The sequence below is a fragment of the Nicotiana sylvestris genome, chromosome 12, assembly GCF_000393655.2.
Source record: "Nicotiana sylvestris chromosome 12, ASM39365v2, whole genome shotgun sequence".
In the NCBI taxonomy this organism is placed as follows: domain Eukaryota; kingdom Viridiplantae; phylum Streptophyta; class Magnoliopsida; order Solanales; family Solanaceae; genus Nicotiana; species Nicotiana sylvestris.
In genome coordinates this window covers 142976364-143048256 of record NC_091068.1, presented here as the reverse complement: position 1 = coordinate 143048256, position 71893 = coordinate 142976364, and the positions used below count along the sequence as shown (strand labels likewise).

The 71893-nt window shown below is 40.8% G+C and overlaps 4 protein-coding genes across 9 annotated transcripts; 2 read left to right on the top strand and 2 right to left on the bottom strand.

Annotated features, from left to right (window-relative positions):
• Positions 1–4329: 4329 nt before the first annotated feature.
• Positions 4330–5133, top strand: LOC138883868 (uncharacterized). The gene has a single exon (XM_070164586.1). It carries the CDS (start codon positions 4330–4332, stop codon positions 5131–5133), a length of 804 nt encoding a protein of 267 aa, XP_070020687.1.
• Positions 5134–8247: 3114 nt separating this feature from the next.
• LOC138883867 (uncharacterized) lies at positions 8248–9627 on the bottom strand. Its single transcript, XM_070164585.1, has 3 exons — positions 8914–9627; positions 8659–8805; positions 8248–8493 (listed from the first exon to the last, which is right to left on the bottom strand). Exons 1-3 carry the CDS (start codon positions 9625–9627, stop codon positions 8248–8250), a joined length of 1107 nt encoding a protein of 368 aa, XP_070020686.1.
• A 32987-nt stretch (positions 9628–42614) lies between these two features.
• LOC104249505 (uncharacterized) lies at positions 42615–49030 on the top strand. 6 transcript variants are annotated; one of them, XM_070165204.1, is made up of 7 exons: positions 42628–43167; positions 43884–43972; positions 45096–45219; positions 45310–45979; positions 47133–47279; positions 47725–47781; positions 48773–49030. In XM_070165204.1, exons 4-7 carry the CDS (start codon positions 45809–45811, stop codon positions 48794–48796), a joined length of 399 nt encoding a protein of 132 aa, XP_070021305.1. In that variant the 5' UTR covers positions 42628–43167; positions 43884–43972; positions 45096–45219; positions 45310–45808; the 3' UTR covers positions 48797–49030. The 6 variants fall into 6 exon arrangements, 4 of the variants coding, with proteins under 4 accessions (XP_070021305.1, XP_009804247.1, XP_070021306.1 ...); XM_070165205.1 differs by having other exon boundaries at positions 42635–43167; positions 45096–45478; positions 45901–45979; XM_070165206.1 differs by having other exon boundaries at positions 42642–43167; positions 45310–45478.
• Positions 49031–58956: 9926 nt separating this feature from the next.
• LOC138883866 (uncharacterized mitochondrial protein AtMg00810-like) lies at positions 58957–59490 on the bottom strand. The gene has a single exon (XM_070164584.1). The coding sequence runs from the start codon at positions 59488–59490 to the stop codon at positions 58957–58959; it is 534 nt and encodes a 177-aa protein (XP_070020685.1).
• Between the last annotated feature and the right edge of the window lie 12403 nt (positions 59491–71893).

The window sequence follows — 71893 nt, the reverse complement described above, 5'->3', positions numbered from 1 at the left end:
AATTAGGTTCAATTTCCTTCAGTAGTATCCGAAAAAACTCTCAAATATTTTTTAATTATTTTTTAGTTTTTTTATATGTATATCCAAATGTATATAACACAATAATAATTATATTATTTGTATATCACGTGTGTAACATAATAATAATGTGTATATCACAAATTATATCAAAATTTTATTTTCTTTCTTTGTATAACACATTTCAGATTGAAAACTCAAGTTCAAGACGACTCCACATGTGTATCCTCTATTGTATCCCGTGTATATATCTATGTGCATCAGTGATATCTCATGTATATCATGTGTAACTATGTATATCCATGAAAATTTATATTATATACATGATATACAATGTGATATACATGAGAGTCCATAAACAATTTGTGTTGTATACATAATATACAAAGTTGTAACGACTCGGCCGGTCATTTTAAGAGTTAGAGCCCCGATCCCCTATTAACTGCTTCCTCCGTACCTGTTTCTGCTATTGTGACTTGCCGGGAAGATTCATTTTGATTTTTGAAGTAGTTTGGGACACTTAGTCCCTAAATGGAGGGTTAAGCCTTATGATTTGGACCATAGTTGGAACTGTGTGAAGACGACTCCGAAATAGAGTTTTGTCATTTCTGTTAGCTCCGTTGGGTGATTTTGGACCTAAGGGCGTATTTGGATTGTGTTTTGGAGGTATGTAGCTTATTTTGGCTTGAAATGACGAAAGTCGAATTTTTGGAGTTTTGGACCTGTAGTGGAATTTTTGATATTGGGGTCGGAATCCAATTTCGAAAGTTGGAGTAGGTTCGTAATGTTGAATAAGACTTGTGTGCAAAATTTGAGGTCATTCGGATGTGGTTTGATATGTTTCGGCATCGGTTGTCGAATTTGGAGATTTCTAAGTTCTTTAAGTTAGAATCGGGGATGATTTGTGTTTTTAACGTTGTTTGATATGATTTGAGGGCCCGATTAAGTTCGTATGGTATTTTAAGATTGGTTGGTATGTTTAGTTGAGCTCCTGGGAGCCTCGGGTGTGTTTCAGATGCTCAATGGGTTGAAATTTTAACTTATGCAATTTCTGAGTTTTTTCTGGTTCTGGTGTTTTCGCAATTGTGGAGAGGTCTGCGGAGGGGTGATTGCAAAAGCGGAATGGAGAAGGAAGTTGATATCCGCAGAAGCGGATGAGTGAGCGCAGAAGCGCATCCATAGGTGCGAAGAGCAGTGCGTAGGTGCGTAGCCTAGGTTTAATGAATCTCTGCAAGTGCGGAATCTTAATCACAAAAGCGGGACCGCAGAAGCGGAAATATGACCACAGGTCGGTTTGACTGACAGTAAAAAGGGTAAAATTGAGGGTATGAATTCATTCTCTATTTTTGGATTTGGGAGCTCGAAAATTGGTGATTCTTTGAGGGATTTTCAGAGAGTTTTGGGGTAACGATTCCTAACTCGTTTTTAGTTGTATTTCATTAATCTAAAGTTGTTTTCTCTATTTAATTTCGGATTTGGTTTGAAAAGTTGGGAAAATGGGGGAAAGTTTCCCCAACCAAGTTTCTCAGTTTTGATTGGGATTTAGACATCTGATTTGGATAAGTTTGGTACGAGTGAATTCGTGAGTGAATAGGTGTTCATATTTGATAACCTTTACCCTATTCCGATATGTGGGCCCGGGGAGGTTTTTTTGGGCGATTTTTCCATTTTCTTGCCTTAGCTTCAATATCATTAGTTAGATTAGTTTCTTGTAGTTATATTTATGTTATGTAATTGATTTGGCTTGATTTGGATCATTCAAAGCCGGATATTCTTGAAAAGAGCATATTGATGGATTGATTTGAGCTTGGTTTGAGGTAAGTAGATTGCCTAACCTTGTGGGGGGAACTCCCCTTAGGATTTGGTATTGTTTTGATATGTGAGTGTTGTGTACGTGAGGTGACGAGTACGTACACAGGCTATTTGTTGTAAAACCCTGTTTTTCACTAAGTCATAACTTGTTTCTCTTTATTTGAACTACACTAGCATATGTAACTATCATGCTTAGTTAGAATAGCATGCCTACGTGTTTTAACTGCCTATTTGAACTCTATGTAACATGTTTAGTGAAATTACTTGCTTTCCTTGACCTGAACTTAGTCTAAACTGTAGGTTTCTTGTTGTAACTATTATTTCTATTGGTTGAGCTACATATTTACTTTGGGACTACAGAACGGTATTCCCCGAGATCTCCCGTACTACATATTTACTTTGGGACTACAAAACGGTATTCTAGGAGATCCTCCTGTTCTGCATATTTACTTTGGGACTATGAAACGGTATTCCCGGAGATCCCCCTGCACATTTATGTTTGGGACTAAGAGACCGTATCTCGGGAGATCCCTTGTTGTTATCATTGTGTTCTAAGCTGTTGGCATTCATTGATTCCATTCCTGTTAGATTTTTGTATTTATTTCTACTGTGATATTTCATTCTGTCCTATTTCATTATGTGTATACCAGTCGAGCCCTGACCTAATCTCGTCACTACTAGACCGAGGTTAGGCTTGACACTTACTGGTTATCATTGTGGTGTACTCACACCCTTTCCTGCACATGTTTTTCGTGTGCAAATCCAAGTTCAGGTTACCAGCCTCATCACTAGTTGCAGTCGTTGCTGCTTATTGGAGATTTCAAGGTACATTTGCCGTGCCCTCAGATCCTCGGAATCCCCCTCTATTTTCCTACTTTCATTTTCCTTCTTTCTATAGAAATGATGTATAGAAGACTTCTTAGTAGCTTGTGACTTGCGGGTTTACGAGTTTTGGTAATTGTTTTCATACATTTCAAAAGTGATAATTCTATATGTCGAGTGGCATTCAGTTGCTTAATAGGTATCTATTACTGTTAGTAGTTAATGTTCATGCTTTTATTTTATTTCTGCAAAGTGTTAGGCTTACCTAGTTGTAGAGACTAGTTGCCATCACGGCAATTCACAGAGGGAGACATTGGGTCGTGATAAGTTGGTATCAGAGCTCTAGGTTCATAGGAGTCGTGAATCACAAGCCGGTTTATTAGAGTCTCGCGGATTGGTATGAAGATGTCTGTACTTATCTTCTGGAGGCTGTGGAACTGTTAGGAAATTCCACTTCATTTGATTCCTTTTCGTGCGAGATTATTGACTTTGAAATTCTAAACTTCTGTATTTTATTCTCTCACAGATGGTGAGGACACATGCAACCAAAGATGACCAGGCATCTGTGCCCCCTGCTAGAGCCGCTCGATGCGGGGGTAGAGGCCTAGGATGCACACATGGTGTAGCATGATCACCCGAGTGAGGTATTCCCGCCGCTCGCACGCCTGAGCAACGAGTTCAGGTTGATCAGATTCTAGAGGTTATACCGGTACCACCTGTACCCCGCAGCTCAGCCCGAGGGTAGGGCAACAGATTTAGAGAAGGAGCAGCGTAGGCTTGAGAAGTACAAAAAGTACGACCCTCCTACACTCAGTGGTCTACCATCAGAGGATGCTTAGGGATTTCTGTAGGAGTGCTATCGTATCCTCTGCACTATGGGCATAGCAGAGTTACGTGGGGTTTCTTTCACTACCTTCCAGCTTCGAGGAACAGCCTATCAGTGGTAGCGTACTTATGAGTTAGACAGTCCGGCTGAGTCAGCTTCCCCTATATGGACTCAGTTCTCGGACATGTTGAGAGAGTATGTCTTTCAGAACCTCAGAGACGTATGGCGCGCAGTGTTTGAGTAGTTGTGCTAGGGTGCTATTACTGTTTCAGAGTATGCAGTCTGTTTCAGTGACTTGGCTAGACACGCACTGTCCTTGGTTTCTACAGTTCGAGAGAGGGTGTGTCGGTTTATTGAAGGACTCATTCCCAACATCAGGACCAACATAGCCCGGGAGTTAGAGATAGATATCTTGTATCGGCAGGTAATGAGTATTGCTAGAAGAGTAGAGGGCATGCATGCTCGGGATAGGGAGGAGAGAGAGGCCAAGAGGTCTCGATAGTCGGGCTATTATTATGGTTCCCATGCCCGAACTGCAGTTCGTCATGATAGGGGTTATGTGAGTCGCCCCGTTCATTCAGCTCTTCTAGCCGCCAGTGGTATTTTAGCTCCTCCTAGACCTCAGGAGACTTATTGTGCACCTCCAGTATCTAATGTGCCTCCGACACAGGGTGCTATCAACGGTCAGTCCAGCAGATCTGGCCTGAGCCAGTCACAATAGCCACGTCCTCCCAAAGCTTGTTTTTGAGTGGGGCGACACTCATCATATGGTGAGGGATTGCCCCAAACTTAGTAGGGATGCACCTCCATAGACTTCTCAGCCATAACGTGCTCTAATAGGTCCTCAGGCTATGATTACAGCACCAAGTGCCACCCCACCTACTCAGCCTGCTCGAGGTGGAGGTCGAGGAGGTAGAGGTCGCCCTATAGGGGGAGACCAGGCCAGATACTATGTACTTCCTGCTCGTACAGAGGCTGTTGCATCTGATTCTATCATTACATGTATTGTTCAGGTCTGTCATAGAGATGCATCGGTTCTATTTGACTCAAGCTCCACTTATTTCTATATGTCCTCTTATTTTTCCATGCATTTGGGCGTATCCTGGGATTCTTTGAGTTCCCCTATTTATGTGTCTACCCCTATGGGAGATTCTCTTGTTGTGGACCACGTGTATCAGTCATATTTGATTACTCCTAGTGGGTTTAAGATCAGGGCTGATTTATTATTGCTCAGCATGGTAGATTTTGATGTTATATTGGGCATGGACTGGTTGTCGCCCCATTATGCTATTCTTGATTTTCACACCAAGACCATGAAGCTAGCTATGCCAGGTTTACCACAATTAGAGTGTAGGGGTACCTTAGATTACACTCCCAGTAGAGTTATTTCATTTCTTAAAGCTCAACGAATGGTTGAGAAGGGGTGTGACGCATATCTAGCCTATGTGAGAGATGTTAGTATTGATAACCCTACAGTTGAGTCAGTCCCAATAGTGAGGGATTTCCCTAATGTGTTTCCAGCTGATCTTCCGAGTATGCCACCCGACAGAGACATTGATTTTGGTATTGATTTGTTGTCGGGCACTCAGCCTATCTCTATTCCTCCTTATCGTATGGCCCCTCTTGAGTTGAAGGAGATGAAGGAACAATTATGAGAATTACTTGATAAGGGCTTCATTCAGCCCAGTGTGTCACCTTGGGGTGCTCCTGTCTTATTTGTGAAGAAAAAGGATGGTTATATACGTATGTGCATTGATTATCACCAGTTGAACAAAGTTACAGTGAAGAACCGGTATCCTTTGCCTCGTATTGATGACCTATTTGATCAGTTACAGGGTGCCCGAGTGTTTTCCAAGATTGACTTGCTTTCAGGTTATCATCAGTTGAAGATCTGGGAGCCAGATATCCTGAAAACTGCTTTTAGGACTCGGTATGGTCATTACGAGTTCCTTGTGATGTCATTTGGGCTTACCAATGCCCCACCAACATTTATGCATTTGATGCACAGTGTATTTAGGCCTTATCTTGGCTCATTCATCATTGTCTTTATTGATGACATTTTGGTGTACTCCCAAAGTCGGGAAGATCATGAGCAGCACCTGAGGACAATGCTTCAGACCTTGAGAGAAAATAAGTTATATGCAAAGTTCTCAAAATGTGAGTTCTGGTTAGATTCCGTGGCATTTTTTGGTCACGTGGTGTCGAGGGAAGGGATTGAGGTGGATCCAAAGAAGGTGGAAGCAGTGTAGAGTTGGCCCAAACCGTCCTCAGCCATAGGGATCCGGAGTTTCCTTGGTTTGGCGAGATATTACCATCAATTTGTTAAAGGGTTCTCGTCTATTGCAGTGCCTATGACTAGGCTGGCCCAGAAGGGCGCTCCATTTAGATGGACAAAGGACTGTGAGGAGAGCTTTCAGAAGCTCAAAAATGCTTTGACTACAACCCCAATATTGGTATTGCCTTCAGGTTCAGGGTCTTGTACAGTTTATTGTGATGCGTCGCGAGTTAGCCTCGGCACGGTGTTGATGCAGGACCGTAGGGTGATTATCTACATGTCCAGACAACTGAAGGTGCATGAGAAAAACTATCCTGTCCACGATCTTGAGTTAGCTGTTATTGTTCATGCTTTAAAGATTTGGAGGCACTATTTGTATGGTGTCTCTTGTGAGATCTACACCGATCACCGGAGTTTGTAGCATTTGTTCAAGTAAAAGGATCTTAACTTGCATCATAGGAGGTAGTTAGAGTTGTTTAAGGATTTTGATATCACTATTTTGTACCACCCAGGGAAGACCAATATGGTGGCTGATGCTTTGAGTTGTCGGGTAGTGAGTTTGGGGAGTTTAGCTTATCTACCAACAGTAGAGAGGCCCATGGCGTTAGATGTTCAGGCCTTAGCCAGCCAGTTTGTGAGATTGGATATTTCTGAGTCTAGTCGAGTATTGGCTTGTGTGGTCTCTCGGTCTTCTCTTTATGATCGTATCAGGGAGTGTCAGTATGATGACCTCCATTTGTTTGTCCTTAGGTTAACGGTCCAACACGATGATTCTAAGGAGGTCACTATTGGGGATGATTGTGCATTGAGGATGCAGAGCATGCTATGTGTTCCTAATGTAGATGGGTTGCGTGAGTTGATTCTTCAGGAGGCTCATAGCTCGCGTGATGTTCTAATCGTCAATACCACACAAGAGGGGGGGTGATTTGTGTGGTGACCAATTTTTCGCTTAAACTATTTGTGGAAGGACCTGATTCTTCTATGTGTTCTAACTACTACTATTTGCGAAATAATAAGTACATAAAATAAAGAACACATAGATTTTTACGTGGAAAACACCTGGCTCAAAAGGTGAAAAATTCATGACCTACTACTCAGTAGGATTTTCCCAAACTTCCACTAAAATCACTGAGCCAAAATAGCATTTACAAAAACACGTTGTAAACCTAAGGATTAACTCTAATCCCGTTGTGGCGCACAGCCTCAACTGTTGCAACAACTTCAAGTTAGCTATAACTTGAACACTCTAAGTACCTAATACAATTGCTTCTATGAAAGCTGAAAGGTACAATGTAAAATCACCTACTACAATTGAACTAGAATAAAAGATAGACACTTAAAACTCTTTATGGAGCTGGTTCTTTAATCTGGTTCATGTAGCTTCAGGTTTGCACAGTTGAATCACACACGAACTGCTTGCAAAAAGCCTTGCTATTTTGCTCTCAATTCACGTTTAACTTCTGCATTTTTGTGCAAAACCTTTAATGTGAGAACATCCCGCAATTTATAGAGTTAGTAGATGAAGAAATAACTAGAGTTCTGATACAACTCTTCCTTGGTGGAACCAATCAGGTCTGCTAGTAGTGAGATATAAAAGAGAACCAATCATTCCCCTATACAACTTCTAATCAATAGATGAACCAGGTTCATATATATCCAATTTCGTGGATGTTGCAATAGAAGTGTCAATTTCTTTGGATGTTCCTTCCTGGTTTTGTTACTGAGGAATAGGTTCCTGGACAGGTTCCCTTGAGGTTTGAGGATCAATTACTCTTTACTCAGTTCCCCCTGTCATGTTGCCCTAGGTGGAAAGACCTGTTCTATCACCTGTTCCTTCCTATGATGCATATTGAGGATGGACTGTGGTTTCACCATTTGAATTTATTATCAGCCCAATCTCTTCATTATCTTGTTCCTGCCTCTCAGAAAGAATGTTAGTTTTTCAATAAAATAATATATACACTTTTTTCTACACACATAGTTCTTTTACTAAATATATTTTAAGCTTTATTATGTGGAGAATATCCCAAGAATACTCCCTCATCACTTCTGGGATCATACTTACCTAGGGGGTCTTTGCCATTTTGTGCACAAAGCACTTGCATCTAAATGCCCTAAGATGGGATATATTTAGCTTTCTCCCTTTAAGTGACTCATAGGGAATCTTCTTAACAAGAGGTCTAGTCATGCAACTATTTATAATGTAGCATGCAAAAATTCAGCAAACTTAACATTTTCAAATTCAGTTCCATGATCAGACCTAATTGATGCAAATTGATTACCTAGTTGTTTCTGAGTTTTTCTAACGAAAGAAGTAAACATGTCAAATGCTTCATCTTTAGATGTTAAAAACAATGTCCAAGTAAACCTAGAGTAATCATCAACAAGAACCATCACATATATTTTACCACATTCGCTTAATGTTCTCATTGGACCACACAGATCCATATGGACCAGTTCCATCGTTCTGGTGGTGCTTACCACTTTCTTGCATTTAAAAGAGGATCTTACCTGCTTCCCCCTTGCACCAAGCCTCACAAACTTTTTCTTTCTTGAACTTGATGTTAGGCAACCCTATCACCAGATCCTTGGAGACTAATTTGTTGAGTTGACTCAGACTTGCATGTCCAAGTCTCATGTGCCAAAAGAGGGGATCATTGTCCAACACACTTAAGAAAGTGAGTTCATTTTCTGAAAGTGTGGACAAATCTACAATGTATGTATTGTTTACTCTTTTTCTCTGCAAAAAAATCTTGTTAGTGGTAAGATTAATCACAAAACATTTGGTAGAGGTGAATGCTACCAAGTTTCCTCTATCACACAATAGTGATTGTCTTATTAGGCTGTATTTTAGGCAATCTATCAAGTAGACATTCTCAATAGAGTGAGAATTGGTCTTACCTACCTTTCCAACCCCAATGATCTCACCTTTCTTCCCATTTCCAAAAGTGACATTACCTATTTTGAGGTCCTCAAATGAAAGGAACTGGTTCTTGTTTCCTGTTATATGCTTTGAGCAGCCACTATCTATGTACCATATTAAGCTGTTTCCCTTCACTTACACCCGCAAAAGGAAATCAGGGGTTAGTCTTAGGAACCCAAACTAGTTTGGGTCCTTTTCTATAGGAAAAAGGGTAAATCATATTCTTTTTAGCCCAACCCAGCAACCTATTTTTTCCTTGAACAAATTCTTTATTCTTTTGGCTAGCCTTTTCTTTTGCAAATAGTGACCAGTTTTATCACAGTGTGTGCAAATTATGTTCTCAGGAAGTGTGAGGTACTTGCTTTTGGGATCCGACTTAGGTCCAGGGGTCTCATAGCCAAGTCCTCTCTTATTGCTACTATGGTGTTCATGTAGCCATGAAAGTGCATCGGAGGACCTATTCCATTTACAGGTTCTGTCTAGCTCATGCTTAACCTTGTTTAGATCCTCCTTAAGGACTCTTATCTGCTCATCTCTTTTATACAACTCATCTTTTATTTTTCTTACATTTTCTTCTAAAGTGAGTTGTGTGTGATCAGCTTTCTTTTTACCAGTTCCTGATTTCAATTTTAGATTTTCAGATCTAAGCTCTAGGATAGTGGTGTCAAGTTTATGAACCTGGTTCTTTAACTCAGCATTTTTACTTTCACTTTCACTAGCCCTAAGTTCCAGATTTTTGCACTTAGCTTTCAAAATCACACACTCCTTAGACAACTGCTCCTTTTCATTGTTTAGATCCTCAGATTCATCAATGAAATCCATCGGGTTCTCCTTTTCATTTATACTTACCTCAAATTCCTCATCGGATTCTCCAATTGCCATAAGTGCTTTTTCATCTCCATCTTCATCCTCTGAGTCCTCATCTGAGCTTTCTCCCCAAGCAGCAACCATAGCCTTTGTTGATCCTTTGTTCTTCTTGGGTTGAACCTATTCCTTCTTCTTGTTCCTTCGTTCAGCTCTTTCCTTCTTCCATTCAATTTCCCATTGAGGGCAGTTTTTGATGTGGTGATTAGTCTTCCCACACTTGTAACACCCCTCATTGGTTTGTTTTTCAGGAACCCTTGGTTTGTTGTAGCTTTCACTTCTTGAAGGACCCTTTTCTCTCATTAGTTACTTCTTGAAGTCCTTTGTGATCATGGTCATTTCATCCTCCTCTAGATCAACACCTTCATTGATTTTGAATGCCAGGCTCCTTTTCCTCTTGGGTGCATCCATCTTCATGGTTTGCCTTCTTAGTTCATAGGCTATGAGATTTCCAATTAGCTCGTCCAACTTAAGAGTGGCAATGTTCTTTGATTCCTGAATGGTTAATGATTTTGCTTTCCTAAGTGACTGGCAGAACTCTTGTCAAAATTTTCTCAACTTTGTCCTCTTCAAGAGTAACCCTTCCAAGAGAATTAAGTTCATTTGTTAGTGCGGTGAACCTTGTATACATCTCCTGGATGGTTTATCCTTCCTTCGTGGTGAAATTCTCATATTGAGAATACGACAGTGTTCCTCTGGACCTCTTCACTTGAGGTGTTCCTTCATGAGCCACTTGCAATGTGTCCCAAATTTCCTTAGCAGTGGTAGAGCTTTGAATTCTATTGTACTCGTCTGGACCAAGTCCACACACAAGCCATTTCTTGGCCTTAACATTCTTTTCCCATTTCCTCAAGTCCTCATCATTGCAGTCAGCTATTGTTTTTGGCACATCTACTCCTTCAGCATTCTTCTTCATGGTAGCCAGGGGACCATCAGTGACAATGTCCCATGTCACACCTCCTTTTTGCGCGCCCGCCCCCGAAGGGTTAAATGCGCGAGGGAGTTTTTCCAATTTAAGTGACAATATTCGAAATGAGATTATTTATTTAATTCAGAGTCGCCACTTGGGAAAGGTTTGGTTTTTGGTGTCCCAAGTCACCGGTTTATCTTGAATCCCAAATCGAGGAAATTTTCGACTTTTCCAAATGAAGTCTGCGAACCAGAAATTCTAAGTAAGGAATTCTGTTGACCCGAGGGAAGGTGTTAGGCACCCTCGAATCCCGTGGTTCTAGCACGGTCGCTTAAATTGTTATAATGGCTAAATATCTGATTTAAATACATGTTGTGACTTATGTGCTTTTATTAAGTTTAAACCGCTTTCATTATTATCATTTATTTTTATAGAATTGCAACGTCGTGAAAATGCATCTCGAACCACGTCACAATCAATGCACCCGTAGTTGTTAACACATTTCGACTCCGTTGAGATTTGAGTTTGGGTCACATAAATGCGCACCCGAATTTAAGAATATAATATAATTAAGCCGCGCCTAAAGAGTCTAACGCGTTATTATTTTTGGGGAAGGCCATGAAATTCACTAAACGGCCTGTCCTGAATTCAAAATATTTATTTTGGTTAGTTATTGAGGGCCCCGCAATTTGCATTTTATTTGGCGAGGCTCGTCTCCATTTTAGAAAGGATATCCTAAAGCGACTACATTTCTAATGCGTTTGTCTCTAAAAATAGAAGAAGAAAGATACATGCTAATTCAAGTATATGCTTTGGCCTAATCCGGATCCTTATCAATTTCTGATTAATTATTTATAAAATGAAGAGACGTCATACCTTATGAAAAATGCTTTAATTGGACAAAGAAGTTACATACGAGATTGACGAAATACAACACTTAATCCGAACAACATCCTTAAATCGGATTTAAATTAACTTGCTTAAACAGGATTAATAGAATTCCTTATTAAAGGATGTTACCGAGGATGTTCAAAACCCGTCCTATAAACTGCCTAAGGAAGTCGAAACTGGGTGATTCAAAACTGTATTATATTTGGCTAGATTTAACAGCCATTCTCCCTTACCTATTCAAAGCATGCTAAAAGAGTGAGTTTAATTTTAACAATCGTATTAAATAGTTGCACATTCCATGAATTGTATTTACATCCTGTATATTACTAAACGAGTCAAATGTCGCAGTTTCAGATCAGCATAAACTTTAATTAAGTACAAACTTACTAATGTATTCTCTATTAGACTAACAGACTAAAACTTACACAGCTTAAGAACATTTATAAAAATTTGCAAGTGAAGCAACAGATGATTATAATTCCTTCAGATCTTTCGATTCAACTTTCATTGCGACATCAGTTACATCAGACAGATTCGAAATGTGTACCTGAGGAGATGCTTACAATGAAAAAAGCAGGGGAGTCAGTTGAGTAGCAGTGTAAATGAAACAGCAGCAGTAACAGATAAATAGCAGCAGGACAAATTCCAGTGCAAGATGCAATTATAGACGAAGGAAGAGGCAGCAAAATGACAGCAATAATCAGGGAAGTAGAATCAGAATTCAGACAATCCAATTCCAAGAGAAACAACCAATACGAACCAAACAACAAACTTAGCTGATACTTGAGAGAAAAACAGAACTGATTTGAACAGGTTGAACCAACTAAGAATCGAACAAACAGCAGGAAGAAAACAGTTTCTGATTTTGTATGTTTTATCCCTCTCACTATCTCCTTTCTTTTCAAAATCCAATGTCAATTTTCAGTCTTGAAATCTATTTGAGCTATCAAAAAGAATTCTTTTTCAGTGTTCTCTGTTTTTCAGAACTCAGCTCTCAATGTTCAATCTGAGTTCCCTATGTGTGTCTGTGTGTGTGTGTATCTCAATGTGTATCCCCCCTCTTATAAGCCTAAAACTCAACTCTTTAACAGCCTGTTTATCAATCAGAAAACCCCTCCCATGTGCTGTCTTCTTTTCAGTTTCCACTTACTATTTAAATAAAAACACACCCCTATGATATTCCCTGGCAGACTTACCTTTTGAGTAAGGTTTATTATTTCTGAACTAAAGCAGAATATGGGCAGCAGAATGTAATCTGACAGCATATGCTGTCAAACTATTTTAAACCAAAAAGGGCCTTTATGCACATGTTGTGCACAAGTGCACATGCCCTCCAATTCAGATTGCAGCTAACAATCTAACCTTTTTATTTTCAGATTCAAATACAGCAACTATAAGTAGCCATACTTGATTCTTACTTTGATTCAAACAAAGTTGCAGCAGGCAACAGATTCAATTATTAACATTCTAACTACTGAGATTAATTGACGACATTTGTCGACTCGACTATACTAATTATAACATATACAATCAAAGACCATGATCAGAAATCTAACAGTATCAAACACATGATTCGAATTGTAATGACTAAACAGAAACTGTACCGGGGAATCAGTTAATTAGTCAAGTTCAAAGTTCAATTGATTGCACAGTACATACACATCTACACATTATCAATGAATAGAAGAAAGACTCGATCAAATAACAGAGGTTCAGGCAAGGTGGACAGGATACAGTTGGTAAAAATTCAAAACACAAATTAAACAAGACATTTGGCCAACGAACAGACCTTTAATCGGCACATGGACTGAATAAAGAAAAAGGAAACAAACTCACCTTAAATCCCCGAAGAATCAAAAAGTCTTAGCTCAGATTCGAACAAACCCTTCTTGGGGTTGAAAGGACTTTAATCGAAGTGTTCTCACTGAGAACACTTCGACTAAAGTCCATTAAACCCTAAATACTTTGGCTCAAACGGATACAGACCAGTCACGAGGAACCCTAGGGTTCCTAAAATCAGATCTGGGATTCATGTTTCCCTGATTAGATTTGGACCAAACCAAGCATGGTTTGGTCACGAGGGGGGTCCGGGGACTGTCTGGTGTGAAACTGGGGTCAATTGGTGTAAGTCAGGTGCTGACTCGAATCTTCAAACGAAGATTCGAGAAGGTGGGAGGGGATTCGAGCTAAGTGGCTGGTGGATTTGGGTTCAGGATGGTGAGGAGCATCTATGGTGTTAAGGTGAGGGCCACCGGCGTTCATGCCGCTGGGATTAATGGTGAGGGGAAAGGGGGCGGCTAGGGTTCAAAGGGTTTGGTCTGTGAAGACGATGAAAGGTGGGGGGGGGGTGTTTGGACGGGGCGTGGGGTATGGTTATAGGATTACATAGTTAGTGAGGGGTCGATTCTTGGCCGTTGGATGGGGTGAGATGAAGGGTCAAGATCTTTTGGCTGGTAGGGAACGGTGTCGTTTCAACCTAAAGGGATTTGGGTCGGTCCGGGTGGAATGGGTCGGGTTCATCAGTGGGTATGAGGAATGTGATCTCGGCCGTTGATCATTCTGAGATCAACGGCCTAGATCAAAACAAATCGAAACTACGTCTTTTGGACGTTCCTGAGGTCGACTGGTCTGGACCGGGTCAAGCTCACGTTCTGGGCTTGATTTGGGCCTCAGATTTAAAACAGGGATAGGCCCAATCTTAATTTCAGTCCAATTTTGCACTTCTTTCTCTTATATATATATTTTAAAACAAAACCTAATTAAAAAAAAAATTGAAATTCACTAATTAAACACTTAATACAATTATTTACACACATATATTAAAATATTCAAAGCAGGTAAAATCAAACAACACAACAATCACGGACAAAGATGCATATTTATGATTTTTCTATTTAATAACCGGATTACGGTTCAAACTGCACATGACACACACATTTTTTGTATTTTGTTTTGATAATAATAAAAAAAAATGGACAAAAATCATAGATAATTAACAAAATGCCACGTGAAAAATCCAAAAATTGTGCAGCAAGACCGATCGCTATTATTTTGTTTCTTTTGGAGTGATTTGTCGCGTAAAACAAAAATCACGTGCTCACAGCTGCCCCTCTTTGTTCGGAAACACGAAGAGTTTTCGTGCAAAGATAAAGTGAGCGGATATGAGCGATTTTTGCCTATGGACTACTCCGTGTGAAGCATGTTTTTGAAAGATCTGACCGAATCTTTGCTTCAAAGATTTCCTACATATCCTGGGCTAAACAGGAATCAGGTCAATGTAGTTCGGGAAATTCTTGATAGCTGGGACTACCATGGGATTGCAATGCTTGCTGTTACTGCTGTTGTTGTGGTCACCGTTGCTTTACTGACCGCCTTATTACAATCAAAGAAAAATTGGAACCGAACTAAATACTTATATGCATGTCGACTGCTAGTTACAAGATTCCTATCTATGGTTCTTTTGCGGCTTGATCTTGGGTCTTAGCTGATTTTGCTTGGAGACTTCGATCTGAATCTTGATGCTTGCGAGTTGTACGTGCTTGTTTAATCTCTGGGATACTGAGTGAGATGCGACTGGTAGAGTTCAGGACCTTAATCAAATGTTGGAGTGATCCGCCTTCCATTTACCCCGAATCTCGGGACACCTTCTTTTTGTCTTTTTCTTCTTTGATTCTGAGTTGAGACTCATCTCGTGCGTCGTTTCCGATCCGTGTGGCTCGAGGTTAGACCTGCGGGAAAAACAAACGAACGAAATTTTCTGCCCCAGTTTCACTAGGAAAATTTTGTGAATTATTCGCCAGGAAGTTCATAAAATTGATGAAAGAGGATATGAATGCTCAGTTCAGGGTTGGAGCCCTAATACCGACTAGCTGGGGAGAAGTTCAGTTTAGAGTTGAAATTCTAATGCTGATCATCTGGGGAAAAGCTCAGTTTAGGGTTGGGGCCCTAATGCTGACTGGAATGGAAAAATTCAGTTTAGGTTTAAAACCCTAATGCTGATTAAAGGAAAAGTTCAGTTTAGGGTTTAAAACCCTAATGCTGACTGAATGGAAAAATTCAGTTTAGGGTTTAAAACCTTAATGCTGATTAAAGGAAAAAGTTCAGTTTAGGGTTTTAAAACCCTAATACTGACTGAATGGAAAAATTCAGTTTAGGGTTTAAAACCCTAATGGTGATTAAAGGAAAAGTTCAGTTTAGGGTTTAAAACCCTAATGCTTACTGAAAGGAAAAATTCAGTTTAGGGTTTAAAACCCTAATGCTGACTAAAGGAAAAGTTCAGTTTAGGGTTTAAAACCCTAATGCTAACTGAAAGGAAAAGTTCAGTTTAGGATTTAAAAGCCTAATGCTGACTGAATGAAAAAATTCAGTTTAGGGTTTAAAACCCTAATGCTGACTAAAGGAAAAGTTCAGTTTAGGGTTTAAAACCCTAATGTTGACTGAATGGAAAAAAATTCAGTTTAGGGTTTAAAACTCTAATGTTGATTAAAGGAAAAGTTCACTTTAGCGTTTAAAACCCTAATGCTGACTGAAAGGAAAAGTTCAGTTTAGGATTTAAAACCCTAATGCTAACTGAATGGAAAAATTCAGTTTAGGGTTTAAAACCCTAATGCTGACTTAAGGGAAAGATCAGTTTAGGGTTTAAAACCCTAATGCTGACTTAATGGAAAAAGTTCAGTTTAGGGTTTAAAAACCCTAATGCTGATTAAAGAAAAAAGTTCAGCTTAGGGTTTAAAACCCTAATGCTGACTGAATGGAAAAATTCAGTTTAGGGTTTAAAACCCTAATGCTAATTAAAGGAAAAGTTCAGTTTAGGGTTTAAAACCCTAATTCTGACTGAATGGAAAAATTCAGTTTAGGGTTTAAAACCCTAATGCTGACTAAAGGAAAAGTTCAGTTTAGGGTTTAAAACCCTAATGCTGACTGAATGGAAAAATTCAGTTTAGGGTTTAAAACCCTAATGCTGACTAAAGGAAAAGTTCAGTTTAGGGTTTAAAACCCTAATGCTGACTGAAAGGAAAAGTTCAGTTTAGGGTTTAAAACCCTAATGCTGATTAAAGGAAAAGTTCAGTTTAGGGTTTAAAACCCTAATGCTGACTGAAAGGAAAAGTTCAGTTTAGGGTTTAAAACCCTAATGCTGACTGAAAGGAAAAGTTCAGTTTAGGGTTTAAAAACCCTAATGCTGACTAAAGGGAAAGTTCAGTTTAGGGTTTAAAACCCTAATGCTGACTAAAGGGAAAGTTCAGTTTAGGGTTTAAAACCCTAATGCTGACTGAATGGAAAAATTCAGTTTAGGGTTTAAAACCCTAATGCTGATTAAAGGAAAAGTTCAGTTTAGAGTTTAAAACCCTAATGTTGACTGAAAGGAAAAATTCAGTTTAGGGTTTAAAACCCTAATGCTGATTAAAGGAAAAGTTCAGTTTAGGGTTTAAAACCCTAATGCTGACTGAAAGGAAAAGTTCAGTTTAGGATTTAAAACCCTAATGCTGACTGAATGGAAAAATTAAGTTTAGGGTTTAAAACCCTAATGCTGACTAAAGGGAAAGTTCAGTTTAGAGTTTAAAACTCTAATGCTGACTGAATGGAAAACATTCAGTTTAGGGTTTAAAACCCTAATGCTGATTAAAGGAAAAGTTCAGTTTAGGGTTTAAAACCCTAATGCTGACTGAAAGGAAAAGTTCAGTTTAGGGTTTAAAACCCTAATGCTGACTGAATGGAAAAAGTTCAGTTTAGGGTTTAAAACCCTAATGCTGACTAAAGGGAAAGTTCAGTTTAGGGTTTAAAACCCTAATGCTGACTAAATGGAAAGTTCAGTTTAGGGTTTAAAACCCTAATGCTGACTGAATGGAAAAATTCAGTTTAGGGTTTAAAACCCTAATGCTGACTAAAGGGAAAGTTCAGTTTAGGGTTTAAAACCCTAATGCTGACTGAATGAAAAAAATTCAGTTTAGGGTTTAAAACCATAATGCTGATTAAAGGAAAAGTTCAATTTAGGGTTTAAAACCCTAATGCTGACTGAAAGGAAAAGTTCAGTTTAGGGTTTAAAACCCTAATGCTGACTGAATAGAAAAAGTTAAGTTTAGGATTTAAAAACCCTAATGCTGACTAAAGGAAAAGTTCAGTTTAGGGTTTAAAACCCTAATGCTGACTAAAGGGAAAGTTCAGTTTAGGGTTTAAAACCCTAATGCTGACTGAATGGAAAAATTCAGTTTAGGGTTTAAAACCCTAATGCTGATTAAAGGAAAAGTCCAGTTTAGGGTTTAAAACCCTAATGCTGACTGAAAGGAAAAATTCAGTTTAGGGTTTAAAACCCTAATGCTGACTGAAAGGAAAAGTTTAGTTTAGGGTTTAAAACCCTAATGCTGACTGAAAGGAAAAGTTCAGTCTAGGGTTTAAAACCCTAATGATGACTGAATGGAAAAAGTTCAGTTTAGGGTTTAAAACCCTAATGTTGACTAAAGGGAAAGTTCAGTTTAGGGTTTTAAACCCTATTGCTGACCGGCTGGGGACAAAGTTTGAGGATACTAACTGACCTCTTTTTTTTTTCTGAATTTTCTTGTTTTAGTAGAAGATAAAAAGGAATCTCTTGGAAACTTACCTTTCGAGTGAATTCCTTATTGCCAAACTGTTTCTTGTACTCATGTACCTTCTTCTTTAGGTGACACCTGCTTCTTGCATGGTTGTCTTGGATTATACCTATTTCAACTTTTCAGACAAAGAACAATTGTTAGTTTGGAAATGACGGTTGGTTCGGTGATCTTGATCGTTCCAGTGCTTTGCTGTGTCCTTATTTCTGTTGCGAAGTCCTGCCATTGATTGGGTTCAAATGGCGAAACCCTTTAGACTGCTCAGGCTTGTATTTCCAGATTCAGTGATGATTTGCCTCGTAAGGCTCCATTTTTTTTTGTGTGCCCCATTTTGCTTGGAGACTCTCAACGAGGATGTTATTAGAGGTATTCTGTGGGGATTTGTACCAAGGGAAACTCTGTGAGGGAATATCTACAAAATGGATTCTTTGTAAGTACAAAAGGGACATGCTGGGGATTTGTCTTAAAGCGGACTTTCCAGGATTTGTTGGTGTAAGCTTGCTGGGGGATTTTTACAAAAGGGACTCGCTGGGGATGTGCTGGGGAAATCCCTTTTTTTTGTATATATTTTTTTTATTAATAAAGGGAAGACTCTGTGGGATCTGTACAAGAGAAAATCCGTGTGGATTTCGCTGGAGCAAACCTTTTGGGGAATATTTACAAAGTGGATTCTTTGTGCGGATTTGTACAAAGGGAAGCCCTGTGGGGATTTGTCCGAGGCGGACTTGCTGGGGAAATTTCTCTCTTTCCTCTTTACTTCGAACGCCGTCAAACATCATGATTCATTAGGTTTGGACAGACGCATCAACGAACGAGGTGTTTTCCTTCATGAAACGGAATTCCGTGAAACCAAACCTGCCACCTGTCCTTTCCGGTATATCTAGAACTTGGGGTTAAACATGAAAGAGATTTGAAGAAGAACAAAGAAAAGAGAAAACGAATTTCAGAAAAGGAGTGTCCCCTTCGGGACGAGAAAGACTTATCTGAGGAAGACAATGCTGGCTTTAAATAGACATGACATGCTTTTTGGACTGGACGCCTGATCTTCAATGAACTTACGTTTCCTGCCAAACCAAAACGGATCTGTGATTCCAAACCGGTGGAAATTTGTCGAGATCTCCTTGGGTGGAGTCATTCTTTCGGCCAACAGCGCCCTTTGCGGGTTTTCGCTGGCTGACCTCTCTCATTTCTCTTCCTGTCATCGCTTGATAGCACTCTTTATGAGTTTTTACTAAACAAGCTCTCTCATTTTGGTTTCTCTACTCCCGTCGCCTCGTGGTGCCCGAAGGTTTTCACCAACGAGACTCTCTCATTTTATCTCTCAATTTAGAGTGTGTCGGTCTCCATTCGTGACGCTTATTGGCTTCCCACTATCTTTGGTAATTGATCTGAAAGCTTGTGCTTGGTAAAGAGAGGTAGATGATACTAACTTCTAGACCGCTTGACGTGCCCCGGTTTCAATTTCAGGGTAAATGGGATTTTATTGTTGGTGTGACTAAACCTCAGGGAGAGGCTGCCTACGTATCCTTTAGGAATCAAGTCAAACGTAGTTCAGGCTCTCGTCAAAATTATTTTTTTTTAATTGGTCGCCGAAGGGATGCGACCGGCTCAAATGGCTTGTAGAGAGAGTTGGTAGTGTTTGGGAGTAGTAGGGAATAAAAACCTCCGTCATTTCAAATGTGTTAGGACCACTGGAGTATAATTTAGACGTAGTATCTCTTGACTGCGTCTGCATTTACTGCTGTTTCAGGGTCATTTCCTTCGATATCACCTAGATACAATGCTCCTCTCGGCAATATCTTCCTTATGATGTATGGGCCTTTCCAATTTGGAGCAAATTTCCCTTTCGCTTCCTGGTGATGTGGAAGAATACGCCTCAGTACCAGCTGACCTACTTCGAAATTCCTGGGTCGGACTTTCTTGTTGTAAGCACAGGCCATTCTTCGTTGGTACAACTGTCCGTGACAAACCGCGGCCATTCGCTTTTCATCGATCAAAGTCAATTGCTCTAACCGAGTCTTGACCCACTTGCTGTCTTCGATTTCTGCTTCGACAATGGTTCGAAGCGAAGGAATTTCTACCTCTGCCGATATTACAGCCTCGGTCCCATAAACCAAAAGATAAGGAGTTGCTCCTACTGACGTGCGTACCGTAGTGCGATACCCCAACAATGCAAATGGTAACTGCTCGTGCCACTGTCGGGAACTTTGGATCATTTTCCTCAAAATCTTCTTGATGTTTTTGTTCGCTGCTTCTACAGCACCATTGGCCTTTGGCCGATAAGGAGTAGAATTCCTATGCATTATTTTGAATTGCTCGTATACATCTCCCATCAAGTGACTGTTCAAGTTTGCTGCGTTATCTGTAATGATAGTCGCAGGAATACCGAAACGACAGATAAGATTTGAGTGTACAAAATCCACTACAGCTTTTTAGTGACCGACTTGAGAGTGACAGCCTCTACCCATTTTGTGAAGTAATCGATGGCAACCAGTATAAATCTGTGTCCATTTGAAGCCTTTGGCTCGATTGGTCCAATGACGTCCATTCCCCAGGCGACAAATGGCCAAGGTGCAGACATGGGATGCAGTTACGTGGGAGGTGCATGAATCAAATCACTGTGCACCTGACACTGATGACACTTCCGAACGAAGCTAAAGCAGTCCTTTTCCATGGTCATCCAGAAATAACCTGCTCGAAGGATTTTCTTCGCTAAGACATACCCTTTCATGTGAGGTCCGCACACACCTGCGTGTACTTCGTGCATAATCTTTCTCGCCTCCTCGGCGTCGACACATCTTAGGAGGTTGAGGTCCGGGGTCCTCTTGTACAACAATTCACCGCTCAGAAAGAAACCACTTGCATGTCGCCTAATGGTTCTCTTTTGATCTCCAGTAGCATGCTCGGGGTATTCTTGCGTCTTCAAGAACCTCTTGATGTCATGGTACCAAGGCTGCGTATTTGATCCGGCCTCGATTACATTGCAGTAACCGTGTCTTTCCCTGATTTGGATTTCCAAAGGATCGACGTGGGCATTGCCCGGGTAGGGTAGCATTGATGCCAGAGTAGCAAGTGCATCTGCCAGTTCATTGTGACACCTCGGGATATACCTGAATTCTATTGATTTAAAACGCTTGCCGAGGTCTTCCACGTGCTGCCGGTAAGGGATAAGTTTGACATCCTGAGTTTCCCATTCACCTTGGGCTTGCCGGATAATCAGGTCAGAATCTCCCATAATCAGTAAGTTTTCGACATCCTGATCGATCGCCATATGCATGCCCATAATGCAGGCTTCATACTCAGTTGTATTGTTTGTGCAAAAGAAACGCAGTCTAGCTGTGGCGGGATAATGTTGACCAAAAGGCGAAATCAAAATTGCCCCAATCCCTACACCTTTGGCATTCACGGCTCCATCAAAGAACATCTTCCAAACATGAGCGTCCTCCGAGACCACTTCTACGGTGTTTACTTCTTCATCGGGAAAGTAGGTACTCAATGGCTGGTATTCCTCATCGACCGGATTTTCGGCCAAGTGATCTGCTAGCGCCTGGGCTTTCATTGCCGTGCGAGTAACATAGACTATGTCGAATTCGGTAAGCAAGATTTGCCACTTAGCCAGTCTTTCAGTAGGCATTGGTTTATGAAATATATACTTCAGAGGATCCAACCTGCTTATGAGGAAGGTAGTGTGAGCTTGAAGATAATGTCTCAGCTTTTGAGTAACCCATGTCAGAGCGCAACAGGTTCTTTCCAGCAGAGTGTATTTGGCCTCGTAGCCGGTGAATTTCTTGCTCAAGTAGTAGATTGCTTGTTCTTTCTTTCCGGTTACGTCATGTTGCCCGAGGACGCAACCGAAAGAGTTTTCCAGGACTGTTAGATACAAGAACAGCGGCCTCCCTGGTTCTGGAGGGACCAAGACTGGGGGATTCGAAAGGTATTCTTTGACTTTATCAAAGGCTTCTTGACACTCAGTTGTCCATTTAATCGCCGCATCTTTCCTTAACAGCTTGAATATGGGCTCACACGTGCTTGTCAGCTGGGCAATAAACCGACTGATGTAGTTCAACCTGCCCAACAGACTCATCACGTCTTTCTTTGTTCTCGGGGGAGGCAGATCTCTGATGGATTTTATCTTAGTTGGATCTAGCTCGATACCTCTCCTGCTTACGATGAAGCCCAAAAGTTTGCCCGACGGAACTCCGAAAGCGCATTTGGCTGGGTTCAGCTTCAAGTCATACTTCCTTAATCTCTCGAAGAATTTCCTCAAGTCTTGGATGTGATTATCCTGCGTCCTGGACTTGACTATCACGTCGTCCACGTACACCTCTATTTCCTGATGCATCATGTCATGAAAAATGGCAGTCATGGCCCTCATGTAAGTAGCCCCAGCATTCTTCAAACCAAATGGCATGACCCGATAACAGTAGGTGCCCCAAGGCGTGGTGAAGGCAGTTTTCTCGGCGTCCTCTTCATCCATCAATACCTGATGATACCCAGCGTAACAATCTACGAAAGACTGTATCTCGTGTTTGGCGCAATTATCAACGAGGATGTGGATGTTGGGCAGCGGGAAATTATCTTTAGGACTTGCTCTGTTCAGATCTCGGTAATCTACACATACCCGAGTTTTCCCGTCCTTTTTCGGTACTGGAACCACATTTGCCAACCAAGTTGTATACTGGACTACCCGAATCACTCCCGTTTTCAATTGTTTGGTGATCTCCTCTTTAATCTTGTCACTGACCTCAGTTTTGAACTTTCGTTGCTTTTGTTGAACTGGAGGACAATCAGGATGAATCGGCAATTTATGAACCACTAGATCAACACCTAGTCCCGGCATATCATCGTATGACCAAGCAAACACGTCTTTAAATTCAAAAAGAAGTTGAATTATCGCATCTCGCATTTTCTTGTCCGTGTGAATGCTTATTTTGGTCTCCCGGATTTCTTCAGGAGTTCCTAAATTAACCGGTTCGGTGTCATTCAAATTCGGCTTAGATTTATTCTCAAAATGTTCCAACTCTCGGTTTATTTCCCTAAAAGCTTCTTCTTCATCATATTCTCGTTCCGGGTTCATTAATTCACAGTTAAATAGCTCGTTGTGATCTGGGCGTGAAGTCCGTAAGCATGTCACATTTAAAGCCGCATTATTATAACTGAAAGGAAAGATAAAAGGAAAAATAACAAAAATCAGAACAAAAGAAAGAATGGGAAAGCAATGATGATTTTTTTTATTTTCTTTGGGAAGTTGGAAGACAACAATGTTTACAACTTAGGAATTCAAAACAACAATTGAAAGGAAGAAAACATTCAAGTTATGTCCTGGAGATAACTTGTGACACAGGAAAGGTGGCAGGACAAGTCTACCCGGACTTCCGTCTAGTCGGGAATGGCGTGGCCTCCCAGTTTCGAAGTTTGGCGTTCGGCCCCACGTACAGCATCTCAGCAGTGCTTGTGTCTTTACCTGGTTGAACCATGTGAGTCTCGTAGAGCATTTCTCTCATTGCCTCACATATCTCCTCGATTTCCTCAGCCGTGAAGACCTCATCATCTTCTTCTTCGGTGTATCTTGGCCTGATGAAGGTTTCATATAAATCCGGCAATGGTCGAGGTAACTTCCAACTCTCATTTTTCCTTTTCTTTGCCCACTCTTCATCTCCTGGAGTGGGTTTGAAACCTAGTCCAAAAGGTTTCTTGGTGGTCGGCAAGGTGATAGGTTCTGTTATTCCCTGCAGGGTTCGTCCAAGCCCTTTCCCTGGCCTAAATCCATGCCGGATCATTTCTTTGGCCACCATGACCGAGGCGTTAGACAAGAAAGGCTGGGGGCAAGGTATTCCCTCTTCATGCTGCTCTGCTAGTACAATCTCGAAAGCTTGATAGACCGTATCTTCGCTCCCTTCCCTTGGTTCAAGATATGGGATGGATGGGTCCCGATAAATAGCATGCGCGTCTTCTCCATGGACCACGATCTCTCGGTCTTCGTACTCAAACTTCACCATCTGGTGAAGAGTGGAAGGCACAGCTCCTGCCGCATGGATCCAAGGTCTGCCGAGGAGAAAATTGTAGGATGTATCCATGTCGAGCACCTGGAAGGTTACTTCAAACTCGACTGGTCCTATGACCAACAACAGGTCTATTTCCCCCATGGTATCTCTCTTGATGCCGTCGAAAGCCCTTACGCAGACATTGTTGGGTCGGATTCTTCCGGTCCCAATTTCCATTCTTTGTAGCGTGGAGAGCGGGCAAATGTCAACACCTGAGCCCCCATCCAACATTACCCGCTTGACATAGTAGTCCTCGCATTTAACTGTTAGATGCAAGGCCTTGTTGTGTGCCGCTCCTTCTGGGGGTAAATCGTTTTTGCTGAAAGAGATTTGGTTGACGGCGAAGAATCTTTCTGTCATCCGCTCCAGTTGTTCAACCGAGGTTTCAACTGGCACGTATGCTTCATTCAGGGTCTTCAGTAAGATCTTTTGATACTCGGCCGACCTCATCAACAATGATAGCATGGACACTTGCTCGGGGCAGTTGCGCAGTTGATCTATCACTTCGTAATCCGGCATTTTCATTTGTTGGAAGAACACTTCCGCTTCTTCAACGCTTACAGGCTTCTTTGGTGGGAAGCGCCTTTGTGTGGCGTTGTTCAGCTCTTGGGTATTTGAATACCTTCCAATGAAAGTATTTTCTGGAAGTTCTCCCATGACCTCTTTACCTTTGTACATTACCAAAGTCTTTTGATAATTCCACGGCACTGTGGACGGGTTGGTCATTGGCTTTTGTGGCACGCGTCCGATAACCACTGGCTCATTCAGCCGAGGTGGTTGAATCGTCCCCCGGACCACATAGGCCCCTTTTGGCACGTACATAGGTTTTGCCTTTTTGATCCCAAAGTTCTGCATCTTCTCAGTTCGACCTCGTGGTATGTAAAGAACTCCATCCTTTACCGGTACCACTTTCTTCTCCACCTTCTTTTCAGGCTCGCTCTTTATAGCATTGGCCTCCTCCCCCTTTTTTGGTTTCTGGTCTGTCTTAGGCCTTTTCCCCGTGTCGACAATGGCGATTATAGCTTTCAAAGCAGGGTCGAATTCTTTGTCTTCGCAAATCATTCCGATCAGCGGCCCATTATTGTGAGCAGGCAATGGATTGTTAGTCACATTTGGGATCTCCTCGTCCCTTAGCACTATTTTCCCTTGTTCTATCAAATTCTCGACCACTCTTTTCAACGACAAGTAGTCATTTGTATCGTGTCCCTCGGCCCTTGAATGATAGGCGCATCTGACTCCAGCTTTGTAAGAAGGTGACGTCGGGTTTTGCCTTGTTTGAGGGATTGGTTGCAAGAAACCCAAATGGACTAGCTTCGGGAACAAAGTAGAGTATGGTTCACCGATGGGCGTGAAAGTCCGCCTTCTAGGTGGCTTCTGAGGGTGGAAGTTATTCTGCGGAGGTTGTGGGTTATAGTGGTTGCGGTGAGGAGGCTGATTTCTGGGAGGTGGAGCTTGGCCTCGGTTGGCTTGTTGCGGCGGATGGGCATAAGGCTGGGCATTCATGACCATATAGGGTTGATGAGCATATGCCAGATTTGAGTGGGGGTAGTAGTGTTGTGGGGTTCTTTCCGGAAAACGGGGCCTGGGATGGCGATATTCCCTTGCTTCCGAGGCTGCCATGGTCGTTTCTTCCTTTTTCTTCCCTCTTGCCATTCCTCCGGACCCGCTTTGGACGGCTTGGGAGGTCGCCCTTATGGCTGGTTGACTCAGAATCCTACCTGTTTTCAGACCATTCTCCACCATCTCCCCAATCTTAATTGCTTCTGTAAACGGCTTTCCCATGGCTGACATCATGTTTTGGAAATAGTCAGACTCTTGAGCCTGGAGAAAAGTAGTGACCATTTCTACCTCATCCATGGGAGGCTTCACCCTCGACGCCTGCTCACGCCACTTAATAGCATATTCTCTGAACCTTTTTGAAGGTTTCTTCTTCAAATTTGACAGAGAATTTCGGTCTGGTGCAATGTCGATGTTATACTGGAATTGTTTCACAAAATCTCTGGCGAGATCATCCCATATATGCCATCGGGACATTTCCTGGTCCATATACCATTCCGAGGCTATCCCTACTAGACTTTCCCCAAAATATGCCATTAGCAGTTCTTCTTTTCCGCCGGCTCCCCGCAATTGGTTGCAGTATTTCTTAAGATGTGCAATGGGGTCACCGTGCCCATCGTATTTCTCGAACTTTGGGGTCTTGAAACCCGCTGGCAGGTGCACGTGAGGGAACATGCATAGGTCGGCGTAAGAGACGCTCTTCTGTCCGCTCAATCCTTGCATATTCTTCAAACTTTGTTCAAGGCTTCTCATTCTCTTGGCAATCTCATTTTGTTCTGCAATTCTGGGGTTCTGATCCTGCCCGGGTGCAAGCTCGCACTGAGGCGGTAGAGGATTAGTGCTGGTAGCGAACCTAGTTGGTTCCATTGAGAACGATGGTGCTTGGAATGTAAAAGAGGATGAGTCAAAGCTTGGCTTGTACGTAGCAGGCTGTGCCGTAATCGGGCAAGGCAGTGCAGTAAATATGTTCATGCTTGCATCGGTGGCTGACATTCTGGGATGAGGCTCAGAAGGCGATCCAGCAGAGAGGGCTGAAGTGGCTGGGTACCCGAATGGGGTAGCGGGATAATTTATGGGGACATTAGAAGTACCGCCTGACCTGGAGAATAACTCAGGGAATCCGGGGACGACATTTGGCGGTTCTTTTCCGTTATTCCAATCGTCCAGCATTTCCAACATACGGAGTCGTAGGATTCTATTTTCTTCCGCAGTTGCGGATTCAGGTGTGAGGACGACTGAGATTGAGCTCTCCTCGGAAATAGGGATTGTTTGCAACGGAATTTCTGAAGGCATTTCCACACTTCCTTTTGACCTGGTGAAGTAAGTGTGAGTACTGCTTCCGGTCTTAACAACAGGTAGTTGAACACTTCTCTTTGACCTCGTGAAGTATGAGTGCGAGGCCAGACTTTCACCAAACCAACCGTCTTTCCAAAAACCTGGAGAACTCAACGACACACGAGTGGTTAATTCGAAATAAATAACAGATAGGCAACCTCACGTTGAGCATGATGCACCTATACAGTTAAGTGAATTCTACATGTTTGCGACGAAAGCATGCGTCATTCCGGCATTCTTTTTAGGCTTCCCTTTTCTTATCACTTTCTCTTCTCTTTTGTTTTTCTTTTATGTTTTTATTTTGCGGTAAAAATGCGACCGGATCCGATGAGGATTGCCTACGTATCACGACGCCACGTGAATCAGATCATTACGTAGTTCAAAAACACTAATGAGCGTAAAAGAAACACACCTTTTATTGTTGAAACGGTCTATTACAAACTACATTTTGCAAAAGAAAGAGCAAACTTTGAAAATAAACCTAGACTCAAAAATAGACTAAAATCACTCTGAAGGGAAAAACAGGCAGAAGATGCTAAGATACAGACTTGACTTATGAGTACATTATGGTTTTGAAAACTGGTGCCCGCGGGGCATCGTTCGGCCTCGCCGCGGTCCTAGGTGTGAGATCCCTCTCAAGTTGCTCCAGTTCATGCATGGTCTGCTTGACATAACCCATCACTGCCGAGAGGATGGTAACACTGGTCATGTTCTCACATCGTAGACATCTGGTGATGGCATGGGTAATGGCCTTGATCCTATCTCTGGTTTGCTTCTTCTCTATGAGTAGGTGTCTTATCTGATCGCTACACATCTTGAATACCTGAGAATCCTGTATATGCTGATTCTTCAGTCGCCGTACTTCTAACTTCATCTGGGCTAACAAGTCGTGCCAGTATCTGCTCTCAATTTGGAAATCTTTGGCCTGATTAGCTGCTTTGATCTCAAGTATAGCCATCTCTCTCTTCATTTTGGCGACAGTTTTCTCGTGGTCGCGTTTCGATTGGTTCAAGTATCGGCGATGCTTCTCTACTCTTATTCCCCACTGTGCCTTGAGCTTTGCCATAATCTTTCCCGATTGCTCTAAACCATCTCGCCATTCCGCGACTTCTCTTTTTAAACCCTTAATCAACTGCTGGTCTGATCGACTCCTGGGCTGTTCATCAAGAGACAATCTCAATTTTTGGATTTGGGCCTTAAGTTCTTCATTCTCTTGGGCCAATTTATTCTTTTCGCTTCGATCCGCCGCGATTTGTATGCTATTGTTGAATTTCAGACTATCAATTTGTAGCTTCAAATCACCGATCTCTGCCCGATACCCCTTTTCTTTTGCTAACCAATTCCATTGCCCTTGGGACGATTCTACAAAATCTTTGAGATGCGGTCTCTTAGCTGGTCTTTCGCAAGATAGGTCGCCTCTGAACCAAGCGTGATACCCTGGGGCAACTTCCCCTTTTGCTATATCCATCACACAAGTGCTTGCTGTCAGATGTTGGCACTCACTCCAGATTTGGCGAACTTCTTCTTCGGGGAAACGACCGTCTGGACTGATTTCAATCACTTGGGTACTCAGATCTTCATCTTTCGGCACCACTTGATATCTCCCAAGTTGCCTCAAAACCCGATATGGTGCGTAGGGTTGGATGCTTTTAAGTCCCATCAACAAAAAGTGGGGCCTGGTTGCTGGCATGTATATGATTTCCTCAATAGGCGACCATCCGAGCGTCCACTGGATTTGGCTAGCAGTGAGAGTTCGGAAAAATGAGGTCCATGATGTGACGCCCTCAGGTAGATTGAAACCTTTGATTCTAGTGTAGAATTCTCCAATACAAGTTTTTTCGGGCGAACCGTAACCCAAGAGCGGAGAGCGGTGGCATAAATGATCGGTCATCCATATTTGCAACAGTAGGTTACATCCTTCGAAAAAGTTGTCTCTGGCTCGACAAGCAGTGAGAGCCCGGAAAATGTCAGCCATAATCATAGGCGCTAGAGTACTTTTATCTTGGGTGAGCAAAGTACTGACGACCCCAATTATTTTTAGATCGATGTTGCCGTCCTTCCTTGGAAACACTATAAGACCCAAGAAGGCCGTCATAAAAGCTAACAGCCTGTGCTCGTCCCACTTTTGTCGGTTGCCTTTACTACACAGTTTGAAATCCGGCTTATTGAACCCGCCCTCGTGACCGTATCTAGCATATATGAGGTGGAGACTGCAGAAACTTTTGGCAAGATCTGGATGATGAAATGTTCGGGGTATTTTCAGAAAATCCAGAAACCGGTGTACCGTGACAGCCCTAGGTGCAATCAAGTATTTGAACCTTAACGGAGCTTCATCACCCCCAATGTATCCTGCTATTTCCTCCAACGTCGGGGTGAGTTCGAAGTCTGAGAAATGAAATACATTGTGCGCTGAATCCCAGTAATGACCAATGATCTGATAATATCGCCCCGAGGCTGAATGTTTAGTAAATCCGGGAGATTTTTCAGATATTTCCTCACTTTGCCTTGCCCCTCCTTGCCTAAATCGTTCCACCATAATCGCAACTCAAAAGGGATCTTGGTCATTATTGAAAACGGTTCGTTTTGTATCGTGCTCATCCTGCACATTTATTTAGGGTGATAAATTTCTATTAGACTCAAAAATTGAAATTATCTAGATTTTTTTTAAGAGATTTTTTTTTGTTTGCAAAAACGGGAGGTTGGACCCGATGAGAGTTGCCTACGTATCTCACACCGTGTGAGAATCAAATCGGCGTAGTTCGGTCCAAAAATAGGGGAAACAAAAATAAAGTCCCTTAAAGAAAAAAAGAATAACCTTTTTTGAAATTTTGTTATATTTTTTATTATTTATTTTTTTGAAAAGAGACCAAGGAAATATTTACACATTTTAAACTTCCTCTTTTTTTTTTTGAAATTTCGAAAATCTTTTAAAGAGGTGCTACAAATGAAACAATAAACTTTATTTTTATTATTTATATAATTTTTGGATTTTGAAAGTGATTAAAATGAATAGTCAAACTGAAAGACAAGCTTCTTTTTTTCATTTTTCTTTTATATATATTTTTTTTAAAAGAAAATTCCGGCGAGGTTTTGACATTACTTGGACATTGTTTTTTTCCAAAAGAATAAGTAATTATCTCCCTACCCTGCTATTCTTTTTTTTTTTTTGAAAATTTTTCGGAAACCGGTCAACATGCAGATTTGAAGCAAATAGATGGGCAAAACTAACGGGATGCAGCAGGATGGTCTTTTCATTCCAGGTTGCCTGTCCTAGACGGACCCAACCCCTGTGTTGAGTCCTCTATGTCAAATGTAACATGATGCAGATAAGCATTCCTACTAGGGATCCGACATGAGGTTTCGTTATACTAGGTTTATAACCTGGGTAGATGTTCTAGACTGTGTACCCGAGCGGACAACTCGAGTCGAGGAGGGGCAACTTACCGGGAACCAAAAGGCCGTCCGGCTTCGTAACTTATCCGTCCTCTTTCTTATTTCAGGTATTGACACTAACAGAATAGGGAGCCTCGACCAGCGAGCTTCTCCCCGGAGGTGAAGAGAGAAGGGTTTCAGCACAGTTTATATACAGTTCAGATAATATCAAGGCTGTAAAACACAACATTTAGCACGTTATATCAAAACATGTAATAAATATCAGATAATAAAGCCAAATATAACAATTATTCTAAGCTCGAATTCTTGAACCAGTGGTTCTGGGTCAATTTCCCCAACAGAGTCGCCAGAGCTGTCACACCTCCTTTTTGCGCGCCCGCCCCGAAGGGTTAAATGCGCGAGGGAGTTTTTCCAATTTAAGTGACAATATTCAAAATGGGATTATTTATTTAATTCAGAGTCGCCACTTGGGAAAGGTTTGGTTTTTGGTGTCCCAAGTCACCGGTTTATCTTGAATCCCAAATCGAGGAAATTTTCGACTTTTCCAAATGAAGTCTGCGAACCAGAAATTCTAAGTAAGGAATTCTGTTGACCCGAGGGAAGGTGTTAGGCACCCTCGAATCCCGTGGTTCTAGCACGGTCGCTTAAATTGTTATAATGGCTAAATATCTGATTTAAATACATGTTGTGACTTATGTGCTTTTATTAAGTTTAAACCGCTTTTATTATTATCATTTATTTTTATAGAATTGCAACGTCGTGAAAATGCATCTCGAACCACGTCACAATCAATGCACCCGTAGTTGTTAACACATTTCGACTCCGTTGAGATTTGAATTTGGGTCACATAAATGCGCACCCGAATTTAAGAATATAATTTAATTAAGCTGCGCCTAAAGAGTCTAACGCGTTATTATTTTTGGGGAAGGCCATGAAATTCACTAAACGGCCTGTCCTGAATTCTAAATATTTATTATGGTTAGTTATTGAGGGCCCCGCAATTTGCATTTTATTTGGCGAGGCTCGTCTCCATTTTAGAAAGGATATCCTAAAGCGACTACATTTCTAATGCGTTTGTCTCTAAAAATAGAAGAAGAAAGATACATGCTAATTCAAGTATATGCTTTGGCCTAATCCGGATCCTTATCAATTTCTGATTAATTATTTATAAAATGAAGAGACGTCATACCTTATGAAAAATGCTTTAATTCGACAAAGAAGTTACATACGAGATTGACGAAATACAACACTTAATCCGAACAACATCCTTAAATCGGATTTAAATTAACTTGCTTAAACAGGATTAATAGAATTCCTTATTAAAGGATGTTACCGAGGATGTTCAAAACTCGTCCTATAAACTGCCTAAGGAAGTCGAAACTGGGTGATTCAAAACTGTATTATATTTGGCTAGATTTAACAGCCATTCGCCCTTACCTATTCAAAGCATGCTAAAAGAGTGAGTTTAATTTTAACAATCGTATTAAATAGTTGCACATTCCATGAATTGTATTTACATCCTGTATATTACTAAACGAGTCAAATGTCGCAGTTTCAGATCAGCATAAACTTTAATTAAGTACAAACTTACTAATGTATTCTCTATTAGACTAACAGACTAAAACTTACACAGCTTAACAACATTTATAAAAATTTGCAAGTGAAGCAACAGATGATTATAATTCCTTCATATCTTTCAATTCAACTTTCATTGCGACATCAGTTATATCAGACAGATTCGAAATGTGTACCTGAGGAGACGCTTACAATAAAGAAAGCAGGGGAGTCAGTTGAGCAGCAGTGTAAACGAAACAGCAGCAGTAACAGATAAATAGCAGCAGGACAAATTCCAGTGCAAGATGCAATTATAGACGAGGGAAGAGGCAGCAAAATGACAGCAATAAGCAGGGAAGTAGAATCAGAATTCAGACAATCCAATTCCAAGAGAAACAGCCAATACGAACCAAACAACAAACTTAGCTGATACTTGAGAGAAAAATAGAACTGATTTGAACAGGTTGAACCAACTAAGAATCGAACAAACAGCAGGAAGAAAACAGTTTCTGATTTTGTATGTTTTATCCCTCTCACTATCTCCTTTCTTTTCAAAATCCAATGTCAATTTTCAGTCTTGAAATCTATTTGAGCTATCAAAAAGAATTCTTTTTCAGTGTTCTCTGTTTTCAGAACTCAGCTCTCAATGTTCAATCTGAGTTCCCTATGTGTGTCTGTGTGTGTGTATCTCAATGTGTATCCCCCCTCTTATAAGCCTAAAACTCAACCCTTTATCAGCCTGTTTATCAATCAGAAAACTCCTCCCATGTGCTGTCTTCTTTTCAGTTTCCACTTACTATTTAAATAAAAACACACCCCCATGATATTCCCTGGCAGACTTACCTTTTGAGTAAGGTTTATTATTTCTGAACTAAAGCAGAATATGGGCAGCAGAATGTAATCTTACAGCATATGCTGTCAAACTATTTTAAACCAAAAAGGGCCTTTATGCACATGTTGTGCACAAGTGCACATGCCCTCCAATTCAGATTGTAGCTAACAATCTAACCTTTTTATTTTCAGATTCAAATACAGCAACTATAAGTAGCCATACTTGATTCTTACTTTGATTCAAACAAAGTTGCAGCAGGCAACAGATTCAATTATTAACATTCTAACTACTGAGATTAATTGACGACATTTGTCGACTCGACTATACTAATTATAACATATACAATCAAAGACCATGATCAAAAATCTAACAGTATCAAACACATGATTCGAATTGTAATGACTAAACAGAAACTGTACCGGGGAATCAGTTAATTAGTCAAGTTCAAAGTTCAATTGATTGCACAGTACATACACATCTACACATTATCAATGAATAGAAGAAAGACTCGATCAAACAACAGAGGTTCAGGCAAGGTGGACAGGATACAGTTGGTAAAAATTCAAAACACAAATTAAACAAGACATTTGGCCAACGAACAGACCTTTAATCGGTACATGGACTGAATAAAGAAAAAGGAAAACAAACTCACCTTAAATCCCCGAAGAATCAAAAGGTCTTAGTTCAGATTCAAACAAACCCTTCTTGGGGTTGAAAGGACTTTAATCGAAGTGTTCTCACTGAGAACACTTCGACTAAAGTCCATTAGACCCTAAATACTTTGGCTCAAACGGATACAGACCAGTCACGAGGAACCCTAGGGTTCCCAAAATCAGATCTGGGATTCATGTTTCCCTGGTTAGATTCGGACCAAACCAAGCATGGTTTGGTCACGAGGGGGTCCGGGGACTGTCTGGTGTGAAACTGGGGTCAATTGGTGTAAGTCAGGTTCCGACTCGAATCTTCAAACGAAGATTCGAGAAGGTGGAAGGGGATTCGAGCTAAGTGGCTGGTGGATTTGGGTTCAGGATGGTGAGGAGCATCTATGGTGTTAAGGTGAGGGTCACCGGCGTTCATGCCGTCGGGATTAATGGTGAGGGGAAAGGGGGCGGCTAGGGTTCAAAGGGTTTGGTCTGTGAAGACGATGAAAGGTGGGGGGGTGTTTGGACGGGGCGTGGGGTATGGTTATAGGCTTATATAGTTAGTGAGGGGTCGATTCTTGGCCGTTGGATGGGGTGAGATGAAGGGTCAAGATCTTTTGGCTGGTAGGGAACGGTGTCGTTTCAACCTAAAGGGGTTTGGGTCGGTCCAGGTGGAATGGGTCGGGTTCATCAGTGGGTATGAGGAATGTGATCTCGGCCGTTGATCATTCTGAGATCAACGGCCCAGATCAAAACAAATCGAAACTACGTCGTTTGGACGTTCCTGAGGTCGACTGGTCTGGACCGGGTCAAGCTCACATTCTGGGCTTGATTTGGGCCTCAGATTTAAAATAGGGATAGGCCCAATCTTAATTTCAGTCCAATTTTGCACTTCTTTCTCTTATATATATATTTTAAAACAAAACCTAATTAAAAAAAAATTGAAATTCACTAATTAAACACTTAAGACAATTATTTACACACATATATTAAAATATTCAAAGCAGGTAAAATCAAACAACACAACAATCACGGACAAAGATGCATATTTATGATTTTTCTATTTAATAACCGGATTACGGTTCAAACTGCACATGACACACACATTTTTTGTATTTTGTTTTGATAATAATAAAAAAAAATGGACAAAAATCATAGATAATTAACAAAATGCCACGTGAAAAATCCAAAAATTGTGCAGCAAGACCGATCGCTATTATTTTGTTTCTTTTGGAGTGATTTGTCGCGTAAAACAAAAATCATGTGCTCACATCACATAGCTGATAGTCTTCTCCGATGATGTGATCTCACATTCTATTTTCCCACCAAGAGTAGTAGTGGCCATTAAAGAGTGAAAGCCTATCAGTGGATTGACCTTCCTAGTTTCCAGGTGGTGCGCTCATCTTGATCTGTTCCTAAGGTGTTAGCCTTTTCAAGGATAACCTGCTTTGATACCAATTGATGTTCTAATTGTCAATACCACATAATAGGGGGGTGATTTGTGTGGTGACCAATTTTTTGCTTAAACAGTTTGTGGAAGGACCTGGTTCTTCTATGTGTTCTAACTACTACTGTTTGCGGAATAATAATTACATAAAATAAAGAACGCAGATATTTTTACATGGAAAACAGCTGGCTCAAAAGGTGAAAAAACCACGACCTACTACTTAGTAGGATTTTCCCAAATTTCCACTAAAATCACTGAGCCAAAACAACATTTACAAAAACTCTTTGTAAACCTAAGGATTAACGCTAATCCCGTTGTGGCACACAGCCTCAACTGTTGCGACAACTTCAAGTTAGCTATAACTTGAACACTCTAAGTACCTAATACAATTGTTTCTATGAAATCTAAAAGGTACAATGTAAAATCACCTACTACAATTGAACTAGAATAAAAGATAGACACTTAAAACTCTTTATGGAGCTGGTTCTTCAATCCGGTTCATGTAGCTTCAGGTTTGCACACTTGAATCACACATGAACTGCTTGTAAAAAGCATTGCTATTTTGCTCTCAATTCACATTTAATTTAACTTCTGCATTTTTGTGTAACACCTTTAATGTGAGAACATCCTGCAATTTATAGAGTTAGTAGATGAAGAAATAACTAGAGTTCTGATGTAACTCTTCCTTGGCGGAAGAGTTCTAGTTGATTTCAACTTCTAACTCCTTTCATATCTTAGACAGTGTTCTCTTTGATTAAGGAGTCCTTCTCCTTATCAATTATGCAACCTTTTCGATCAGGAGATATTAAATACACCAAGTTAAGCTTATCTCCTTCACGTGCAACCCACATGCTCGAATCTGTCCATTTTTGTGCACTTGAGGGATGGACCTGGTTCATCCTGAGTTCCTTTGTTAGTCTTCAAAACTAACCTATACTTGGGCCAACATCGCGGTACACTATTTATCCGGGTGCCGCGAATATGTACCAGGATTTGAGACAACATTACTGGTGGAAGAGGATGAAGAAGGACATAGTGGAGTATGTTGCTCGGTGTCTAAATTGCCAGTAGGTGAAGTATGAGCATTAGCGATCGGGTATATTGCTTTAGAAGTTAGAGATTTTAGAGTAAAAATGGGAGCGAATCACTATGGATTTCGTTATTGGACTCCCACGGAGTCAGTGGAAGTTTGATGTAGTTTGGGTGATTGTGGATAGGTTGACCAAGTCAGCTTATTTTATTCCTGTGATGACTACCTATTCTTCCGAGCAACTGGCTCAAGTTTATATCCATGAGATTGTCAGACTTCATGACGTGCCGGTATCTATCATCTTTGACCGGGGTACATAAGTTACATCACGGTTCTGGAGAGCTGTACAACATGAGTTGGGTACTCGGGTGGAGTTGAGCACAATATTTCACCCTCATACGGACGGGCAGTCCATGTGCACTATTCAGATTCTTGAGGATATGCTCCGTGCGTGTGTGATGGAGTTTGGAGGTTCTTGGGATCAGTTCTTGCCACTTGTAGAGTTTGCCTACAACAACAGTTATGAGTCCAGCATTCAGATGGCACCATATGAGGCTCTATATGGTAGGCGGTGTCGGTCCTTAGTGGGTTCGTTCGAGCCGGGCGAGGCCAGATTATTGGGTACGGGCTTGGTTCAGGATGCCTTCTAGAAGGTTAAGGTGATTCAGGACAGACTTCGCACAGCCCAGTCCAGACAGAAGAGTTATGCGGACCAGAAGGTTCGCAATGTTGCATTCATGGTTGAAGAGCAGGTCTTGCTTCGGGTTTTACTTATGAAGGGCGTTATGAGGTTTTGAAAGAGGGGCAAGCTGAGCCCAAGGTTTATTAGCCCGTTTGAGGTGTTGCGGTGAGTTGGGGAGGTTGATTATGAGTTTGCCTTACCTCCCAGCTTAGCAAGAGTTCACTCGGTATATCATATTTCGATGCTCCATAGGTATCACAGTAATTCGTCTCATGTGTTGGATTTCAGCTCAGTCCAGTTGGACAAGGATCTATCTTATTATGAGGAGCCAGTGGCTATTTTGGACAGGCAGGTTCGAAAGTTGAGGTCAAAGAATATTGCATCAGCAAAGGTTTAGTGGAGAGGTTAGCCGGTTGAGGAGGCGACATAGGAGACCGAGCAGGATATGCACAGCCGTTATCCCCATCTTTTCACCACTTCAGGTATATCTCTATGCTCGTTCGAGGATGAACAATTGTTTTAAGAGGGGAAGGATGTAACAACCCAGCCAGTCATTTGAAAAGTTAGAGCCCCAATCCCCTATTAACTGCTTCCCCCGTACCTATTTCTGCAATTGTGACTTGCTGGGAAGATTCATTTTGGTTTTTGAAGTGGTTTGGGATGCTTAGTCCCTAAATGGAGGGTTAAGACTTAGGATTTGTACCGTAGTCGGAATTGTGTGAAGACGACTATGGAATGGAGTTGCGTTATTTCCGTTAGCTCTGTTGGGTGATTTTGTACTTATTGACGTGTTCGGATTGTGTTTTGTAGCTCTTTTAGGCTTGAAATGGCGAAAATCGAATGTTTGGAGTTTTGCACTGGTTGTGAAATTTTTGATATCGGGGTCAAAATCCGATTTCGGAAGTTGGAGTACGTTCGTAATGTTGAATATGACTTGCGTGCAAAATTATTCGGACATGGTTTGATAGATTTTGGCATCGATTGTTGAATTTGTAGATTTCTAAGTTCTTTAAGTTTGAATCGGGGATGATTTGTGTTTTTAGCATTGTTTGATGTGATTTGATGGCCCGGCTAAGTTTATATGGTGTTTTAGGATTGGTTGGTATATTTGGTTGAGGTTCTGGGGGCCTCGAGTGTGTTTAGGAAGCTTAACGAGTTGAAATTTTGTCTTATGCAATTTTTGAGTTTTTTCTTGTTCTGGAGTTTTTGCACCTGCAGAGGGGAGCCCGTAGGTGCGGACTCGCACATATGGAGTAAAGGCGCAGGTGCGCTTTTGGTCATGAGAGTCAGTGGTCGCGGGTGCGATGCACAAGCCGCAAAAGCGGAGCCGCATCTGCGGAAGGGCGATTGCAAAAGCGGAATGGAGAAGGAAGCTGAGTTCCGCAAAAGCGGACGAGTGAGCGCAGAAGCGCGTCTGTAGGTGCGGAGGGCAGTGCGTAGGTGCGGAGCCTAGGAGTTGAATGAATCTCCGCAGGTGCGAAATCTTAGCCACAAAAGCGAGACTGCAGAAGCGAAAATATGACCGTAGGTGCGGTTTGACTGGCAGAAAAAAGGGCAAAATCGAGGGTTTGAATTCATTCTACATTTTTGGACTTGGGAGCTCGGAAATTGGCGATTCTTTAAGGGATTTTCAGAGAGAGTTTTGGGATAACGATTCCTAACTCGCTTTTAGTTGTATTTCATTAATCTAAAGTTGTTTTCTCCATTTAATTTCGGATTTGGATTGTAAGGTTGGGAAAATGGGGGAAAAGTTTCCCAACCGAATTTCTGGGTTTTGATTGGGATTTAGAAATCAAATTTGGATAATTTTGGTACGAATGAATTTGTGAGTGATTAGGTGTTCATATTTGTTAACTTTTAGCTGATTTCCAGACATGGGACCGTGGAGGCGTTTTTGGGCGATTTTTTGAATTTCTTGACTTAACTTCGATTCCATTAGTTAGATTAGTTTCGTGTAGCTATATTTATATTATGTAATTGATTTGGCTAGACTTGGGTCATCCGGAGCCGGATATTCACGGAAAGAGCATTGTGACGGATAGATTTGAGCTTGGTTCGAGGTATGTGGCTTGCCTAACCTTGTGTGGGGTAACTAACCTTAGGATTTGGTATTGTTTTGATATGTAAGTGTCGTGTACGTGAGGTGACGAGTACGTACACGGGCTATTTGTTGTAAAACCCTGTTTTCACTAAGTCATAACCTGTTTATCTTTATTTGAACTACACTAGCATATGTAACTATCCTGCTTAGTTAGAATAGCATGCCTACATATTTTAACTGCCTATTTGAAATTTGTGCAGCATGTTTAGTGAAATTACTTGCTTTCCTTGACCTAAACTTAGTCTAAACTATAGGTTTCTTGTTGTAACTGTTATTTCTATTGGTTGAGATACATATTTACTTTGGGACTACGAAACAGTATTCTAGGAGACCTCACAATATTGCATATTTACTTTTGAACTACTGAACGGTATTTCGGGATATCCCCCTGTTATACATATTTAATTTGGGACTACGGAACTATATTCTGGGAGATCCTCTTGCACATTTACGTTTGAGACTACGAGACGGTGTCTAGGGAGATCCCCTTTTGTTATCATTGTGTTCTGAGCTGTTGGCTTTCATTGATTCTATTCCTGTTAGATTTTCGTATTTATTTCTACTGCGATATTTCATTATGTCCTATTTCATTATATTTATACAAGCAGGGACCTGGCCTGATCCCATCACTACTCGACCGAGGTTAGGCTTGGCACTTTCTGGGTACCATTTTGGTGTATTCACGCCCTTTCCTACAGATATTTTTCGTGTGCAGATCCAGGTTCATGTTACCAGCCTCATCACTAGTTGCAGTCATTGCTTCTTATTGGAGACTTCAAGGTACATCTGCCGCTCCCGTAGATCCTTGGAGTCCTCTTCTATTTCCATATGTTTATTTTCCTTCTTTCTTTAGAAATGATGTATAGAACAGTTAAGACTTCTTAGTAGCTTGTGACTTGCGGGTTTTTAGGTTTTGGGAATTGTTTTCGTACATTTCAAAAGTGATAATTGTATAGGCCAAGTGGCATTCAGTTACTTAATAGGTATCTATTACTGTTAGTAGTTAATGTTCATGCTTTTATTTTTTTTCCGCAAAGTGTTAAGCTTACCTAGTCATAGAGACTAGGTTCCGTCACAACAACTCATGGAGGGAGAAATTGGGTCGTGACAAAAGTGATATACGCAGACGTCCGTAAAAATCTGTGTATAATATACACTGATGTACACGATATACAATGTGATATACATGTCGCAGTTGGATGTTAAGGTCTAATGTTTTACCTGAAACTAGTCTAAATCACTTCTAATCTTGCTCAAATTATGTATATAGCCTCGTCTAGGTATTTTCAACCAATTTCAATCACATCCACTCGTTCAATCCAACCAAAAAAAGAAGAGAGAAAAAAAAGTTGAAATATATTTTTTCTCTCTTAGTTTTTGCTTATGATTTTCTCTGATGTGAGATCAATCTTACCTTTTCATCCCACCGATTTTTTTTTTTTTTTGCATAAATTTTGCTAAACTATGAGAGCAAAAGAGAAGAGATAGAAGACGAAATATAAGGAGAGAAAGGGAGAGAGAAAAGAAAAAGATACGTAGGTGAGAGAGAGAGAGAATAAATAGTAAGTAGGTATTTTTAAATTTAGCTATATAATGCAGATTTTTTGGAGCTGTCTTTATCAAAATAATTTATGGCCAATAATTTGCCAATTCCTTTTGCATGTTGTTATCCAGTGTTAATATTCCAAACGTTATTCATTTTATTTGGTCTTATGAGGCACAAATCTAAATTAGTCGGGTCAGTAAATTCCAAATATTAAACATTAGACCAAAAAACAAGGAGGGGATAACATCTAAGGAAAGAGAGTATATAATGAATTCCAACGGTATAAACTACGCTCGTTACGCCAAACTTCTAAAATTTTGCTTTTGTTGATAAATGCTCTTACTAAAATAGATTGTGAGAAAAGTATTTGGGGAGAGTAGTAATTTATGTTTGATCACCTTATTTGAGAAAAGCTTTGTTGAAGGAACAATGTGTGTCTCGCTAATATTTTCCAATTTGCTTACAAGTGTCCAATTACAAAAAAGAAATTAAAGATACATCAAGAATTTACTTCGCAATTAGTATTAACTAAATATATAAATGGTTCTATATCCTACTTAATATGAAAGACTTTAACTAAGACTGTCTTCATTTTATAGAATTATAAATTTACAACAAAACCAAAAAATTACAAAAAAGTTTGAATGAATATAAATACAGTTACATCAAAATATTAATATTATACATGTAATTATTTTAGTTTTATATGATAATTCAAATATAAAAACATCATTCAAGTAATTAAAAAGATAATAATTAACCATGCCATTCCTTCACACTTGGAGAGAATGTTTGCTCTTTCTACTTTGTTTTTCCTTCTGCTGTCCAAAAACAAAAGGGGCATCCCGGTCCACTAAACTTTCATTATGCGTGGGTTCCGTAGAAGAGCCGGACCACAATAGTCTATTGTCCGCAGTCTTATCCTGTATTTTTGCAAGAGACTGTTTCCACGACTCAAACCCATGACCTTTTAGTCACGTGACAACAACTTTACCAATTGCGCCAAGGCTCCTATTCTTGCCGCCCAAAAAGTAAAAAGAAAAAAAAGGAGTCGGGATTAAATTTTACGGGAATGGACCAACGAATTGAGGCTTTATATGATGACCCGCCATGTCATCATGCCACATAGGTGCCAATTTGCATATATTAATGCCATGTGGAAGCTTACGTAAGAAGAAGGCTAGCATTTGTGAGAAGATTCTAGAGAGGTATGGACATTTCCTTAGGAAAAACCTAGATCCTTATGGATTTGCTAAGAAAGTTCTTGGAATCTTCTAGGCTTGTAGAAAATTCTAGAGAAAACCCTTATCTTGTAAATATTAAGGACTTGTATAATAATTAATATTTACACACTAGCCCTAGAAGACTAGTATATAAAGGGAACCACTCATTTGTAATTCACCAAGCAAACAATTCAAGTTCTCACTAATGCAAAGCTTCCTTTAACAATTCTCTTATGTTATTTCTTCTATTCTCTTAGCGATCTTGAGTGTAGTGAGGCTGACTTGGCATAGCAAGAACGTGAGCAAATTGTGCAAGATCGTGAGCGAGTTGTCAAGTGTCGCACGTGTACTTAGTTAACAACTAAGGACGTTACAACGTGGTATCAGAGCGAAGGTTTCAACTAAGGGAATGACGAACGATGGAGAAATTAACGCTGCCAACACCAAAGCCAACATCATCCAGGATGCTGCTGGCAAGAGCGGCCGTAGCAAAAATAGGAATGTCACCAACAAGAGCCAGGAGGTGCCACCTGAGGTTGTGTCAAATGAAGGGCTTACATCCCAAGAACCATCTGCCACTGAGGCGAGCGAGGAAGAAGTGGAGGTCCTTCCAGAGGACGTCTCGCTCGGTAAAGAGTGGGTGATGAAGATGAATGCGGGGATGGACGCCGTGGAGATCTTTGGCCAACGCTTGGGGAAGGTGGAAGGCACCCTTAACGTTTTTGAGGGGCACACTCTTGAAGAGATTGAGAGTATCTGAAATGACTTGGAGGGACGTACACAAACTGAGATGGAACTAAGGCAAACCATCATTGCCTTAGAGTGCAGACTCATGGAGGCTTTGAGTACTATCGATGCTATGAAGGCAAAGATAGAGTCACTCGAGGAGCATGTCAATGCTGGCGTGGCCGAGGTAACCAGCAATGTTAAGGTGACGAGGGAGGCCACGATCGAGGCTCCCAAACCCCCGGTGCTCAAAGGTGTTCGTGATGCACAAGAAGTAAAAAACTTCCTTTGGCACTTGGAGAACTACTTTAGGCATGGAAAAGTGAAGGACGACGAGGCCAAGATCAACACTGCGGTATTGTACCTCTCAGAGACTGCCATGCTATGATGGAGAAGTAAGATGGCCGATGTGGATAAAGGTCTATGTACTATTAGCACATGGGATCAGTTCAAAGCGACAGTTCTTTCCAAACAATGCCTTATACGAGGCAAGGCGCAAGCTTAGGGAATTGAAGCAAACAGGGAGCATACATAACTATCACTACAATAAAAATAGCTTTTACCGGCTATTTTTTAACGGCAATAGACTTAATGCCACTATATTATTCCTAAAATTGAAATGTTCGCGGCAGATCAATAATTGCCAGGAAAAATTTCTCTTTACTGGCAATTTAAAGGAATGGCTGCTGCAGTTCCTCAATTGAAAGCTATTTTCACTGTTTATCTTTCCCTCCCATTCTTTTCCACAATAATCACCCATTCCCTCCAAATATTTTTCATGTAAATTGAATAGATTCACTTAAAGAAAATTATAGACAGCAGAAATAAGCAAAAGGGTCTTTCATCTATCTTATCGCCGGTTACCGACGACGGCGACGGAGACGGAGACGAATCGATTACACGGAAGCACTTGTCTCCGGCGATAAGATTCACCAATTACATGACTCGAACCGGTCATATCTGGCCATTCCTCCTTATAGGACTCGTGCTGGTGGTCCTCACTTCTTTCGCTTACCACTCGCGTGACCTTGTTTGTATCTCCGCTTCCTCTTCCGATCACATTTCTCGCTTGCGATTTTTTTGGCTTCCAAGCCCTTGAAACAGACTTCGGATCTCTCGGTGTTCCCTGGTGTAAGTTCATTTTTCTTCGTTTCAATTATTTATTCTACTCACTGACGCATAATAATTTATGAATTGTTTACAGATTTCTTCTATTCATTGTACGTAAATATTGAGAATTTCCTTTTTATGTGTTGTTGTTGGCGAACCAGAATTTTCCAGATCTGTATATTATGCATTGGCTGATTAGAAATATATGCTTAATTGAATCTCGTGATTAAACAGATTACCTTAGCATGATTGGAACTGCATTTCGTTTTTGCTTGTGGTCCAGTTTTCTTTGATTAAAAGAAAGCCGAAGGTCTAATTTACCAAATTTGTCTGGATTTTTGGTGGAATATAAGGAACTCATAGCCCACTCCAGCAATTTAGGATTAAGACGTAGTTGATTGGGTTGAGTGGAGAATTGTTAAGGTGCGAGTTTACCCGATCAGCATTTAGTCTTTTCGTGGTTTATGATTTACTCGGCATGTAAATTAAAGACCAATCTCCAATAAGGTGAGATAAGTATGACTAAGAATTGCTATACCGTGTAATGTTAATGGAAGGGGTTGGTGTAATGGCCTAATGGGAACATTTACTAAGTGCGAGTTGAATTTCTGGTTGTCTAATTGGCATTTGGTACCCTCAGATTCGTTCAATTCAATCATCTGATGATCTGGTCAAATCTCCTGATTTAAACTTTATGGATGGTTCTTTTGGTTCCGCCGATATGTTCATATTTGTAGGGTGTTCCGTATGTGATGTACTGGAAGAGCGCATTTTCCTGCTATGCAGCATCCCATTTTCGGCAGGCATTCTTATGTGTGGCAAAGAGGTATTCTTGCAGTTGACTCATGTTGTACAATTATTTGATGCATTATTCTGGACTGCCTATTTTTTCATTGCTCTTGGTGCCTAGTTCTCTATGCTAGAGAATAACAGATGTCCTAACAGTTGACTTCAATAATGTGGCTATGCAACCCTTTTACAGAACTATCTAGATTTGTACATTCCCATTAAGCTATTTCTTGCTGCTGCTTTGATCATTGTCAAATTTTCCATTTTAATCCTTTCCAATCCAAGATTTACACTGCACTCTTGTCTAGGTTTATGGTGGCTTATTGTCAGGCTTCACAGAGCTTTTCATATTGATTCTTCTGGCATTCTTGACCTTCTATTTTACTTGAATGTTGCAAGGTCTCTTTTGCCTTCTTTAGAGTCTTACATTACTACTATACGTAAAGGAAAGCAAAGCACCTCATGGTCGTCGTGTGTGTTTCCTGAAATTAACATCTATTTCAAGGGTACTTCTAGAATTTTTAATTCTTTCTGGTAAACTGTATTGTATTCTGTGGTCGAAATAGTTGACCTTCTGCTTTGTTCACTAAAAAGCCAAGACTATTTTCTTTATTCCCATCGCTTCATTGTACTGGTAACTGAGAAAGAAAGACTTAACAGTACTTTTTGCAAGTCTCATTTTCCCCTGCTTTTGTACTTTTTTACAACAAATGTCCTTGTATACTTTGGTAAATCTAACCAATAGATGGGCCTTCTTTCTATGGCCAAAAGGACATCTTAGCATTGATGTCACATGAAAGTGACACATACTTTCACAAATTTCCAAGTGTCAGCTCCAGCTTAACACAAAGGACAAGAGGTTTTCTTCTTGGCATATTGTTGATGATTGGAAGCTTCTTCCCTTACTCATTTGGAGTTTACATTCAAGTAGCACATTGAAACATTTCTGTATATTCAAATTTTATACTGGTTACATGTGTTTGTTTAAGTGTAAAAATAAGTATAAAAATGGAATGTTCAGTGTGCTTTCATTAATTTGTTGATTTAGTTTGCAGTCATTGAATTTAATCTTCCCCTTAATATCCAATTTGTTTTCTCTTTTTTGTTGCTCCATAACTCTTTCATTATCATTGATCATTTATGCATACCTAATCTTGCAGCTTCTTGATGGATTTTCAAATGGATATGTCGCTCCTTTAGCTCTACATTGACAGAACACCGCGTTCTTGAGCCTTGAGCTTTAACCCTTCAATCTCTTCCAATTCCCCCAATACAGTCAAAATGGTTAGTCAAATTTCATCCCCTTTTTGCTTTTATTGGAAATTTTAATTGCACTATTATTTTCCTTGTTTTTTTTCTTGGTGGTCAATACAGTCAAAATGGTCCTCACCTGCTTGGTGATCCTCCCAAAATCAATGTCCCTCCGCCTGAGGCAGGTCCTGAAGATGATGAAGAAAGCAACTCCGATAGTCTTCCTGCCATAAAGATATATGATGATGATGTGAACATGAGGTTTCTCATCTGTGGAACGCCATGCTACCTGGTACGGGATTGGTTTCATGTACTCTTCCTATCACTTCTTTGAGTGATAATGTTCTAATCATTATGTGAACAACTTCCAAGACTATAAATCCATTGATCAATTCAAGTTGAAACGACAATGTGATCCTGAAACAACAATGTGATCCTTTCTTTACGAAATCCTCTGTCTGAACAAACTCCAAAAAGTTGGATAGTCTATTACAATTGCAAGTTAACAACAATGTGATAATTTCTTTCTGAATCGACTCTCTGAACTTGATCTAAACCATCAAATTAACTCTCTGGACAACTTAAAGCACTTGGATTAATTAACTATTTCTATGAATGGGATATGTTTGTCAAACTTAGTCCTTTTTCCTTATACACTTTATGTATTGCTGGTAACTATGTCAACTTTGGGGTGTTTGAGATTTATGGGGACAGAGCGCTAGCAGATGCTTTTGACATTTCTATGAGGATGGCTCTATCTATTCCTTTGACTGATATACTCGCATATAGAAAGGTATTATATTAAGAGCTGATTTATTCAAAAATATCGCTGGTTATTTTATTTCTTAGATGCTTATCACATGAGAATTAACTCCTCTTACTATATGATGTTAACAAAATAGTATGTTCAGACTGATTTTGTTTCTGAACATAAAACCTTCTGCTGCTTTATGCTCTGAGCAAAGATATTTTATGTGATTTTGGAACATATAAACTTCCCAACAAACATCAAAATTTGTTGCCAGCACTCTACTTATTTTGGAGTGTACTCCCAACAAAGAATGGGAGCATCACAATTCACATACGCACCAAGTTTGAGCCCATAGTTTCTATGTGCTTGTTGCAGATGTAATGTATGGTTTATTGTGAGTTGTCTACATTCGCTCAGCTAAGAAAACATACTTATAAGTGACACAATTACAACACGGGAAAATATATAGACTACTGAGACATTTGAGAGGTCAACATCCTGGTGGGAACTCCTGTTATCTATTGAACATTATGTTGGCACTACCATTTAGGCAATTTGGTTCTGACTATGATGCTAGCATATGAAAACTGCAGAAGTATCTTGATTAAACTTATTTTATCAGGATATACATCTTTAAATATGGATTTGGTAGCAGCCACTTGTAGTTCTTTATGTGTTTGGAGCACCATTTGTATGCCTTTAGTGTTTGCTTGGAGTATATTTAAGCCGTCTTTGAGTCTTGTGTATGTGGGGAGCAGATGCAGAGAAGAAGTTGATCATTTTGGTTTTCTTTTCAGTTCCTTTTTCATTTTTTTCTGTGTCTTTGTCTATAGCTTACATTTTCTTTTGATTGGTATGATCGAGTTAAATATTTTAAACTACTGACCACTTATTTTTAAAGTGGACCTTCTCATTGTTATTCTGGCAAAAATTTATCTGTTCAATCAGCGGTGTTGCTGCTTCTTAAAAATTAGAGCCTCAACATTCTTCGAATGAGCAGTGGTGTCAAATTGAGCTAATTTGCTTAAGCTGTTTAACTTTAAAAGTGGTTTTATCCCTGATTGTGTCCTCAGCAGTGGACATACCTCTTACACGAATTTTGAGGGGTATATATTCTTTTTCCCTCTGTAAATTATCTCATTGTTCTGCATTTCATTTTAACAATATAACTACTTCCAATTGTCTTATCCTACAGCTTTCAGGAGCTTACTTCACATTCCTGGAAATCATGATGAAAAACCAGATCCATTTGATACTAAACTTGGACTCAAGTAGCTTTATATTTATTGCTGGGCCTCTTGAGTCTGGACTTAAAGTACTGGATGCAAATATCAAATCACAGGTTTGTGCTGCATTCGACCATTGTCCTTGGGATGTTGGATGCCATTTCTTTGTATTTGTTTGATCTTTGCAAGTGACAAGAGGGGTTGCTCTGATGGTAAGCAACCTCCACTCCCAACCAATAGGTTGTGAGTTCGAGTCTCCCCAAGAGCAAGGTGAGAAGTTCTTGGAGGGAAGGATGCCGGGGGTCTATTTGGAAACAACCTCTCTACCCCAGGGTAGGGGTAAGGTTTGCGTACACACTACCCTCCCCAGACCCCACTAAGTGGGATTATACTGGGTTGTTGTTGTTGTTGTTGCTTTATGTATTGCTGAAGAAAACAGCTTATGCGCGAGCTAGCACACTTATAATATATTCTTCCTAGCTTTTCTTCTAAGTTGTATCATGTTATATTTGGAACTAATTCTACACATTGCTTATGTTATGAATGGCTTCTTGTGCTCAGGATGAATGCTTGTTGGGATCTATAGCAGATGGTCTGAATGCCCTCTTAAACATTGAAGTAAGTTACCCCAACATTGCCCCTTTTTGTTTCCTTGTGCAACATATTTTTCATTTCTTGAAGAAACAGCAGCAGTGCTTCCTTGTGATATTATAACTACTTCAGATGATGGTCGTTTGAAACCAGTTTCTTTGTTTGAGCTGCTCAGACTTGCCCTCTTTTTGGCTTCCTGCCATCTGGATAAGTGTGTCTGATCACCTTTCTCGTAGAAACTGAATTTTGTGTAACTTAAGCAATGGCACACTTCCACTTTCTGTGGCAGGCTACTGATATTCTCTTTTCTTGAGCTTAAAGAAATGTTAACGGAAGCACCCAAGGGCGTGGTCTAGTGTCGATGAAGTGAGTGAAAACCATGAGAGACCAAGGTTCAAATCCTAGTAGAGACAAAAACGCTAGGTGATTTTTTTATATCTGCCTACGCCTTGGTGGATAGAGTTACCTACTACCTGTTTTAGGGGGAGGTAGCAAGAATTTGGTGTAATAGTTAAGATGCGCGTAGGCTAGCTTGGACACCACAATTGTTGTTCTTCCTGCATGCTTGATTGTTTTGTATCACAGCTGAGTTCCTTACGCTCCATATAGGACTGGAACACTGAGAATGCAGCATAATATGCCACAGTTCCTTATATTTTATGCACACACTCAGTGTTGAAACATTAGAGCTGTGAGCATGTTTGCCTGTAAGCTCCTCCACCAGATTTTTCTTTGAAACATTTGGTCGAGCATGGTTGTCCCTCACTAAATTGCCACTGGTCAGAGGTTCTTGGGAACAAATTTAACCATATAAGTTTTTGCCATTTGATGACCTTTGAATCTTCTATTCTAGGTAATTTGGAGCCAAGAAAGGTTCGTGGGCCTACTTTACTAAAAGATATTTGTTTGTGTCCCTTTCTGGTTATGGACTTTTAGTTTCATAACCTCGCAAACTATTATCAGATTTGGTGTTTGGCAACATTTACTTCCTATTGACATAGTTATTTTATAATTTCAGGTCAAACAGTCTGATGTTCCATAATTTAGCGGGGGGAAGATTTCAATATGAGGAAGAGTTTAAGAGATTATTTTGAAGATTGTTATTCGTTAAGATTAGTTATATAGTGACATTAGCTATTTACTTCAAACAATATGAGTTATATTTTCTGGTTTTGTGATATTAATATTTTGGATTAGTACTTCTTTTTGTTCGTTAAAATTTAACGAGATATACTATAGTTTTATGAATTAATATCAATATGTTTTGTTATTTGCATTATTTTTTGGTCGAATGTAGTAGCTATTATTAATGGTGGCTAAACTTACCGTTATAGCTTGTGAATTTTAGTGCCAATTTAACAGGATTAAGACGTTTATACAGGGATATTGTACCATTATATTGCTATTAAAGATGATTTTTAGTGGCAATTTAATTGACTTTGCTATTCATTAAAATGGACGCTAAAGGGGCATACTAATATATTTTTAGAAGAGATATTGTTGCCAATTTAATTGCCACAAAACAATTACCGCTAAAGGTATGGACTTTTAGCGACAAATATTTTGAATTTAGTGGCTATAAAAATGGACGTTAAAGGAGCATTATTAGTCGTTTTTAGAATGAGTTTAGCAGCCATAATAATTGCCGCAAACAATTGTCGTTAAAGAATATGAGTTTTAGCGGCAATAAATCATACCTTTTACCAGCTTTTGGCAGAAATGCCGCTAAAGGCTTTACCGACCCCGGCATCACCGGCTAAAGATCAATTGCCGGTAAATGATATAGCGGCTATTGTTATTGCCGCCAATGCTATTTTTTATTGTCGCTAAAGTTCCTTTTTGTAGTGGTGTATGTCAAGGAGTTCACTACCCTTATGCTTCAAATCCCCAACCTGACCAATGATGACTTGTTATTCCACTTCATGGACGGGTTGCAAAATTGGGCTAAGCAGGAGTTGCAACGTCGACAAGTCACTGATATAGACCAAGCCATAGTGGAGGTTGAATCATTGATGTATTTCAGGCATGACAAGCACGACAAAGGCAATGGCAAAGAGTCAAAGGTTAGCAATGTCAAAGGTGGGGGAGACCGTGGCAAAGGCAATGGGATACAACAACAATATTCCAACACTCAAGATTTCAAAAAGTCGAGTGGCTGTCAGGGCTACGCCGAGAACAAGGCACAGGTCGAGAAGAAGGGATGCTATATATGCGGAGGGCCACATGGCTTCAGGAATTGTACTGACCTCAAGAGCCTCAGTGCCATGGTATGTGAGCGGAGGGAGTAGTCACAAGGAGAGAGTCAGGGAACTGCACAGTTGGGTATGATCGGATTATGCGGTGCTGTTACGAAGCAAGCTATCCAACCTACCGAGAATGGCAATCAATACATGGATCTCACCATCAACAACAAGCCTGCTCGTGCAATGGTGGATACTGGAGCAACTCATAATTTTGTGACAGAGGCTGCCGCAAAGAGACTAGAATTGAAGCTTGTACCAACCAACTCTCGCGTCAAGACCGTGAATGCGGAGATACAGAATGCTCGTGGGGTAGCTAATGGAGTTGGTGTCAAATTGGGAACTTGGAAAGGTATGACAAACTTTACCGTAACCGCTATGGATATCTTTGACATCATACTGGGGCAAGAGTTCTTTAGACATTGTCATACTTTAATCGACCCCTACCTCCGACGTCTCTTGGTTATGGAGTGAGAAGGAGCTTGCATGGTACCTACAGTAACTATGCCACACGGACAGATCCAAGCACAACTCTCAGCTATGCAGGTTGTCAAGGGGATCAAGAAGGGGGAGCTGACATTCGTGGCAACCATTGCAAGTCTAGAGGAAGACAAGAATTTTCAAGAGACAGGGCCACCTTGAATAGAGAAGTTGCTTGAGGAGAACAAAGATATTCCCGAGGAGTTAGTTAAGCACTTACCGCCAAGGCAATAGGTGGATCACAAGATTGAGTTGGAGCCAGGGGCTAAGCCACCCGCATTTACCCCATATCGTATGGCACCGCCCGAGCTGGAGGAGCTCAAGAAACAATTTAAAGAGTTGCTGGATGCTGGTTACATTCGCCCATCAAAGGCACCTTTCGGCGCACCAGTATTGTTCCAGAAGAAGAAGGATGGATCGTTGTGCCTGTGCATAGACTACCGAGCAATTAATAAGGTTAAAGTGAAGAATAAGTACCCGATCCCGCTCATTGCTGATTTGTTCGATAGACTTAGGCAAGCCAAGTACTTTACCAAGGTGGATCTTCGAAAGGGCTACTACCAGGTTCTCATTGCGGAAGGTGATGAGCCAACGACAGCATGTGTAACGAGATATGGAGCCCTTGAGTGGTTGGTGATGCCATTCGGCTTAACCAATGCGTCGGCCACATTTTGCACCCTTATGAGCAAGCTTTTTCATCCCTACCTTGATCAGTTCATGGTAGTATACCTAGATGACATAGTCATCTACAACAATACCTTGGAGGAACACATGGAGCACTTAAGGAAGGTTTTCCAAGTCTTGCGGGAGAACGAGCTATACATCAAGAGAGAGAAGTACGAGTTTGCACAATCAAAGGTGCACTTCTTGGGCCATGTCATTAGCAATAGCGAGCTACGCATAGACGAGGCTAAGGTACATGCTATCTAGGAGTGGGAGGCACCCATAAAGGTAACTGAGTTGAGATCCTTCCTTGGCCTTGTTAACTACTATCGATGGTTCATCAGTGGATACTCAGCAAAGGTCGTACCATTGACTGAGTTTCTAAAGAAGAACAAGCCATGGGTTTGGACGGAGCATTGTCAAAAGGCGTTTGAATGCCTTAAGGCAGCTGTAACAGAGGAGCCAGTCTTGGTATTACCTGACTTTTCCAAGACATTTGAGGTTCACACAGATGCCTCAGACTTCGCCATTGGGGGTGTCCTGATGCAGGATAAGCATCCCATAGCATTTGAGAGTCGTAAGTTAAATGAGACAGAGCAGCGTTACACGGTGCAAAAGAAGGAAATGACTGCCATTATGCATTGCCTTCGTACATGGAGACATTATCTTCTAGGGTCGAGGTTCGTGGTCAAGACTGATAATGTGGCTACTAGCTACTTTCAGACATAGAAGAAGATCACACCAAAGCAGGCTAGGTGGCAGAATTTCTTAGCCGAATTTGATTATGCACTAGAGTATAAGCCAGGAAATGGTAATGTTGTAGCCGATGCCTTGAGCCAGAAAGTCAAGCTTGCTGCAATAACTTCCGTGAGATGAGACATTTGGGAGGCTATAAAAGAAGGCATGCAGCATGATCGAGCAGCCAAACAACTTATCGAGTTAGCCAACAAAGGCAAGACGAGACGGTTTTGGATAGAAGACGGCCTACTACTTACCACAGGTTGGCAGGTCTATGTGCCGAGGTTTGGAGACATTAGAGGACAGATCATAAGGGAGAGTCATGACACAACGTGGGCTGGTCATCCAGGTCAACATCGCACTAGGGCCTTGGTTGAGTTAGTCTACTATTGGCCACGCATACGAGAAGACATAGAGTGCTATGTGCGGACTTGTCTTGTCTTTCAACAGGACAAGGTTGAACAACAACAACCCGGAGGAATTTTGGAGTCACTACCAGTTGCAGAGCATCCATGAGACTATGGACTTTATCACTTGCCTACCGAAGTCTGATGGTTATGGTACTATTATGGTGGTCGTGGATATATTTTCCAAATATGCCACCTTCATGCCCGCCTCACCAGGTTGCACAACTAAGGAAGCCGCCAAGCTATTCTTTAAGAACGTGGTAAAGTATTGGGGCTTACCAAGGCATATCATCAGTGATCAAGACCCCCGCTTTACTGGAAACTTTTGGAGAGAGTTGTTCGACATACTTGGCACGGAACTTCACTTTTCTACTAGTTTCCACCCACAAACGGATGGACAAACGGAATGGGTCAATGCCTTACTAGAATGCTACTTGAGTCATTATGTAAGCGCACACCAGAAAGATTTGGCAAGGCTTATAGACATCGCCCAATTCTCTTATAACTTGCAGCGGAGTAAGTCCACGGGGCGGACACCATTTGAGCTAGCCATAGGCCAACAACCACAAACTCTACATTCATTACCAGCCTCGTTCGAGGGAAAGAGTTTGTGGGCTTATCATATGGCCAAAGGATGGGAGGAGGAGCTCGACACTGCTAAGTGCTACTTGGATAAGGTAGCTAAGAAGATGAAGAAGTTTGCGGACCGTAAGCGGCATCCCACAGACTATAGAGTTGGGGACATGGTCATGGTGAAGTTTAACCCAAGACAGTTCAAGGCACTATGGGGCATATATCAGAATCTGATTCGCAAGTACGAGGGGCCATTTAAGATCGTCGTCAAGGTAGGCAAGATCTCATACAAGCTTGACATGCCATCGTATCTTAAGATCTACTTCCATGCCAGCATGGTTAAGCCATATCATGAAGATAAGGATGATCCGAGTAGGGGCCAATCAAGTTGAGCGCCAATGACTATCACCGCCTCGCATGATCAGGAGATTGAGGCTATCATAGATTACCAGGCCAGGCGAAAACAAGGGCAAAAATCTACCTCTATGTTCCTCATCCATTGGAAAGGGAAATCACCGGAGGAGGCCACGTGGTAACGATATGAATACTTGTGACAATTCAAATATAAGATCCGAGAGTTTATGCAGCATTGCACCGCGGCCATCACAATATTGGGTGGGGGAGAGTGTGATAACCCGCTATGTCATCATGCCATATAGGTTCCATTTGGAATAAACTAATGCCATGTGGAAGCTTACATAAGAAGAAGGCTAACATTTGTGAGAAGATTCTAGAGAGGTATGGGCATTTTCTTAGGAAGAACCTAGATCCTTATGGATTTGCTAAGAAAGTTCTTGGAATCTTCTAGGCTTGTAGAGAATTCTAGATAAAGCCCTTATCTTGTAAATATCAAGGACTTGTATAATAATTAATATTTACACACTAGCCCTAGGAGACTAGTATATAAAGGGGGCCACTCATTTATAATTCACCAAGCAAACAATTCAAGTTCTCTCTAATACAAAGCTTCCTTTAACAATTCTCTTGTGTTCTTTCTTCCATTCTCTTAGCGATCTTGAGTGTAGTGAGGCTGACTTGGCATAGCAAGAACGTGAGCAAATTGTGCAAGATCGTGAGCGAGTTGTCAAGTGTCGCACGTGTACTTAGTTAACAACTAAGGACGTGACATTTATGCGTGGAATATTAGGGATCATAAAACTCATTGGACATTATACCATTTTCGTGGCGTCATTCGTCACAAACTCGTCAATGAAATTTTTTCGTCTAGTTTATATAAGAACTAGTATTTGAGTATGCGGGTTGCGTGTGTACCTCATATCAATGAGTATATATTTTAATAAAATTACTAAATTATTATTAAAAAAAATATTTGAGTTACAAAATAAAGATTAAAGACAAATCTGTCAGCTAATTGAAATGGAAATTAACATGCAAAAGACCTGAACGTAAGGAAGCAACACTATTTTGGTTAGTAAGTTTAAGATGTAAAAGAGAGAAAGCAAAATTAAAGCCCCAACTAAGAAATGGTTGATAGAATATATGAGTCCACCAAACTATATAGAGACCAGGTCCTATAAAGGTTTCCACAGATAAGGCTAATGCAACAATAAATAAATGGAACAAGGAACTTTTACGTGGAAAAATCCCTGCTCAAGGGGATCAAAAACCATGACCTACACTGGTAGGATTTCAATTTCACTATGAACAATCTTTAGATTACAACCTATACAACCTAAGAATTAAACTCTTAATCCCTCACTAACATGTAATACACCTATTACAAGCTACTTTGCAATACACATATTACAAAGACTTCAACTCATGACTAACTATAATCACGATAAAAACACTAAAGGTTTATAGTTTACAAGGGATTCCTAATTAAATCCTCTAGATAAGCACAGTAGGAATTACAATAAAGAATAATTACAAAGTTATAACTCAACTAAGGACATGCAGGAGACTTGTTGTAGGAACTGGTCCATAGTAGTGTTGTACTTTGTTCTTAATGCACTTGAGAATTGAATGCTTGATTGTCAGATGCTTAGAATGCTTGAAAGAATTCTTAAGTGTTCAAGTGATGTTTTGTTGTAATGTTTAATGTTAATACAACTTGAATAACACCATTTGAATGATGTAATCACTTGGTTGGTCAATGAGAGGTGACTGCTGCATTATGCTGTATTGTTTGCGGGTACAGTTCGGGCAGTCACTTTCCAGCCGTAGACAGTTGACTTCATACTGCTATTAGGGGAACCCAAGGGGATCAGGTCCATGTGTTGGTTCTTTATCTTCTAAAGTCATAGCAACTCACATTAGCTTGAGTCCGTTGATTGAGTTGTGTACCAAGTGTATCAGGTTCCTTATCTGGTTCTTTGACAGTAAGTTTGTTAGATCATCAAAACATAAAGCTAAGGTACTATAAACCCATCAATTTCTCCCTTTTGATGATGACAAACTTAGAAATTGACAATCATATTTACAACAACAACAAAAAACCCAGTTTGATCCCAATAGGAGGGGTCTGCGGATGGTAGTCTGTACGTAGACCTTACCCCTACCTAACGCAGGTAGAGAGGCTATTTCCAATAGACCCTCGGCTCATGAAGGGCAAGAAAAAGAAGAGGAAAGCAAGATGACAATCATATTTAGAGCAACAAAAATCTGATAAAGTAACAGGAACTTCACAAGTTCCCCCTGACTCTGTGCTTCCCCCTTAATTAGTCCCTGCTTTTCTTATTAGCTCCTTCAATTTTATCTACTTTTCCCCATTTTGGCATCATTAAAAATACACAAAGAAATAAATAGCATAAAGAAGTCTAGCCTGGTTAACTCATGCCACTTATATGCACACAACATGATAGAAAAGAGAAGCAGAAATACATAAGCATTTACAGCAAAAGAAGGAGAGTTTGCATCAAACATATTTGGACTGTTTACACAGGAGCAGTACTAGTGATTTCCATCTACAAACCAAAAGGAAAAACAAAAACAACCACCAAAACATCATCAAAACACTGTCAAGAGAGATAACTGGACACTGGTCACTGAGAGATATGCCTAGGGGACACTAGAGGAGGAGGGCTTGGAAGAGGCAGCAAGTGTATTGAGAACGAGATCTATCCTAGCATTGGCATACATTTGCTCAGCGAGCAGTTTCTTCTTGAGGTTCTCAACTTGTCACCTGAGGTCAGCATTCTCCTTACTCAGACGAGCAACCTCTGCACTTGAAGAACTGGAGGACCCTGGTGCCTCTTGGGCCTGACTGAGCTAAGTCTCTAATATGGCATTCCTTGATTTAAACTTTCTGATCTCTTCAGTAGCACTGTTTTGAGCATTTATAAGTTGGGAAATCGTTGAAGTGCTACCTACCCCTCCAAGTTTGTCGATACACTCACATTCCTCTAGAGTAGTTTTAGAGATAGTCTGCTTCTTGGTCCTCATCTTAGGCTATCCCAAAGGTACTTTAAAAGAATTTGAAGACATGCGTGAGGAGAAATCCATAGGGGAGACCATGATTTCCGTCTTTGAATGCTTCCACATTTTGCATATGCTCCATCATTATGGCTGGCAGATTAACAATTTGGAAACCATCCAGCGCTTCCATCAGATACAGATCAGCCTTGGATGTGATGGACCTCCTCTTAGCGCGAGGAAGCGGGACCTTGTTTACCAACTCAAAAAGCAGTTGATAAACAGAAAGTAAAGCTTTCTTATGCACCTGTTTCCCCCGCTGCACTGTTCCCTCCTTAACTATAGCATGCCTAAAGTTTGAGCCACAGGCATGTCTAACAGAAGACAGACCTTTAGTAGGAACCTTAAGTATGTCTCCTAATAGAGCAAAGTCCATAACAATGTCTCCGCCATTTATCAGTACACAGATATGATCAGATTCAATGGTAAAGAGGTCTGCATAGAAACTTTGAACCTCTTCCTCATATACCTTGGGAACATCCACCTTGAATAGGTGTCCTTACTGTTGAAACTCAACCATCTCAAGCACTTGATGCATTCTAGCCATCTCAGAGATCTTAGGGTCAAAAGTATGACCCCACAACACTTTCTGATACCTCAACCTTTCTTTACCAGATATACTTCCCTTTCTTGCCTTCTTCACAGAATTGGGTTACTTCACATCCTCTAACTTCCTTTTCACACACTTTCGACTGGACTTAACTTTCCCACTAGACTTCACTTGTACATCCTTATCAAACACAAACTCTTCTACCACAACTTCCTTCAACTTGCCAGTATCCTTTACTGACTTTTCACTGGGTTTTCCAACAACCTCTTTTGAAGTACTCTTAGTAAAGTGCTTCTTTTTCTAAGACTTATTTATCAAGGAACTTGGTTCCTCTGTGGCTTCCTCATCAACTTCCACAACTAGGATATTTTTGTCACAAGCAACTTCACCATCCTTCACCAGCCTTTTCTTCTTCTTCCTGTTACTTCTCTTACTCTTCTTTAGTGCAGACTCAAGAGCCTCCTTCTGCTTTAACTCTGTGGTAGGTTGCTTAAGAAGGGTCTCGGGAGTTGCTACAGGCTTCCTTACTGCAATGAACACACTTAGAGCAACATTATCCTCATTTTCTTTATCATTGGACCTCATAACAGGAGCCACTACTTCAAAGGGTGTAGCATCAAAGTGAGGAGAAGGAGTAGGGTCGATACTGACCTGGGAAAATGATTCCTGACATGTTTCCTCAGGAGTGGGGTCAGGTCTATCAAGAGGGGTCCCAGTAGTTTCTTCTGGTGCAAGTTGTTCAATAAGCACCATTGCTCCTTCTCCCACCAAGGACTGACTCTCTTTCCTCTGAGACTCAGGTATGGTAGAATTTTCCTTCCCAATAATTCCCCTAGCAGCAGTAGCCAACATATTTTCCATGGCATCACTCTCTTGAGGTTCCATAGGAGCAACAATAGAAGAAATAAGAGTACATGTACACTAATCAGAGTTTTCCTTAGAAACCTTAGCACTTTACGACTGATTGATGAAGCTTTTTTTGCCGATGAAGACTTACTCTTTTTCTCTGGAGCTGGAATGTCATCTTTACTCTATTCTTTGAGTGTCTCAGGCAATAAGGGAGAGAAGCTTTCATTCTTAGGATTTTCTGAGTTCTCAACACTTAGAGGAGGAGTACAGTCAGAGAGAGTAGAGAGAGAGATGGAGGATGAAGGAAAAACTGGTTTAGGGTTTTCTATTTGAATAGTGGTGGAAGAAGGGATGACTGGTGTTGTTTCTACAAGAGAAGACTCGAGGTTTTTCTCTTCAGTGGTAAGAGGGATTGTTTGATCCTCAGCCATGGTAGAGGATTTTTCTTGAAGTTTCTGGAGAGACTGAGGAGAACAGAGATGGTCATTTAAATTAGAGTGAGAGGGTTATAATGAGGTGCATGGAAATTATGAAGGAAAGAGAAACGTGTTCTGAAACGGCGATATATGTGTGGAAGATGCAACGTTTCAGATGGAAGTAAAAAGATTTGAATGAAAAGACGTGACATAAAGAATCTGAAAAGGTTGATAACGTGGCATTATTTTTGTTTTCTTTTGATATATGTATGAGAAAAGCAAAAGACTACTAACCTTTAGCACAAGAACCAGGTTCCTGACCAGTCTTAAAAAACAAGATGCTCAACCTTCTTTTACTGCTCATGCATTGCCTCATCAGCTTCTATAATCATCGTACGTGTCTACTTGTAACGGTATAGAAGTGAGTTAGACTTGGTCGGAAAACACTTTAGCTAATTTTACCTGTATGCGATTTTCATAGCCATATGGTAGGAATTAGGTTCTCAATTAGGCTTTATTAGCCCCTAGTTCCAGCCTGTTTATCTCAAAGTGTGCTCTGGTTAGGGTTTTGGTGAAGATATCTGCAACTTGGTCTTTTGTGCTACAAAACTTCATATAGATAAGCCCCTTTTCCACATTGTCTCTGAGAAAATGATGTCTCACATCAATGTGCTTGGTTCTTTTATGCTGGACTGGATTTTTGGCCATGTTGAGTGCACTTGTATTATCACACAGAAGAGGCACATAGTCAGTGTACACTCCAAAGTCTTCCAACTATTGTTTGATCCATAGAAGCTGAGCACAACATGAGGCTGCAGTAACATATTCTGCTTCGGCTATTGAGAGAGCTACTAAATTTTGCTTCTTGTGCCCCATAAGATAAAATATGATCCCAAGAAGTGAGCCATTCCAGATGTGTTTTTCCTATCCATAAGATAACCTGCATAATCAGCATCAATATACCCAATAAGATTAAAATTATCACCTGAAGGGTAGTACAGAATCAGGTCTTGTATTCCCTTAAGATATCTCAGGATTCTTTTGGTAGCCTTCAGATGAGATTCCTTGGGATTTGACTGAAACCTTGCACATAGACCTACACTAAAAGCAATATCTGGCCTGCTTGCAGTAAGATATAGGAGAAATCCAATGATGCCTCTATAAATTGTTTGATTCACAGAAGAGCCAGATTCACCAATGTCTAGTCGAGTAGTAGTCGCAATGAGAGTGTAAATCACTTTTGATGCTTTCATGTCAAACCTATTCAAGATCTCTTTGATGTACTTCTGCTGACTAATGAATGTTCCCTTTGTGGACTGCTTCACTTGAAGACCCAAGAAGAAATTTAACTCACCCTTCATGCTCATCTCAAACTCACTTCCCATGAGTTTTGCAAATTCCTCACATAGTGAATCAGCTATTGCCCCAAAAATAATATCATCAATATATACCTAAATAATCAGCAGGTTCCTCCTTGACTGATGAGGAAGAGATTGCATTGTCTTCACATGCCTCCTTCACTTGAATCATCATATCTTCCTTTCTATTTGTCATCTCCTAGAACCAGTAGAGGCTCTCCATCTTGATCATCCTTCTTGCTCTTCTCACGGGGGAGATAAGACTCGTCAAAGATTACGTGTATACTCTCCTCAACACACTGAGTCTGCTTGTTGTATACCTTGTAGGCTTTACTTTGAGAAGAGTGCCCCAAAAAGATTCCTTCATCACTCTTGGCATCAAATTTTCCAAGCTGATCATTTCCATTGTTGAGGACATAACATTTGCAGCCAAATGTTCTTAAGTGAGTCAGCTTGGGCTTTATTCCATTCAGCAACTCATAAGGAGTTTTGTTCAAGAGAGACCTGATCATGCACCTATTCACCAAGTAGCAGTCAGTGTTGATACCTTCAGCCCAGAAGTTCTTAGCAATCCCACTATCGATCAGTATTGTTCTTGCCATTTCTTCAAGGGTTCTATTCTTACTTTCCACAACTCTATTTTGCTGTGGAGTTCTTTGGGCTGAGAAGTTGTGGGTGATGCCATTTTCGTTACAGAATTCATCAAACTTAGCATTGTCAAATTCTGTTCCATGATCTGATCAAATGCATGCTACTTTTGACTCAATCTTCACTTAAATTTTCTTCATAGAGGCTACAAAAACTTCAAAGGTCTCATCTTTTATTCTAAGGAACAGAGTCTAAGTGAATCTGGAATAGTCATCCACTATCACAAGAATGTATCTTTTTCCTCCCCTACTTTGCACTCTCATAGGACCACGTAGATCCATATGAAGGAGATCAAATGGTTTTGATGTGCTGACATCCTTCTTTGGCTTGAATGAGGATTTCACATGCTTTCCTCTAGCGCATGCATCACAAACATTGTGCTCTTTGAACCTTGACTTGGACAGACCATGAACCAGGTCCTTCTGAACCAGCTTATTCAGTAGAGAAAAGCTTGCATGACCCAACCTTCTGTGCCACAGTTTAGCATCATCATCAACTGCTTTCAAGCAGCTCAGATCACCACTTATTCTTGTATCTTTTGGCCACAAGTACCACTTCACCATTTACTAGATTTGTAATTGTGCATATATTTGACAAGAACTCCACCTTGTTTCCTTTATCACATATCTGAGAGACACTCTAGAGACTATGCTTAAGACCATTGACATAGTACACATTCTCATTTGAGTGAGTGAGTGATTTTCCAATTTTTCCAACACCAAGAATGTACCCCTTTTCCCATTTCCCAAGGATACAATCCCTCTTTGAAGGGATTTTAGTGAAAGAAAATCCATGGTATTCCCGCTCATGTGCTTTGAGCATCCACTGTCCATGAACCATTGTTGACTACTTTCTTTCACTGTTCCCTACAAAAGGAAATTAAGGGTTAGATTAGGAACCCAAGCAAGTTTGGGTCCCTTGTAATAAGCAAGGGGATGAATAAGTATTCTTCTAGTCCATGTAGGTAACATGCGCTTTTTATGGGTGGCACGTGGTCCTCTTTCAGCAAAAACTTTCTTTTTCTGAAGAGAATGAACCCTGCTTGGAAATTTTCTTTGAAATGCCCATTGTTCCCATAGTAGGTACACAGCCAATTATCAGGCATAGTAACATACTTGCTATGAGGGTTATAAGGAGTTCTCTCCCTTTAAAACCCTATTCCCTGCCTGTTTCCACCATTGTTCACATATATGGCAGTAATAGCATCCGAGGACCAGGTCCACTTAAGAGACTTCTCAAGATCACTTTGTAATCTTTCCAGTTCTGCTTGAAGCTATCTATTTTTCTCAAGTTCAGCACACAAACTAGTTTTTACAGCATTTAACTCGTTTTCAAATTTAATATATGCCTCACTAGCCACTTCTTTTCCTTTTTCAGAATTTCTAGGCCTACATTCAGCTTTGAGTTCCTCTATTATTTTCTTTAAGTCTATAATCACAACTAAGAGGTCATCTCTTTCCTGTTCAATAACAACCACTTTCTCCACTACGTTATTTTTTTTCTTTACTGTAATTCTCAATGGTTTCTTTTAGGTCAACTACTACTACCATCAGATCATCTCTTTCGTGTTCTACACTAGTGATTTTCTTAGTTAGAACCTCCTTTTCATTTTCCAGATTATTTATAGTTTCCTTCAAATCAACCACACAAACTATCAAGTCATCTCTAGCTTGCTCAGTATCTCCTAACTCCATAGTTAAGGCATCAGTTAACACACTAGCTAATGACATAAGTTTTCTAGGAGAGTAGGACTTCAGATATCTCTGAACATCCCGAAACTTTACCTCATCATTGTCATCGTCTTCATTATGATCTGATTGAGCCATCAAAGCAAATATTGGGTCATATTCATTCGCTTCATTTTCAACTGCCATCATTGAGCTGTCACCTGCATCGTCTTCTTCTTCATACTCGCTGAAAGAATCTCCCAATGCTGTAAGAGCTTGTTTCATAACATTATCAGCGGCGTTATTTTTTTTGAAGTATTTATGAGGAACCAGGTTCCTCTTGGCTTTGTCAGAGTTGTGTATGGATTGTTCTTGCTTTAGGAGAGGGAAATCTTTGATGAAATGCCCTGGCTTTCCATACTTATGATAGAGGTCATAATTTTTTGGCTTGCTGAAACTGCCCCTCTTTGGTATACCTCTATTCTTTCGAACCATTTTCTGAAACCTTCTGGTTAAATAAGCCATGTCACTATCCTCGCCACTTGAGTCATTACTTTTTGTCTTGAGTACCGGGTTCTTTTCCTTCTTTGGTTCTCTTCTTTTACTATTCTTCTTCTTCATTTCATAAGTTTTTTTGATTCCCAACCAGCTCATCTATAGTCAGCTCCTGCAAATCCTTCCTTCAGTAGTGGCATTCACTTTACTCTCCCATGAACTAGGAAAAACACTGAGAATTTTCCTCACGAGCTTGTTCCTAGGAATGATTTCACCAAGTGACTGTAACTCATTTATGATGGAAGTAAATCGAGTGTGCATATCTTGAATGGATTCATCGTCCTTCATTCTGAAGAGCTCATACTTAGTGGTGAGCATGTCAATCTTAGATTGCTTTACTTGAGTAGTTCCTTCGTGTGCTGTTTGCAAAGCTTCCCATAACAGATTGGTAAGCTGAAATCCTGTTGTATTCATTAGGACCTATACAACACACCAAAACTTTCTTGGCACGAAATTTTTTCTCCTTAGCCTTCCTGTCAGCATCGTTTTATTCTTTCCTCGTCTTTGGCACTGTCACAATCGGAACTACGACCCTTTTTTGTAGGGACATAAGGACCATCACAAATAATATCCCACATCTCGGAATATTTAGCCATGATAAAGTCATACATCCTTGTCTTCCACCACCCATAATATTGACCATTGAATCTGGGTGGTTTGTAGGTAGACTGACCCTCTTCGAAGTTTGGTAGAGCAGCCATGATGATCCTTTCTCGATGTTAATCTGATAGAAAGAACACGCTCTGATACCAATTAATAGAAAATATAAGTCCATCAAACTATATTGAGACGAGGTCCAATATAGGTTTCCACTGATAAGGCTAATGCAACAGTAAGTAAATGGAACAGGGAACTATTACGTGGAAAAATCCCTGCTCAAGGGGATCAAAACCACGACCTACACTGGTAGGATTTCAACTTCACTATGAGCAATATTTAGATTACAACCTATGCAACATAGGAATTAAATTCTTAATCCCTTACTAACTTGTAATACACCTATTACAAGCCACTTTACAATACACTTATTACAAAGATTTCAACTCATGACTAACTCTAGTCATGACACAAACACAAAAGGTTTATGGTTTACAAGGGGCTCCTAATTAAAGCTTCTAAATAAGCAAAGTAGGAATTACAATGAAGAATAATTACGAAGCTACAACTCAACTAAGAACATACAAGATACTTGTTGTAGGAACTGGTCCGTAGTAGTGTTCTACTTTGTTCTTGATGCACTTGAGAATTGAATGCTTGATTGTGAGATGCTTAGAATGCTTGAAATAATTCTCAAGTGTTCAAGCGATGTTTTGTTTTTATGTTTATTGTTAATACAACTTGGATAACACCACTTGAATGATGTAATAACTTGGTTAGTCAATGAGAGGTAACTGTTCCACTGTGCTGCACTGTTTGCGAGTACAGTGGAGGCAGTCACTTTCCACCTGTAGACAATTGACTTCGTACTACTATCAGAGGAACCCAAGGGGATCAGGTCCCTGTGTTGATTCTTTATATTCTGAAGTTATAGCAACTCACATTAGCTTGAGTCCGTTGATTGAGTTGTGTACCAAGTGTATCAGGCTCCTTATCTAGTTCTTTGACAATAAGTTTGTTAGATTATCAAAACATAAAGCTAAGGTACTGTAAACCCATCAATGGTCTATCCTTTTACTTTGAAGCGTCTGTGATGACCCAAGTTATCCCTCCGTGAACTGTGGTGATTGCACCTAGTCTCTATGACTAGGTAAGTCTAACAATTTGCGAAAAAGGGAATTTGAAAGTACAACTATCCATCTAACAGGTAAATATATATTAAGTGTTCAAAATGCCGCTCGGCATATACAATAATAACACTATCGACCAATAACAACACTCCCAAAACCTGGAATCTCATGAATCACAAACTAGAGAAAATACATAGTGTTCTAACTCTGGAAGTCTAAACAACAGTGATTACAGAAGGTCTATAGCTAGAAAGGAGAATACAGAGGGACTCCTCGATCTACGGATGCAGAAGATATATCTCGAAGTCCCTGAAATTGCCTCACCTCACTGATAGTATGGCTGAGCAGAAGAAAATGGATCTGCACATGAAATCATGTGCATGAAAGGGCATGAGTACACCACAGCGGTACCAGTAAGTACCAAGCCTAACCTTGGTCGAGTAGTGACGAGGAAGGTCAGGGCCCTACTGGTTACATAGATAACAAGGTAAATAATGTGCAATGAGACAGTATAATTAAATGTTAATAGCCAATAAAGGTGAAATCACAGAAAGAAATAACTCAATACACAGATATAGCAACCGAGGATCTCCCAAGATATCGTCCCAAAGTCCCAAACGTAAATGTATAGAGGATCTCCATGGATATCGTCCCGTAGTCCAATTATAAATGTGCAGGGTAATCTTCCGGAATACCGATCCGTAGTCCCAAAGTAAATATGCTGGGGGGTCTCCCGGAATACCGATCCGTAGTCCCAAAGTAAATACACAACATTCTCAAGAAAGAATCCTACAATTCTATTCAAGTTCGTATCAGGAAAACAAGAAATTTCTACTCTAAACATGCTGCAAAAATCCAAGTAAGCAGTTAAAGCAAGTAAAGCAGTTAAGTCACATAAGCATGCATTCCTAAGCTAGACAAAAGGTTTCATATACTAGTATTGTTCAATTAAAGGACAAACATAATAAGTATTTAATGAAAACATGAGTTTTCAACAATTAGCACGTGTACGCACTCATCACCTCACGTACACGATATTCATATAACAACAATACCAAAATTCTAAGGGGTGTTTCCCCCACACAAGGTTAGGCAAACCACTTACCTCGAACCAGCTGAAAAATCAATCTGATATCACGCTTTTTCCATGAGTATCCAATACCGTGTGGACGAAATCTAATCAAATCAATATCATAACGTAAATACAACTACAAACAACTAATTTAGCTAATGAAATCGAAGCGAAGGCAAGAAACAGAAAAACGCCCAAAAATCCTCCCCGGGCCCACATCTTGGAATCGGGTAAAAGTCGCAAATTATGAACACCCATTTACTCACGAGTCTACCCATACCAATTTTACTCAAATCCGATACTAATATCTCGATTAAAATTCCAAAATTAGGCCTAAGAACTTTTCTCAATTTTCCCAATTTTCACCCCAAATCCGAAATTAGATTATGAGTTCATGTTTAGATTAATGGAATATAATAAAAAAGGAGTTAGGAATCATTACCCACAAACTTCCTCAGAAAATCCCTCCAAATTTCGCCTCCTACCGAGCTCTCAATCCAATTTTTGAGTTATGAACTCAAATCCCCAATTTTGGAATTATGAACCACCATCGTGAACGTGATGCACAAAATCCCACTGGCCAAATTTCATCTTTCGTGAATGTGAGGGTCCACTCGCAAACGCATAGCTTGCACTGGTAGACCCTTCGTGAACGCGTAGGGTAAAGCGTCCACACCTTCGTGAACGCGAAGCACCACTCAGCTGACTCTCCAAGATGCTTTTCGCAAACGCGAGCCACCTCTCGCGAACGCGAAGAAGGATTTCTCTGCAACAAAACACCAGAAAAATCTGCCACTTCTCTAAGTTCAAAAATGACTCGTTGAGCATCCGAAACACACCCGAGGACCTCGGGACCTCAACCAAACTTACCAACCAATCCTAAAACACAATATGAACTTAGTCGAGCCCACAAATCACCTCAAACAACGCTAAAATCATGAATAACCGTCCAATCCAAACTTAATGAACATAAGATTTCAAAATTCTACAACTGATACCTAAACCAACCAAACCACGTCCGATTGACCCCAAATTTTGACAAGTCACATTCAACACTGCGGAACTATTCCAACTTTCAGAATCAAATTCCGACCCCGATATCAAAATCTCACTATCGATCCGGAAACTTCAAAAATTCCACTTTCGGCATTTAAGCCTAAATAAGCTACGAACCTTAAAACACAATCCAAACACGCCCCTAAGCCCGAAATCACTCAATGGAGCTAACGAAATCGACAGAATTCCATTCTGAGGCCGCCTTCACACTATTCCGACTACGGTCCAAATTCTAAAGCTTAAGCGCTCATTTAGAGACTAAGTGTCCCAAAATACTTCGAAACTCAAAATGAATCTTCCCGGCAACTCACAATAGCAGAAACAAATACGGGGAAAGCAGTTAATAGGGGACCGGGGAGTAAATTCTCAAAACGACCGCCCTTGTCGTTACATCCCCCCTCTTAAAATATTTGTTCGTCCTCGAACGAGCATAGAGACATACCTGAAGTGGTGAAAGATGACGGTAATGGTTGCGCATATCCTGCTCGGTCTCCCACGTCGCCTCTTAGACCGGCTGACCCCGCCACTAAACCTTTACCAATGCAATGCTCTTTGACCTCAGCTTTCGAACCTGCTTGTCTAATATCGCCACTGGCTCCTCAACATAGGATAGATCCTTGTCCAACTGGACTAAAATAAAATCCAAAACGTGCGACGGATCATCGTGATACCTCCGGAGCATCAAAACATGAAATACCGGATGAACTCCTGCCAAGCTAGGAGGTAAGGTAAGGTCATAAGAAACCTCCACAACACGTCGCAATACCTTAAAAGCCTCAAAAAACCTCGGACTCAATTTCCCCATCTTCTCAAATCTTAGAACGCCCTTCATAGGCGAAACCCGAAGTAATACCCGCTCTCCTACCATATAGGATACATCACGAACCTTCTGGTCTGCATAACTCTTCTATCTAGACTGGGCTGTGCGGAGTCTTTCCTAAATCACCTTAACCTTCTCCAGGGCATCCTGAACCAAGTCTATGCCCAATAATCTAGCCTCACCCGACTCGAACCAACCCATCGGGGATCTACACCGCCTACCATATAAGGCCTCATACGGTGCCATCTGAATGTTGAACTGATAACTATTACTGCAAGCAAACTCCGCCAATGGCAAGAACTGATCCCAAGAACCTCAAGACTCCATCACACATGCACGGAGCATATCCTCAAGAATCTGAATAGTGTGCTCGGACTGTCCGTTGGTCTGAGGGTGAAACGCTGTGCTCAACTCCACCCGAGTACCCAACTCATGCAATACTGCCCTCCAGAACCGTGATGTGAACTGAGTACCTCTATCTAAAATAATGGAAACTGGAATACCATGTAGACGAATAATCTCCCGGATATAAATCTTCGCCAACCGCTCCAAAGAATAGGTGGTACATACAGGAATGAAGTGCGCGGACTTGGTCAGCTAATCCACAATCACCCAAATGGCATCGAACTTCCTCAAAGTCCGTAGGAGTCCAACTATGAAGTCCATGGTGATCCGCTCCCACTTCAACTCCGAAATCTCTATCTGCTGAAGCAAGCCACCCAGTCTCTAATGCTCGTTTCACCTGCTAACAATTGAGGCACCAAGCTACAAACCTAACTATATCTTTCTTCATCTGCCTCCACCAATAGCGCTGCCTCAAATCTTGGTACATCTTTGCGGCACCCGGATGGATGGAATACCGCAAACTGTGGGCCTCCTCTAGAATCAACTCCCGAAGCCCATCAATATCAGGTACACATATCCGACCCTGCATCCTCAATACCCCGTCATCACTGATGGTTACATCTCTGGCATCACCATGCAGAACCTTGTCTTTAAGGACACGCAAACGAGGATCATCAAACTGACGCTCTCTAATACGATCCAACAAGGAAGACCGAGAAATCACACAAGCTAGAACCCGATGGGCTCCGAAAGATCCAGTATCACAAAATGGTTGGCTAAGGCCTGAACATCCATCGCCATGGGCCTCTCCGATGTTGGTAGATAAACCAAACTCTCTGCCCGATGACTCAAAGCATCGACCACCATATTGACCTTGCCCGGGTGATACGAGATAGTGATATCATAGTCCTTCAGCAGCTCTAACCACCTCCTCTGGCGCAAATTAAGGTCTTTCTGCTTGAACAGATGCTGCAAACTCTGGTGATCAGTATAAATCTCAGAAAGAACAACGTACAAATAATGACGCCAGATCTTCAAGGCATGAAAAATAGCAGCTAACTCGAGATCATAGACATGACAATTCTTCTCATGCACTTTCAGCTGTCGGGATGAGTAGGCAATCACCCTACCATCCTGCATCAATAACACCCCAAGGCCAATTCTCGAGGCATCACAATAGCCACAATAAGACCTCGAACTTGTAGGCAATATAAAAACTGGGGCTGTAGTCAAAGCTGTCTTGAGCTTCTGGAAGCTCTCCTCACACTCTTCCATCCACTAGAATGGAGCACCCTTCTGGGTCGGCCTGGTTATAGGTACTGCAATAGATGAACATCCCTCAACAAATCGGCGGTAGTAACCGCCAAGCCAAGAAAACTACGGATCTCTGTAGCTGAGGATGGTCTGGGCCAACTATACACTACTTCCACTTTCTTCGGATCCACCTTGATCCCTTCATTTGATACCACGTGACCCAAGAATGCCACAGAATCCAACCAAAACTCACTTTTCGAGAACTTCGCATATAATTTCTTTTCTCTCAAAGTCTGAAGCACTATCCTTAGGTGCTACTCATGATCTTCCCAACTCCGGGAGTATAACCAGAATGTCATCAATAAATAAAATGACGAACGAGTCAAGATATGACTGGAACACACTGTGCATCAAATGCATAAATGCTGTTGGGTCATTGGTCAGCCTAAATGACATAACCAGGAACTCGTAATGACCATACCGAGTCCTGAAAGCAGTATTTGGGATTCTGGCTCCTAAATCTTCAACTTATGATAATCTAAACGCAAGTCAATTTTAGAAAACACTCAAGTACCCTATAACTGGTCAAACATATCATTAATATGAGGCAAAGGATACCAGTTCTTCGCTATAACTTTGTTCAACTGGCGATAATCAATGCGTATACGTATAGAACCATGCTTTTTATACACAAACAAGACAGGAGCACCCCAAGGTGACACACTGGACTAAATAAAGCCCTTATCAAGAAATTCCTGTAACTGATCCTTCAACTCAGAAGGGGCCATACGATAAGGAGGAATAGAAATGGGCTGAGTGCCCGACAACAAATCAATGCCAAAATCAATATCTCTGTCTGGTGGAATTTCCGGAAGATCAGTTGGAAACACATCAGGGAAATCCCGTACTACCGGGATTGAATCAACTATATGGGTATCGATATTGATATCTCTAACTTAAGCTAGATACGTGTCACATCCCTTCTCAACCATTCGCTGAGCCTTAATGAATGAAATAACTCTATTGGGAGTGTGATATAAAGTACCCCTCCACTCTACTCGTGGTACACCTGGCATAGCCAACATCACGGTTTTGGCGTGACAATCAAGAATAGCATAATGGGGCAACAACTAGTCCATACCCAAGATAACATCAAAATCTACGATGTTGGGCAATAATAAGTCGACTCTAGTCTCAAAACCACTAAGAGCAATCAAAATGACCGATAAACGTAGTCTACAATAAAAGAATCTCCCACGGGAGTAGAAACATAAATAGGGGAACTCAAAGAATCCCGAGATACGCCCAAATGCAGGGCAAAGTAAGAGGACACATAAGAATAAGTGGAGCCTAGATCAAATAAATCTGATGCATCTTTATGACAAACCAGGACAATACCTGTGATTATATAATCGGAGGTGACAGCCTCAGTACGGGCGGGAAAGGCATAGCATATGGCTTGACCTCCCCCTCTAGAGCGACCTCTGCCTCCCCGACCTCCACCTCTAGCTGGCTGGGAAGGTGGGGCAGCAACTGGTGCTGTGATCATAGCCTGGGAACTCTACGGAGCACGCTATGGCTGAGAAGTCTGTGGAAGTGCACCCCTCCTAAGTCTAGGGAAATCCCTCACCATATGGCATGTGCCGCCACACTCAAAACAAGCTCTAGGAGAGCGTGGAAGTTGTGACTGGCTCGGGCCAAGTCTGCTGAACTAACCAATGAAAGCACCCCGTGCAAGAGGCGCACTAGATACTGGAGGTGCATAATAAGGCTCCAGAGGTCTAGGAGGAGTAGGAATACCACTGGTTGCTGGAAGAGCTGAATGAACAGGACAACTCATATAATCCCTACCATGACGAACTGCACCTGGAGCACGGACACCAGAATAATGGCCTGACTCTCAAGGCCTCTTGGCCTCTATCTCCTCTCTATCCCAACCAAGCATGACCTCTACTCTCCTAGCAATTCTCACCACCAACTGATAAGTAACATCCATCTCCAACTTCCGGGCCATACTAGACCTGATGTTGGGAATGAGTCCCTCAATAAGCAAGGCCGGTACTTGTCTAGCCAAGTGAGTGAAGCGGACAACATACTCCGAAACAGTCATAGTACCCTGGCGCAAATGCTCAAATTCTGTGCGCCATGCATCCGTGAGGCTCTGAGGAACAAACTCCCTCAAGAACATATTTGAATACTAGGTCTATATAAGGAAAGCTGCCTCAGCCCGGCTGTCCAACTCAAAAGTACGCCACCACTGATAGGCTGCTCCTCGAAGCTGGAAGGTAGTGAAAGAAACCCCACATGATCCTAATATACCCATAGTGTGGAGGATACGGTAGCACTCCTCCAGAAAACCCAGAGCATCATCTGATGCTAGACCACTGAATGTAGAAGGCTTGTACTTCTTGAACCTCTCAAGCCTCCGCTGCTCATCCTCTGAAGATGCTAACCTTTCCTCGGGCGGAACTGAGGCTATAGGCGATACCAGTATAACCTCTGGGATCTAATCAACCTGGACCCGATGCTCTAGGGTGCGGGCGGTGGGAGTCTGTGAGAGAATAAAAGACAAATCCGCGACAAGAATAAAAGGGTAGAATTTTGAGAGAATAAAAGACAAAGGTTTAGAATTTTGATATCAAAAATCTCGCACGACAAGAAAATCAAATGAAGTGGAATTTTCCTAACAGTTACATAGCCTCTCGTAGATATGTACAGATGTCTCCGCCCCAATCCGCGAGACTTTAATAAACCAACTTGTGATTTATGACTCCTATAAACCTAGAGCTCTGATACCAACTTGTCACGACCCAAGTTCTCCCTCCGTGAACTGTCGTGATGACACCTAGCCTCTACGACTAGGTAAGACTAACAACTTGCGGAAAAAGAAATTTGAAAGTACAACTAGCCATCTAACAGGTAAATATATAAAAAGTTTTTAAAATTACGCTCAACATATACAATAATAATACTCTCGAACAATAATAACACTCCCAAAACCCGGAATCTCATGAATCAAAAACTAGAGAAAATACATAGTGTTCTAACTCCAGAAATCTAAACAAAAGTAATTACAGAAGGTCTATAGCTAGAAGGGAGAATAGAGAGGGACTCCTCGGTCTGCGGATGCGGCAGATATACCTCGAAGTCTATGAAATCGCCTCGCCTCACTGATAGTATGGCTGAGCAGAAGAACCTGGATTTGCACACAAAAACATGTGCACGAAAGGGCATGAATACACCACATCGGTACCTAGTAAGTGTCAAGCCTAACCTCAGTCGAGTA

What these genes read in the sequence shown, in the direction of transcription:
- LOC138883868 (XM_070164586.1), top strand. Translation starts at nt 4,330, where the DNA reads ATGATTACAGCACCAAGTGCCACCCCACCTACTCAGCCTGCTCGAGGT.
- LOC104249505 (XM_070165204.1), top strand. Translation starts at nt 45,809, where the DNA reads ATGTTTGTCAAACTTAGTCCTTTTTCCTTATACACTTTATGTATTGCT. An exon ending in ATATACTCGCATATAGAAAG is followed by an intron (nt 45,980 to 47,132) that starts GTATTATATTAA and finishes CTTATCCTACAG; the next exon opens with CTTTCAGGAGCTTACTTCAC. An exon ending in ATGCCCTCTTAAACATTGAA is followed by an intron (nt 47,782 to 48,772) that starts GTAAGTTACCCC and finishes TTATAATTTCAG; the next exon opens with GTCAAACAGTCTGATGTTCC.
- LOC138883866 (XM_070164584.1), bottom strand. Translation starts at nt 59,490, where the DNA reads ATGGGAAGTGAGTTTGAGATGAGCATGAAGGGTGAGTTAAATTTCTTC.
- LOC138883867 (XM_070164585.1), bottom strand. Translation starts at nt 9,627, where the DNA reads ATGGTTGCTGCTTGGGGAGAAAGCTCAGATGAGGACTCAGAGGATGAA. An exon ending in AGGAAAAAATAGGTTGCTGG is followed by an intron (nt 8,806 to 8,913) that starts GTTGGGCTAAAA and finishes GTGTAAGTGAAG; the next exon opens with GGAAACAGCTTAATATGGTA. An exon ending in AGATCATTGGGGTTGGAAAG is followed by an intron (nt 8,494 to 8,658) that starts GTAGGTAAGACC and finishes ATTTTTTTGCAG; the next exon opens with AGAAAAAGAGTAAACAATAC.